This window comes from Salvelinus sp. IW2-2015, linkage group LG33 (genome assembly GCF_002910315.2).
Source record: "Salvelinus sp. IW2-2015 linkage group LG33, ASM291031v2, whole genome shotgun sequence".
NCBI lineage: Eukaryota > Metazoa > Chordata > Actinopteri > Salmoniformes > Salmonidae > Salvelinus > Salvelinus sp. IW2-2015.
The window spans coordinates 33,198,685-33,269,353 of NC_036872.1; the positions used below are offsets into that span (position 1 = coordinate 33,198,685).

The following is a 70,669-nucleotide window of genomic DNA, read 5'->3' on the forward strand; positions in this document are numbered from 1 at the left end:
TTATTGGCCCAAACACCCATAGACCCACAAGGTTGAGGTTACTCATGGACAGTAAAAAAAAATGCATTGATGCATTGTGTCTTCTAACTGTCCAAGAATAGGATCCAAAGTGTTAGGAAATATTTGTTCCCATAAATACAAAGGAGGATGTCTCTCCCCATACCTCTGGCACTTTAGTCAGACCGCCAGACTGTGCACCACAGAGCCAATCAAGAGAGAATACATACAGGTCAACGGTGCCAATTGAAAGTTAAGGGGTGTGTCTGTGCCTTTTGGATTACTCTCTTTACAGAGAACCCCTGTCGTTCAAGTCTGCTCTGCGCATGTCTGAAAGCGACAGAGCCAGATTCCAAAATAGTTTTTCACAGTATGTCATAAAAAAGTAGTACACTACTGAATGTATGTAAAATGCTAATATGTATTAGATCCAGTACAATGGAATAACTAAGACCTGAATTTGAATGCAGTGTGTTCCGATTCCTCCTTCTCTTTCTGTCCAGCAGGGTCAACCAAAAACACTGGGCCTAATGGTTCATGCAGATACTGGGGAAGCAATATAGAAATGTATTGATCCCTTAAATGATTTTACTATTAAATGACCCATATCACAACCCTCATACCTCTTCACACAAATGTACCTAAATCAATTTTGGAAAAAGGATTTTACTCACAAAAGACATAGGAGTTTATTTTCCCAGTTAGAAATAGTAGACCATGCATCAAATAAGTATTTTCATCAGACAAACGAACCCTCAAATGCACTTTTGCATTTTGTAAGTTGTCTGCAGGTGGCTTGTTGTGAATGCACTCAAATATCAAGTCATTATKAGGTTATCTTCTTACGGCTGAGATCCCGGATCGACTTGACAACAGCCTGTGAAAGTGCAGGGCGCCAAATTCAAACAACAGAAATCTCATAATTAAAATTCCTCAAACATACAAGTATTTTACACCATTTTAAAGATACACTTGTTGTTAACCCCACCACAGTGTCCGATTTCAAAAAGGCTTTACGATGAAGCAACCATCTGATTATGTTAGTCAGAAAAACACCGCATTTTCAGCCAAAGAGAGGAGTCACAAAAAGCAGAAATAGAGATAAAATGAATCACTAACCTTTGATTATCTTCATCAGATGACACTCATAGGACTTCATGTTACACAATCATGTATGTTTTGTTCGATAAAGTTCATATTTAATATCAAAAATCTAGTTTACATTGGCGTGTTATGTTCAGTAATGTTTTGCCTCCAAAACATCTGGGTGATTTTGCAGAGAGCCCACTCAATTTACAGAAATACTCATAATAAACATTGATAAAAGATACAAGTGTTTTACATGGAACTTTAGATAAATTGTCTCTTAATGCAACCGCTGTGTCAGATTTTTTTTAAACTTTACGAAAAAGCACACCATGCAATAATCTGAGTACGGCGCTCAGACACAAAAACAGCCATACAGGTACCCGCCATGTTGTGGAGTCAACAGAAGTCAGAAATAGCATTATAAATATTCACTTACCTTTGATGATCTTCATCAGAAGGCACTCCTAGGAATTCCAGTTCCACATAAATGTTTTTTTGTTCGATAAAGTCCATAATTTATGTCCAAATACCTCCTTTTTATTTGCACGTTTTAGTTCAAAAATCCAAATTCTGACGCGCAGGCAAGACGAAAGTAAAAAATTTCCATTACAGTTTTTGTAGAAACATGTCAAACGATGTATAGAATCAATCTTTAGGATGTTTTTAACATAAACTTCAATGATTTTCAACTGGAGAATTCCTTTGTCTTTAGAAATGAAAAGGAACGCAGCTACTCTCATGGGGGCGCGCCTGAGTGAGCTCGTGGCACTCTGCCAGACCCCTGACTCAATCAGCTCTCATTCCCTCATCCCTCACAGTAGAAGCATCAAACAAGGTTCTAAAGACTGTTGACATCTAGTGGAAGCTTTAGGAAGTGCAATATGACCCCATAGACACTGTATATTGGATAGGCAAATTTTTTCTCAGGTTTTTGCCTGCTATATGAGTTCTAATAATATGCATATCTTAGCTTCTGGGCCTGAGTAGCAGGCAATTTACTTTGGGCACCTTATTCATCCAAGCTACTCAATACTGCCCCCAGCCATAAGAAGTTCCTTTAAGCACCTCTGTTTGAACACCTCTCCTGTTCTTGATCCATACCACATACAGCCATTTGCGGATCTTTTTAGTGTCCATGTGAAAGATAGTTATTGCGAGGATGGAACATTTGTTGACTTAAAAAAGAAAAATAATAACACCCATGTAAAATTAAGACCTGCAAAGCTTACAGATTTAAGTCTAATAGCATGAGATGAAAGTAGACAAACATCAGAGTGTGCGATATGAAGGTAGTCAGTGGACATTCTGAACCTTGTTTGAAGTCACTAGGTCACATGACCAAGGAGCTATTTAAATTTTACATTTTGAAAATTTCATTTAAAAACGTGTGAGATGAAAATTGACAAACTAAAGGGTGTGCAATATGTAGGCCCACTCGGTGGACATTCTGAACCTTGTTTGAAGTCACTAGGTCACATTACCAAGGAGCTATTGAAATTCTACATTTTGAAAAATGTATGTAAAATCTTGTGAGATGAAAATTGACAAACTAAAGGGTGTGCAATATAGAAGGGTAGTCAGTGAACATTCTGAACCTTGTTTGAAGTCAGTAGGCTACATGACCAAGGAGCTATTGAAATTTGAATGTAAAAAAGTTTGTACTTTGTTTACACTCCCTAACTAATTCAACTTGGAATACAAAATGCTGCTCACATTTCCACATGTTTATTAGCTTTGGAATGCGAATTATTGTCCAAATCGTGAAAATAATACCTGTGCAATGTTGTGCGCAATTTTTCCAACATCATGACACTTCTTTGGAGTCTGTGGCTCAAGTGGTTTGAAAGCTATTGAGGTTTGAAAGCGCGAATATCCGTTGAATATCCAACCCGAAGCTGTCTTTACCTCGGTGGATAGTAATAGCTACAGTGGTAGTAAAACAGTGGCTAGGTCTAGATCAACTGTGCTGAAGATCCCTAGCAACATCTATGCTAGATGAGGGAGGGTGCATTGCTTCCACATTGTATTGTTGCTCACCAGTTCACGCGGTGCTCCCCCCTCCAATTGGCGCTATCATAATCCGCTCGTGCAGACAAGTAGAGCGTTTACGTTTTAGGACACAATAATCTGCAATTGGCAATAATTCAGGTAAAATATCAACATTTTGTTTTTCTCAATAAGAAAACACTTTCGCCGTACTCAGATTTTTCCTATTTGGTAAAATACCAAGTCCATATTATGGCAAGAACAGCTCAAATAAGCAAAGAGAAACGACAGTCCATCATTACTTTAAGACATGAAGGTCAGTCAATACGGAACATTAAGAACTTTTAAAGTTTCTTCAAGTGCAGTCACAAAAACCATCAAGCGCTATGATGAAACTGGCTCTCATGAAGACCGCCACAGGAAAGGAAGACCCATTCCTCCCCGACCATCACCTCATGTTTCAACATGATAATACACGACCCCATGTCGCAAGGATCTGTACACAATTCCTGGAAGCTGAAAATGGCCCAGTTCTACCATGGCCTGCATACTCACCAGACATGTCACCCTTTGAGCATGTTTGGGATGCTCTGGATTGACTTGTACGACAGCGTGTTCCAGCTCCACCAATATACAGCAACTTTGCACAGCCATTGAAGAGGAGTGAGACAATATTCCACAGGCCACAATCAACAGCCTGATCAACTCTATGCAAATGAGATGWCGCTCTGCATGAGGCAAATGGTGGTCCCACCAGATCCTGACTGGTTTTCTGATCCACGCCCGTACCTTTTTTTAAGGTATCTGTGAATAACAGATGCATATCTGTATTCCTAGTCATGTGAAATCCATAGATTAGGTCTTAGTGTTTTATATTTAAATTGACTGATTTCCTTAAAAAAAACTGTAACTCAGTAAAATCTTTGAAATTGCTTCATCTTGCATTTATATTTTTGTTCYGTGTACATAATGCCTGTTGTTTAGGGGATAAGAAGTGTAACAAACATGTCAGACAAGTTATTTCCAAATAATTATTCCTAGAACAGTTAATTCAAAAGGAATTATATCTGTCAAATGTTTGATGCATCTGTAAGCAAGAAAATAAGAACAACATATTTGTCCTATACCACTGATGGCCAAAGAGAACCATTTTAAAATTCGACATATTTGTTCATCAAATTAATTTTAAAGATTGAAATTCAATGTAGAGCGTAATGGCTGTACATTTTGTGGGAATGACATTAAAACTACTGAACATATTTTATTTTGCTGTGATCGATCATATCACCTGTTTCTGGGTGGAGTTATTTTCAAAGAATATGAATATTGCCAATTTCACAGACAATGATGTCAAATTTAATTTATTCTAAGATGTAAATTATTTACATTTCATAGTCAATAATGTCATAGTATTAGCCAAATTCTGTATATACAAATGTAGATATTTGAAGACTATCTTATTATTGATAAGAGAGCTTTATATTTTGTGCAATCATTAAGATTTGTTAAAAACAAACWTGCCCTGAAACTCAGTGCTGCRTTTGATACATACAAGCTGATATGATATATATAATTGTATGTACAGTATACAGTATAAGACCCCTGTGACATTTGTAATATATATATATATATATATTTATTTTCTTAAACCTGTGTTCTTGGTTATGTTCTTTGCTAACTTAACCAATGCATTTTGAATGTATAATTAAACTTCCTTATATGTTTGTACAGTTTGACAAGTTTAATACAAATTAATAAAATGTGCCCAAATGTAGTATGTCTGACGCGACCCACTTCGAGAGCTGCTGGTGTGAGCCAGACGAGCCCAAATGAGAATCTCCCCTAGACTTTGCACACATGGTCATAGGATGAAACCCCCATCATAGCAGTTTTCTCTCCTTCTATATGCTAGAAATTACACACACACAGACACAGGTAGGCCTATTCRTCTAGCCTTTGAGGTTGCCCAAATTGGTCCATATGCCTGTTTTTTTAAAAGTGGGCTATAGAATGAACGTGTGTGGTGAAAGTCTAGCCTATGGGCAAATAAGAGACATTCGAGGCAAGACTGCACACGAAAATGGGCGTGAATAGTGTTCAGTAGCCTACTCCTGACCTGAAGCCAGATAACGCTTCGACGGCAAGTCCCAAAATAGCATGGGCAGACGGCCTTGGAAAAATTAAACTACCATGAAATGCTGCGATGGCGACAGATCCACCTATAACGCAACAAATAACGAAGGATCATCGAGAGATCAAGAGACCACCCGTAAATGTTCGTCTTGAGGATGTAGAGGACTGTTTGATTTATGACCGACATGGAGTCTCAACTCTCTTCAAAGAGTTTTACCAAGACAGGAAATCAGTCGTTATTTTTGTTCGGGTAGGAAATATTTGGCTACTTTACGGTATATTCACTTTACAAAACATTTAGACTATCCTACATAGCCTACACTCAGAATAATTTATGGCGTTGGGGCTAGGTTTCTAAACCTTATATWTTGATCTAATAGTTGTAAAAGCAACGACATGCTTCTGGCAGCGCTGCGCAGGCAACAAAGTAGCCTAGCTAGCGTGCTGTTCAGCGCAGTCAGACTAGACAGATTATGAGGACACGACATGCACAGATGTTCACTGTTCAAAGAGGGGGAGACTATTAGAACGAATAACAGCAGACACGCTTCAAATTCCTAAAGAAACTCTGTATTTCGACAGAATTTCTTGTGCCACACCTGCAAAGAATATGTGGATGATTTGAGCAGAATACCAGCGGAAGTTCTAAAGGTGAGTGGTGAAGTGTTATTTTTCTCTTTGACGTTTTCAAATAGGGAAACGTTTCCAGTTGCTACTTTCTTCAGTCTATAACTGTCTTTATTGAAAACCATTTGCAGTATTAGATAAAGTATAATTTTCATCTAGATACTTTAATAATGTTTACCCACTATTCCCTACTCTGACATTTCACGTTCTGATATTTCTTAATTTCTTTCTTTTTACTTTTTGGATTATGTGCGTATTGTTTTTTTATTGCTAGGTATTAGGCCTATTACTGCACTGTTGGAGCTAGAAAAACAATAATTTCGCTGCACACGCGATAACATCTGTGAACGTAACCAATAAACGTTGATTTTAGTGACAAATGTGTCATAGCCTACAATATAGGCTATAACTTGTTATGTCTAACTTGATGAATGTTTTCATATATTCAATGCAGGAAGCTGGTCTCAGACTGGTTGTTATAGGACAATCATCTCATCATCATATTGAGGTAGTCATATTCAATGTATCATTCTGCAATTATGTCAATGTCAATAATACTTGTACGCTCTTGTTTGTTGTGTTGTTGTGCAGTGTCTGACGWGTGTTTTCTCTGTGTGATGTAGTCGTTCTGCAGTGTCTGACGTGTGTTTTCTCTGTGTGATGTAGTCGTTCTGCTCACTGACTGGCTACCCTCATGACATATACGTCGACCCAGAGAGATGCATATACAAAAGACTGGGGATGAGGAGAGGAGAGATGTTTGTGGAATCAGGTGAGACATTCATTCTGTCTTTTGTTGTATTCCTGAAATAGCAATAGTCTACTCTACATAAAAGCTGTAATAAAATTAAACATAAAACATTTTCTGTCTGTCTAGCCAAACCTAGCCCTCATGTGAAGTCAGGTATGCTGGTGGGCCATATGAAGAGCATGTGGAGGGCCATGACCAGCCCTATATTTGACTTCCAGGGAGATCCTCGACAGCAGGGTGGAGCCATAATCGTTGGCCCAGGTAACTGCATTGTGCTATTACAGTGTTGTTGATAGTATTAGCTATAGCTTACAAATAGCCTACTGTAGTGCATGTGATTCACATCTTGGGCTATTCTATAGGTTTTATGCACAGTGGTATATCCCTTTTAATTTTTACATTTGTCTAAAATTGAGTTGGGTCAGTATCCAATATGGAATATGTTGTGAATATACTGCTCTGTCTATTAGTGTGCAAATCTGTCATTCTGCCCAGGCTCTGAGGTCCATTTTGCCCATTTTGATATGAACCGGCTGGACCACATGCCCATCAACTGGTTGCTACAGCTGTCCGGAGTACAACACACACTGGACCTCAGTGATAAGCCAAAGATCATTGTTGTGTAGCCCACTTGTGTATCCTGCTTTGTTTTTGTGCCATGATGAAAAACATTAATCTCATGTCAATAGTACATTTTTGGTTTTGAATACAAAAAACAGTCAGCCACCCAGGCTTGACACCGTGTTGGAGATGCATGCTTAATTGTCTGATTATAATCATGTACATAAAAAAATACTTTCTTTTTCACTGCTGCATCTTGGTCATAATTGTCATAATTCAATGGCTCACCAATAGGCTTAGGCTACATATCACCCCATCAGACATCAAGTCCTCTACACATTCATTCTACATCATTCTCTAAAACCCCATTAAATAACCTTCTCAAAAAAAGATTGTTATTACATTGTAATAACGTATCAGCCTATTCTATTTAGGCTATGCCAACCTTTATGTGTGTTTTTTTTTAAATAGTAGCCCAACTTCATAGTGTAGCACTAGTGACTAGTGAGGGGCTGGCAACCTCTTACGTCACAGAAGTGGGGCTTAGAAACTGGCCCGTTCACAGACGTCACCAGAGGAAAAACTGAGGGGAGAACGAACAACTGCGTTTCAGATGACACCGTAGCTAAAGAGCAAAAGAGAGCATCAAATAAAGCACCGAAAACTAGGACAACCCCACTGCAGACAGAAGATCTTATTGCGTGATTTGGAGATGCTGGCAGTGCATGCTTAAAAGCGAGAATGAAGCGCAAAAGCGAAAAGAGGCGACCCGAGTCAAGGAAAAAGCGTTTTGCAGCTCAGAGAGAGGAGGCGGAGCCAAAGTCAGATATTTACATTAGTATAATATCAGGTAAGAGACTGGGGGAATGGATCCCATCGTAGGCTACTTACTCTGTTTAGAGCAAGCTTTGTGCAAATACAATAGGCTACCTGGCCTTGCGGTGTCTGAATGCAGATAATAAGATGTGGCTGACTATTAGACCTACAATTGATTTTCCTGCAGCTGTTTTGACCTAAAATGGCGACACCATCGGTTCCTAATCGCTAACGCATTGAAGTACAGTATTGACTACATATTATCGTTGGGACACTACGTTGTCCGCCTTTTGATGGCATGTCAGACATGACAGCCTGAATGAAAAACAACTCATTTAGAGTTTCTATGATGCAGGTTATATTTTACTGATCCTCTTGTGACTATTCCTGATTTACATTTGGATGCATTTTTATGCTGCTGCGTAAATGCAGTGACCAATGCTGCAGTCAGATCACATATACCCCAATTTATTCATTTTCGTCTAGGCCTATTTCTATATTGACCATGAGCATCAGAGAATGCAGAATCCTTTATGACCTCGAAATGAGCATAGGCTAAAATAAATCTGAATCAAAAGGCTGATAATTAGGCTGTTTTTATAAACCGAGCAGCACTAAATGAAGTTGTCTCACTTGTTATTTTTCATTGAGTTTCTTGCACACAGTAACAATACGTCAATTGTAGGCTATTTGTCGGGCTACCTCCTGCGTGATAAGCTACAGTCCTGTAGAACCAACCAAACATTATTGTTTTGTTATAGCTTGGTAAGAATTTTTTTTGCAATGAATTCAACACATCGCTTGATCTAACGTACCCATCCCTCACAAGTGTTCCGTCAAAGTAGGAAATATATTTATATTGGCCAAGCGAAACTAATCTCCAAGCAACGGCTTGGGCAGCGTTCCAATTAGAATCTCAAGTGAACTTTAAAAATCCTCAAGCTAGAATGTAGGATGATTGGCCTGCCAACCATGCAACTGTGTAGCGTTCACAGTTTCCTTGAACCAATAACGTTACGCGAGAGCGTTACATTGTTGCAGAGGGTGGCGCTTATGAGTTTCCTTCAAAACTCGGTTTGAGCAGAGTACGTAGCACCTCTCCTATGCGGGCAGTTATTTTTCATCGCTAAGCCAGTTCACGMTTTATTTGTCATATCAGTATATCTTGAGAGATTTCGTTAACTGAGACGGACGGCAGACACATTTATAGCCCTTGCCCAGCAAAGCATTATGCTAGGCAATTTTTTTTTTATCTCAAATTTTCTATGGTTTTTGAGTGGTAGTCTATACCACATGCAGTTCGCTTCAGTGGAGCGTTTTAATTTCACGGGATATAGAAAATAGATTTTGTTTAACCTACTGAGTGTGTATGTTATTGTGCTGGTCTGTGCCTATGACAGACGTTTAAGTTATTATTTAGGTGCGTCTATAAAGTAAAGACTGCAAGCAATTGCCGTTAAACTTGATTTGTTAACTTATTGTTGGCTCAAGTCGCTATCAGAATGACCGAGGACAATGTCACAAGTAAAAGTATTGAAATCGTCAAAGGTAAGTGCTGTTCTGAAAGCAAACAAAACCTGCAGATTGTTGACTTTAGTCCGTCGAGGCATTTCCGGGGGAAATTCAAATTCAAACTGACACGTGCGACGTGTAGGATGTGTACCATTTGTTTTGTCCATACATTGTCCCAATTAACAKACATTCAGTTGTAGCTACGTTGTATGTTTGTTTGACTGTCCATATGCCAAGCAAAGCTTTTAAAACCACCTTTCTTGTTGTATATATWTTTTTTCTTCTCAAGATCAACTGTATTTCGCCATACTGCAGCAGAAGATTAAAAGCACAGCTGACAGACATTTCTTCTGCATAGACGAAGAGCTGTCATATGAGAAGTGGGTACTTTATATTACAGGATGTTTGTAGACCATATCCAAAATACTGTGCCATTTGCAATTCACTAGTATATTGTTTTGATATCTGCTCAGTCAGTTTTATAAGCCATTGCAGATGCATTATGTATTAATATTTTGATGTGTGTATTTTCTGTAATTCGGAGGTCATCTATAAAAGAGACCTTGGTCTCAGTATGGCTCCCTGATGAAAAGTTTACATAAAAATAAAATATATTTATTTCTCAATCATGAAAGGGAGTTCATGTTGTCAATTTTAATTGTATCTTATCTTGGTCCCACTAATAGTAGGCATACGGTATTGTTTTTATGAGCTATAATAAAACACTATAAAAAGTTTAGAACACTGATAGCAGGAGTGGTGTATGAATGTTCATCAGCTAAGAGTGAAGTTCACATAGTGAAACAGGCTCTGAAATATGGTTATTGTCACAATAAATGTCTCCACCCATAGGTCTTCATCTGGGGCTTCATTTTGGGTAGTGGATTAATTGATTAAATCTATTGGACAGTTAAAGACTGGCGCAACATTACAGAACACTCACATATGAATATATAATGTAGATAAGTCACAGAGAATAGGTGATCATGCAACAACAAAAAAATCTGCAACATTCTCAACGTTGGACTTTTCTGAATAGTCTCTAATGAAACTTGGCTTTAACAGTCAACCTAACCTGCCTGTGCCTTGTGTTCTCTCTCTCTCCCAGCTTCTATGCAGACTTTGGCCCGCTCAACCTGGCCATGTTCTATCGCTTTTGTTGCAAACTCACTAAAAAGCTCAAGGTAAAGAAACTCAACCTCAACAAACACGCTGACAGAGAACTGACAGTTAATAGTCAAGTTCTCAGCCTAACCAAATAGAAGTTATGTCACACTAGTCAGAGAAGGGGTAATYTTTGTATATTCTGAAGAGAATGTTGGCAGGGTTTTAGAACAGGGAGTGATTTGTAAGGCATTGATTTCAGATTTCAGAGATGTCCAGGCCAAGTAGTGATGTGTGTAATGATGTGCAGAATTGTAAACCTGGCTAACAGTGTTATTTTGTTGTCGTTTCACCACATCTGGAGCAGTCATTCACACTAGCAAAGAAGAAGATAGTCTTCTATACCTGTGGAGATAATAAGAAACAAGCCAATGCTGCCTATCTTATTGGTTCATATGCAGTAAGTATTTCTCACTCAGCAGAGAAGTCATACCCATTGATAGCCCTGAGTCATGATGGATTACATGTTGCCGTGCACTAAAAGTGCTTGTGTATCTTCATTTAAAATGTTGCTATCCATTAGTAGTTTCTCCATTTTTGTTTGAAGGTGATGCATTTGCAGAAGACGCCAGAGGAAGCCTACAGTCTACTGGTGTCCAGGAACTCTACCTACCTGTCCTTCAGGTACACACACACACACACTGAAGGAGAACTTCAGAGTGAGGAACTTCTCAAGCGCACATGTTAGAAAGTAGTCTATGACAATTGATCAATGTCATTAAGTTTTTATCATGCTGTCTGGAGCTGTAATTGGAATGTATTTATACCTTATAAATAGTGATGCACCGATATTACTTTTTTGGCCGATATCCAATATTTTCCTTGCCAAAAGAAACGATACCGATAACCGATATTTAACATTTTTATTGGCCTTTTAAGCATTCTAGTAAAGTTAAACAATTAAAAAACACACATGGACCAGCGGTTTAAGGCACTGCATCTCAGTGCAAGAGGCATCACTACAGTCACTGGGTCGAATCCAGGCGGTATCACATGCGGCCGTGATTGGGAGTCCCATAGGGCGGCGCGCAATTGGCCCAGCGTTGTCCGGGTTTGGCTGGGGTAGGCCGTCATTGTTAATAAGAGTTTGTTCTTAACTGACTTGCCTAGTTAAATAAAGGTTACACACACCACACTGACCAAAAAGTTATTTTGTTGGCATTTACGTATGTCCCCATTACCAGTAAAACATAATCAAAACCAATTTCTTTCACTTACTTGCTGTGCTGTTTCGTTGTTCATTTGTTCAGTCGTTTCATTTTCAACCAGGATTTCTATGTCTTTGACGTGTTTCTACGTCTTTGACGTGTCAAATAAGCTTGTTGACCAATCAGGACCTGACTATAACTGCACGTCACATAATAATTTAACGGGTTCATACATTTTTTATGTAGTTATTACACATTGATTACACTATCACTCGTATTTCATATGTCACAACGATTCATCGATACATATGCTGGTAAAGTTGTCTCGCACACTTACAGTGCTGGTCATTAAAAAAAAAAAAGCTAGCTTGCTTATGAATGCAAACAATGTTCTTCCCCAAAAACATAGCAAAACGACAATCTGTTTCAGTAGCTATATAGTTAGCCAGCTAACTATATAGCTAGGTGTCATCTAAAATAACCCTAATTTATAAGACAGTTCTTATTTGATTAATGGTGTTCGGACCCATCTATGTGAAGCTAGCCACAGTAAGGATGAGCCACAATAGTGGCTAATCCAATCCAAAATTACATCTAGAATCGGCTTCCTATTTTGCAACAAAACCTCCTTCACTCACGCCACCAAACATACCTTCGTAAAACTGACTATCCTACCGATCCTCAACTTCGGCGACGTCATTTACAAATTAGCCTCCAACACTCTACTCAGCAAACAAGATGCAGTCTATCACAGTGCCATCTGTTTTGTCACCAAAGCCCCATATACCACCCACCACTGCGACCTGTATGTTCTTGTCTGCTGGCCCTCGCTACATAATCGCCGCCAGACCCACTGGCTCCAGGTCATCTATAAGTCCTTGCTAGGTAAGCTCCGCCTTATCTCAGCTCACTGGTCACCATAACAACACCCACCCATAGCACGCGCTCCAGCAGGTATATCTCACTGGTCATCCCCAAAGCCAACACTTCCTTTMTCCGCCTTTCCTTCTAGTTCTCTGCTGCCAATGACTGGAACGAATTGCAAAAATCGCTGAAGTTGGAGACTTATATCTCCCTCACTAACTTTAAACATCAGCTATCTGAGCAGCTAACCGATCGCTGCAGCTGTACACAGCCCATCTGTAAATAGCCCATCCAATCTACCTACCTCATCCCCATATTGTTTTTATTTACCTTTTTGCTCTTTTGCACACCAGTATTTCTACTTGCACATCTATCACTCCAGTGTAAATTTGCTAAATTGTAATTACTTTGCTACTATGGCCTATTTATTGCCCTTCCTCCTCGTGCCATTTGCACAAACTGTATATAGACTTTTTTTCTGTTGTGTTATTGACTATACGTTTGTTTATTCCATATGTAACTCTGTGTTGTTTGTGTTGCACTGCTTTGCTTTATCTTGGCCAGGTTGCAATTGTAAATGAGAACTTGTTCTCAACTGGCATACCTGGTTAAATAAAGGTGAAAAAAATAGAAATTGTGGACTTTGCGGTTAGCCTTCAAAATGAAAGTAGGGCATAATTCTACTATTTGTAATCATTTGCATTACAGACTTTTATTTTGAAGGCAAACCGCAAATTCCACTTGTGCCTAATACTTATTGTGGCTAGCTTCACAACACATAGCCTGGTGCGGTCAAACCTCACTAGCCCGATGAAGCTAGCTGGCTGCTTATAACATTAGCTTTGGGCAACAGGGTTAAGTAGCTGGCTAGCTATTCATTTTAATGAACTGAAGTTCAATTTCAATAGGTGAACAACAAGTGGCAACCTAGCTAATACTTACTCACAAGGATTCCTAAATCATTGCTAAGAAAAATGAAAATGACTGCAGGTTCTACTGGTCATTGTTTTCAGGTTTGTTGTATTGGTGCGAGCTACCCCAGAGGTTGCGGTCAAACAAATTATACTTTATTACCAAGGCGGTAGGTATTGTAAACACATCGTTCGTGGCCGGTGTTTGCTTGTTTGCAGACTTTTTTGTACAGCTTTGACAGTGCTGCTATATCTTTTTTGACACGCAAAGACCCAAACGGTGTTCCATAGTATGTATGTCGTGAAGCTAATAGCAGTGACGCTATTACTGTGTTAACTCCGGTAGGGCAACATCTGAAAAACAGAGCACTTGGTAGTGTGTACCGGTGTTCGACCAGTCGGTGAAAGCCAACATCACCCACGACAGAGAATGGTTGATTGTCAAGGGCAATTAATTCCATTATCTTGGCTTTAATGGTTTGTCTCGTTGAAATTGTGTTACTCTTTCAAATGACTGCTTGACTGCTCGATCCACGCAGCAGACATTGTGGGCTAGGTTAGGAATGCTGTGTTGCACGTGTAGCGCATAATTTTACGTGGCGTCATTACGTCATGTATGTACATTATATAGGTATGCACGTCAGCTTTGACATCGGTTTTGCACATCTGGGCGTTAAACTAGACATTGGCCGATACCGATGTTGGAATTTTTAGCTAATATCGTCCGATTCCGATATGTTCACCGACATATCGTGCATCTCTACTTATACATGTGGTATGAATGCTTTAAAAAGATGGAGTTGATTTGGATTGTTTCTGGTTTGTTTTAAACAGAGATGCCTCTTTTGGAACTTGTATGTACAATCTGAACATTCTAGACTGCCTGCGCGCCATATACAAGGTACACTGCTTCAGTCAGTCTGATGTTAGACTAACAAGTTAATTTGCATCTGCACATTTATGACATTTAAGAAATATTGCCTTATTTTATTCGGAGCATGGAAATCTAACTTCCATTCATTTTCTCTTCAGGCTCTGCAGTTTGGCTGGCTTGATTTCTCCCAGTTTGATGTGGAGGAATACGAGCATTATGAGGTCCGTTTTCATTATCATACTTCAGAATGCAACTTGAGCAAACATCAATAAGTGATTCATAATTCTGTCCACATCTCTTTTTTGCAGAGAGCAGAAAATGGAGATTTCAACTGGATTATTCCTGGGAAGTTCTTAGCGTTTAGTGGCCCTCATCCAAAAAGCAAAATAGAGAACGGTATGTGAAACCCTCCACATTAGCTTTCTGCAATCTGAGAAGTAAGGACATGCTGCCAAATTGGGATATTTTCCCTACTGAGAATGACTGGGAAATGACCTCCCTTAAACTGTGTAGTAGCCTATACTTGCAAAGTGGATATCGAATAACATGCAATATTTCAGTCACAGACCGTAATCAAATAATTGTTCATTTTACAAGTATACACTGTGTGTACACTTCAGCTACACATCTGTGCACAAATGTTACTTCAGGTGTACACATTTTTTTGTATGTATTTTTTTTCAATTGCATCTTTCTACAAAACCCTTGTTCTCTCTCCAGGTTACCCTCTCCATGCCCCCGAGGCCTACTTTCCTTATTTCAGGAAACACAACATCACAGCCATCGTCCGTCTCAACAAGAAGATGTACGATGCCAAGCGCTTCACTGACATGGGCTTCGAGCACCACGACCTCTTCTTCGTGGACGGAAGCACGCCAAATGACTCCATCGTCAGGAAGTTCCTCAACATCTGTGAGAACGCAGATGGAGCTATCGCTGTTCACTGCAAAGGTACAAGACCTCATTATGTTATCCTTTATACCATCTGGAGTGGAGGGCTGGAGGCCATATCCCCAACACAATGTGTAGGCCTCTGTCCCAAACCAATGGGTAAGATTTGCACCAAAAGTCTGATCAATAACTATGTATTTAACCAATGCCGACATTTTTCAGCGGGTCTGGGTCGAACAGGCACTCTGATAGGCTGTTACATGATGAAGCACTACCGTCTGACTGCGTCTGAGGCCATCGCCTGGATGAGGATCTGCCGGCCTGGATCAGTCATCGGACCACAACAAAACTTTGTGGAAGAGTATGTGTCTGATTTTTATCTAGATTCAATCCYTTGTTGTGACGGATTTTACTGTATAGATCAGTGGTCACCAGCTCTAGTCCTGGGGAGTCACAGGCATGCTTTTGTTCCAACCCAGCACTAACTCAATTCAACTCAAGTGTTTCAGTTCTGGGAGTTCTTTGATTGAGTTGAGTGTCAATTGTTGATCAGTAACCAATATGTTTGTAGGGAGATGTACATCTTGATTGCTGTTTTTCTCACGATGCTGCAGTAAGCAGATCAGCCTGTGGTCGGAGGGAGATGTTTTCCGGGAGAAGATGAACGAGCAGGAGAACGGCAAGCTGGCCGTCACCAGAATACTGTCGGGGGTTGATGACATCACTATCAACGGCAGCAACAAAAGCAGGGGGTCCAAAAAGGAAGAGGCAGAACTGGTGAGAATTTTGGAAATCCTTTCTGGTTTTATTTGATATGCAGAAATGTAATATACCTTCACGTAAAGAAGGGAGGGAATGGTAAGCAAATGTATTCATCTCCTTTTCTTTTTTTACACATTCTTTGAATGTTTGTCTCCGTCTTCTGTCTTCCTCAGTATAGTGACGATGAGGAGAGGAATGGCATCACCCAGGGTGATAAACTGCGAGCCCTGAAGAGCAAGAGGCAGGCAAGAACATCCACAGGTTCCCTATCGTAAGTCTCTGATCTGCCTACAACTCCCACCATGCATCACACTGACTTGTTTCGGGGGGGGGGGGGATAGGAGCAGCCTGTGTAGTCAGCTTATCCAAGTCATTTTGATGTTTAGAGGAAGTTGAGGTTTCATCTGGATTATGACTTGAGATCCTTTGATATTGTTGTAGGGTTTCCTTTTTTCAGGTCATTTCAAGCCCCACCATGCCTTCTTGGGTGACAAGTATTTGATTTTTGCCTCAAGATAGCTTGCCCATTATACCCATCTACTATGGGTTTCTACAGGCTTTGGGTTGAATGGAGTTTAGCTTAGTTTTACAGCTTTAATTACCTTAAAATAACAGTCAGATTTTTCTGTTTGTGCCATGTATTTGGTCTAGTAATCATGGCTTATTTTCCACTGACTGCACTGCCTCAGAACCATACCATATAGCTGCCACTCAGGATCCTAACACAAAATGATTGTTGATTATACTAGCTATGTTGAATGACTGAAAGTAGTCATTCAAAGTATGCCGAGTGAAGTATGCCTAGCCCACGTGGGCTAGGCATACTTTACTATTTTAATGGGTGCCAGATTTGCTATTTTAAAGGGTCCCATGTTGGCAAATCCAATGAGAATCCAAATGAGAATGTTGTTGTTGTGGAACATTTGGTGCCAACATGGACAGTTTGTAGGCAACTGTGTACACCTATGGCTGTGGGTTTTGTTATCCCGTGGCAGGCAGGCGGTAGTACATTGCTGGAGCCTCTTAGGCATCGTGTGGCCAGAGTGCTGTCTGGAGTGTCTGCATTTTAAAATGTAGCAGAGAGACAGAGGGGGGGAAAAAACAGAGAGAGAGGAAGTGAGGTTTTGTATAATGGAGGTAAGTGCATGTCACTTCCTGTCTGACTAGCTTCATTTTCCTGTCTAAATTGTGCCATGCCAATGGATGTGTGGCTTTTGGGTGACCGCGGTACGATAAGGTAGGCAGTGGATGGATGCATAATGTGATTYATGATTTTGGTCACCTGTTCTGGCACGTGCTGCTTTGATCTGCACAGGCTAGCAAGGGTGAGAATCCACTGTAGGACTTCTTGTACTGTTYATGTGAGACAGAATGTGAGTTTCTCCATCATGGATACACCAATATGCTGTGAATCGCAGGCCAAACCTTAACCTCCTAATAAACTGAATCATAATCTAGCTACCTTTTTTTCTCTCTCTGTGAAAAGGACTAAAATGCACAATGCAACATTGACTGTGGGCACGTGTGATCTGTTTTTTTTTTTTTACAAATGCACGACTAAAAGCATGATTTAACCTTTGACATGCATGGCCTCTGTATTGTATGTGTGTAATATGTATTGGGCCGGGTTGAATGTAAAATGCAGCAAATGTATATTTTTCCATTGTGTTTGTGACTGGGTCAGTGCCTGTGTACTGTTCAAGCCTTGCTTCCTCCTGTTTAAAAGTCCTCTATTGAACCAAACCCACATCTATCTTGGAAGAATCCSTCGGACTCTTGTGGTAGTAAAGGTTCAAGCACCATAGGCTACTTCTTCTGTCCCTTGTACTCTTGTCTTTGGAATTATATTGCTCTTATTGCCAGTAAGTCTCAATTTCTATCCTTAATTGACCACTATCTGCCACAGGCACCTTTACAGACTTATGATAGTAGCCTACACGTGATTGTGACATGCCCTTGGTGTTCTCTGTGGGACAACATTTGGAAGTTTTTAAAATACATTTTTTACTTATTTATTACTTTATATATATATATATATATATATATATTTTAGGTGATTTTGTATTCACACACATTGTGAAGCCTTTCCTCAGGTGTGTAGGCCTATATACAGTGGGGAGAACAAGTATTTGATACACTGCCGATTTTGCTGGTTTTCCTACTTACAAAGCATGTAGAGGTCTGTAATTTATATCATAGTTACACTTCAACTGTGAGAGACGGAATCTAAAACAAAAATCCAGAAAATCACATTGTATGATTTTTAAGATAATTCTTGCATTTTATTGCATGACATAATATTGATCACCTACCAACCAGTAAGAATTCCGGCTCTCACAGACCTGTTGTTTTTCTTTAAGAAGCCCTCCTGTTCTCCACTCAATACCTGTATACTCACCTGTTTGAACTCGTTACCTGTATAAAAACACCTGTCCACACACTCAATCAAACAGACTCCAACCTCTCCACAATGGCCAAGACCAGAGAGCTGTGTAAGGACATCAGGGAAAAGTTGTAGACCTGCACAAGGCTGGGAGTCTACAGGACAATAGGCAAGCAGCTTGGTGAGAAGGCAACAACTGTTGGTGCAATATTAGAAAATGAAAAGTTCAAGATGACGGTCATTCACCCTCGGTCTGGGGCTCCATGCAAGATCTCACCTCGTGGGCATCAATGATCATGAGGAAGGTGAGGGATCAGCCCAGAACTACACGGCAGGACCTGGTCAATATCTGAAGAGAGCTGGGACCACAGTCTCAAAGAAAACCATTAGTAACACACTACGCCGTCATGGATTAAAATCTGCACGCACGCAAGGTCCCCTGCTCAAGCCAGCGCATGTCCAGGCCCATCTGAAGTTTCCAATGACCATCTGGATGATCCAGAGAGGAATGGGAAAGGTCTTGTGGTCTGACGAGACAAAAAAGAGCTTTTTGGTCTAAACTCCACTCGCCATGTTTGAGGATGAGTACAACCCCAAGAACACCATCCCAACCTGAAGCATGGAGGTGGAAACATAATTCTTTGGGGATGCTTTTCTGCAAAGGGATAGGACAACTGCACCGTATTGAGGGGAGGATGATGGGCCATGTATCGCGAGATCTTGGCCAACAACCTCCTTCCCTCAGTAAGAGCATTGAAGATGGGTCATGGCTGGGTCTTCCAGCATGACAACGACCCGAAACACACAGCCAGGGCAAATAAGGTGGCTCCGTAAGAAAGCATCTCAAGGTCCTGGAGTGGCCTAGCCAGTCTCCAGACCTGAACCCAATAGAAAATCTTTGGAGGGAGCTGAAAGTCCGTATTGCCCAGCAACAGCCCCGAAACCTGAAGGATCTGGAGAAGGTCTGTATGGAGGAGTGGGCCAAATTCCCTGCTGCAGTGTGTGCAAACCTGGTCAAGAACTACAGGAAACGTATGATCTCTGTAATTGCAAACAAAGGTTTCTGTACCAAATATTYAGTTCTGCTTTTCTGATGTATCATATACTTATGTCATGCAATAAAATGCAAATTAATTACTTAAAAATCATACAATGTGATCTTCTGGATTTTTGTTTTAGATTCCGTCTCTCGCAGTTGAAGTGTACCTATGATAAAAATTACAGACCTCTACATGCTTTGTAAAATTGGCAGTGTATCAAATACTTGTTCTCCCCACTGTATATGTGTATATATATATTATGCTGCTTTTCTTCAGTTGACTAGGCCTATATACAGTTGAAGTCGGAAGTTTACATACACTTAGGTTGGAGTCGTTAACTTGTTTTTCAATGACTCCACACATTTCTTGATAACAAACTATAGTTTTGGCATGTCGGTTAGGACATCTACTCTGTTTATGGCACAAGTCATTTTTACAACAAGTGTTTACAGACAGATTATTTCACAATTCACTCTGTCACAATTCCAGTGGGTCAGAAGTTTACATACACTAAGTTGACTGTGCCTTGAAACAGCTTGGAAAATTCCAGAAAATTATGTCAGGGCTTTAAAAGCTTCTGATAGGCTAAATTACATAATTTGAGTCAACTGGAGGTGTGGCTGTATTTCCAGGCCTACCTTCAAACTCAGTGCCTCTTTGCTTGCATCATGGGATAATCAAGAGAAATCAGCCAAGACCTCAGAATTTTTTTTATAGACCTCCACAAGTCTGGTTCATCCTTGGGAGCAATTTCCAAACACGTGAAGGTACCACATTCGTCTGTACAAACAATAGAACGCAAGTATAAACGCCATGGGACCACGCAGCCGTCATACCGCTCGGGAAGGAGACGCGTTCTGTCTCCTAGAGATGAACGTACTTTGGTGCGAAAAGTGCAAATCAATCCCAGAACAACAGCAAAGGACCTTGTGAAGATGCTGGAGGAAACGGGTACAAAAGTATCTATATCCACAGTAAAACGACTCCTATATCGACATAACCTGAAAGGCCACTCAGCAAGGAAGAAGCCACTGCTCCAAAACTGCCATTAAAAAAGCCAGACCACGGTTTGCAACTGCACATGGGGACAAAGATCGTACTTTTTGGAGAAATGTCCTCTGGTTTGATGAAACAAAAATATAACTGTTTGGCCATAATGACCATCGTTATGTTTGGAGGAAAAAGGGGGATGCTTGCAAGCTGAAGAACACCATCCCAACTGTGAAGCACGGGAGTGGCAGCATCATGTTGTGGGGGTGCTTTGCTGCAGGACAGACTGGTGCACTTCACAAAATAGATGGTATCATGAGCAAGGAAAATTATATGGATATATTGAGGCAACATCAGTCAGGAAGTTAAAGCTTGGTCGCAAATGGGTCTTCCAAATGGACAACTTCCAAAGCTGTGGCAAAATGGCTTAAGGAGAACAAATTCAAAATATTGGAGTGGCCATCACAAAACCCTGACCTCAATCCTATAGAAAATGTGTGGGCAGAACTGAAAAAGGAGGCCTACAAACCTGACTCGGTTACACCAGCTCTGTCAGGAGGAATGGGCCAAAATTCACCCAACTTATTGTGGGAAGCTTGTGGAAGGCTACCCGGAACGTTTGACCCAGGTTAGACAATGTAAAGGCAATGCTACCAAAAACTATTTGAGTGTATGTAAACTTCTGACCCACTGGGAATGTGATGAAAGAAATAAAAGCTGAAATAAATCATTCTCTCTACTATTATTCTGACATTTCACATTCTTAAAATAAGTGGTGATCCTAACTGACCTAAGACAGGGAATTTTTACTAGGATTAAATGTCAGAAATTGTGAAACTGAGTTTAAATGTATTTGGCTAAGGTGTATGTAAACTTCCGACTTCAACTTTGTGTGTGTATGTATGTATGTATGTATGTATGTATGTGTATATATATATATATATATCACACACACATGAAGATTTTCTTCAGGTGACTAGGCCTATATATGCATTGTGTCTTTGATTGAAGTCAGTCTTACAGAAAACTAGAAGCAAGCTTTCGTGTTTCCCCATTTTTAAACCACTCTTAGGCCTATAACTCTGCAAACACAGAAGATGGTGGACTCTGAAAGGTGCTATTATCACTGCATAGGGTCAAAGTCCCAGTCCACCGTTTGGGAAACACTTTTAGCATGCTGTGGAAAATAAGTTGTCTAAAATCAATGCCAGACCTTAGGTGAGACTTGAGTAGTTAGTGAAATCCTTGCAGGTACCCCTTTCTGCTGTGGTGTAATGTGAAAAGGCTTTACTTGTTAGCCTGGTTCTGCTAGTGAATATGTAGCCTGGGTGCCTAACAGTTTCAGCATGTAATAATACCACTTTCTTACTTTGTCAAGCAAGACAACCAGATGGCTTTAGTAGAAAGGGTCTGTCACCCAGGCTAGTGGATGTGTAGCACTCATGATGGGGCGTTGCTGTTGGCTATGCCTGACCCAGTCCGTGGGGGGGAGAAAAAGTGAGATTCTCTGTCGATCCTTCCTTTCTCTCTCATGTTTTTGTTTCTGTTCTGTTTGTTGGATGTTTTCCCCCTCTTAGATGGTTGGTAGCCATGCTGCTCTCGTCCCTGTGTAGCCTTGCCCTGTGGTGGATTGTGTATGGCTTCCCTTCTTCCATCCTGCATTTCTGTATAGACGGGTTAGGATTTCACTGAGCTCTCCTGCCAGTCTGTCCCCCAAACCCTTCCCCCTTCCGGAGTCTAACTGAGAATGCTGTAAGTGTATCCCTTCCTTTATTTACCCCCTCCACACCAGTTTATGTGCCTGGCCCTGTCTCCCGCCCCCCATCCTCACCTCACTTTACACTTCTTCTAAACCGGCTACACGTTTGTCACCCCCTGGCTGCAAAGGAAGTTTATGTTTTTGAAAATGAGGAGGGCAGGAATCACATTTCGATGGTCTGTTATTTATAACGCTGTGTCCTCCTTGGCTGACAATGATTGTCCTGAGTTTAACTTTAAGTATGGCAAGTAATAACCATAGCCTTTACATTTCACTCCTTGAATCTCTGTTTTGGAATAATGGTTCCCTTCGCTGCAACGCCAATGTAAATCCCTTCCACCCAACACTGAATGTTGCACTTCAATTAATTGATCAAAGGAGATATTTATCAAATTAATAATTAAGTGCTCTAATACATCAACTAGCTTTATATTTGACCTCTCAGACCTCCAGAACCTGAGGAAACAACAATGCTTTTATTGCCTCACATTCCGCTCGCATTTGCGTCAAACTTTTAAAGTTGGGGATAACTAATTTGAACCTCTCAGGGCCTTAGGTTAATGAACGAAGGTTCCATTGCATTACAAGAATAATTAAATGTACATGGATCAATGATCTTAGAATTCTGGAATATTCTGTAGTTGCTGCCTGTTTGCTCTCTCCCTCCCACCTTCAGTCTTTGCATCTCCAAGCTGTGGTCTCAATCTCCTCCTGTCTTTCCCCCTCACTTGCTGTTGGTGTTGAAATATTGTGTTTGTGTTTATTTACAGACAAGAAGAGAACAAGATTCACACCAGGTCCTCATCGCAGTCTTTAAGGTACTTAAACACATCCTGAATGTCTCACACACTCACTTTCTACACACACACACACACACCCATTGAGGACGTTGAGCTTCACCATTAAAGTGTGAGTTGTGTGTCTGCTTCAGGATTCTCCTGCAGTCTAGTGGGCCTGATGCCTCAGACAATAGGAAGAGAACCAGATCCTCGCTGCCTGCCAACAGTGTGGGGGGCAGGTTAGTGGCAATGTCCCCAATGAGCCGTCCTAGAGAATTCAGACTACTACTTTCATTGACAGCAGTGCATGATTTATGTGAAAGTTAATATTGGGTGTGTGTAACTTAAGTTTTGGCTCGGGCACTATTCTATTTACTAGCTGTATATTCATATTAAATGGCTTGTGTTGCAACTCTTTGTTTACTCAGTCATACAGAAAAGAGTTGGCACGTGTGTAAAGTAAACTGGACAGACCCAGCCATAGCCATTCATGGTTCCAATAACCCGTTCCCTCCTCTCCGCCAGCTCCCTGTGCAGCTCCAGACTAGCCAGGTCTCTAGGCAGCATGCATGTAGTGGCCAGCGACAGAGAGCCAGTGTGCTGTGAGTCCAGTGGCTGCCATAGAGACACAGCCACCAACGCAGGCAGCACAGGCAACCTGCCGAACCTAAACATGCTGCAGGCCCCTCAGAAGGCAAGCCCACCTAGCCTCTCCTCAACCCCTTTCTCTGGGCTTAACCTCACTCTCTCCTACTCTGTTGGTCCTCCACATACCAAGGTCTGCTTAACTGAGCATTTCACATGATCTTCCAAAAACTTTCAAGCTCTCAACGCTCCAGCTCAAACACTTGGAACACTCTGCAGCGCTTCACACTCCCTATGGCTCCTTGCATGTTCTATTAGAATGGCTGATCCAGAAGTATGACTGGCTATAGCTTCTCTGGACTTTACTGCTCACATGGTCTCCTTGCTTTCAGACACTGGCAACCTGTCATTGGCTGTTTGGGATTCTGCTAACATGAATCATTGTTCTACAAGGGGAATCACATGTCCCTTTCCTTTCCCTTGTTTTCTTTTTTGTAATTTCCCTCTTAACAGACGCACTGTGTCCAGAGGACGGAAAACTCGATGTTCTTTACAATCAATGCGCTTTACGAGACTATGGTATCTATTTCCTTTTTCTATCCTCGTCTCACTGCTCTGTTCTATGCTATTGTTAGTGTGCAAAATGTCGCCAGTCAACCTCTTCTCCTTTTCATTTAGTCCTTTATTACTATTATAAGGGACAGACTGCATGCATAATAAAATCTGGCAATTTTTTTTACCCCTAGGGTCTAATGAATAGAAGCCAATGTAGTGTTATTGAGCATTTTGAGGTGTATGATCTGTATGTCCCATTTCTCTCTTCCTGGGTGTGATTGTGTGCTTTCTGTCCCTTCAGTCACTCCATACCCAAAGCTAGAGCTCCTCTACTGCGCTGAGCCTGAGGATCTGGAATTCTAAGGGAGTACAGTCTACCTGCAGCTCCTGCAAATTGAGATTTTTGTTTTCATTTCTTAAGAGGGACTGGGTTTATTTTACTTGAACCAGTCCAGTCAATTGCTGATTTTAAGGGATGTTGATGAGGAAATGTGATGTCTCAGTGTCCTGGCCATAAGTAGTGGGAATAGTGCCATTTCAAATGTAACTGCCAAAATAAAGGAAACCTTAAGTAACTGAGGGATTCAAAATATATTGAAAGCAAAGGGGCAGCTAGCTTCAGTTTGCTTCACATTCCAGCTCACAGGCTGACTGCGTGCGCGAGCATTGCAAAATAAATTTAGAAATCTATATTATTCAATTATTGCACCCACACTGCTCACGCGTGCCAACGAGCGTCTGCGTTGCCATGGGCTAAAATAGAAGTCAGTTCTATTTGTGACGCAGATCGCGCTGCAAGTCCTGCCTCTCCCATCTCCTCATTGGTTTATAGAAGCAAGTACCCACGTACCATCTCCTCATTGGTTTATAGAAGCAGGTACCCACGTGCCATCTCCTCATTGGTTATACCCACGTGGGTGATTAAAAGACGAACGAGGTCAGTGGCGGTAATGCACCTAATTTATGAACGTTGCCAATCGCAATATAAAGTTTAAAAAAAGCCTAGGAGGAGAGATGACTAGAAACTATTTGGTTGACTGTTTTGTGTGGATTAATTGTCGTAGTAGACGATCTTGTGCATTTCAGGTAAAATAACAACTCGATGTTTATATCCCAGGACAAATTAGCTAGCAACAGCAAGCTAGCTAAATAGGACAAATTAGCTAGCAAGTGCAAGCTAGCTAGCTAAATTGACATAAATGTTTAATGCTTTTTGACCTGTCCCCAAATTTTATGTAATTGGTTCAGAGTTTGTTTTGATATTTTAACCTGTGTGTCGTGATCGCGTTTGGTGTGGAGGACAAAATACATTTATGCACGCGCGCAGCCGGTTTGTGTTCCGTGTTAGCCGTGCAGTAGCGTGCGCAGGTAAATTCACTGAGGAAGCCAAGCCAGGGGAAAAAAGCCATATTACAACCTATGTTGTGATAATTGCGTTGTTTGCTTTTAACCCATTCATTCATACGCCACCGTGATACAGTGCATTCGGAAAGAATTAAGACCCCTTGACTTTATCCACATTTCGTTACAGCCTTATTCAAAAATGTATTAAATTATTTATTGTTCTCATCAATCTACACACAGTACCGCATAATGACAAAGCAAAACAGGTTTTTAAAACCATTTTTGCAAATAAATAAAACCAATAATTACATAAGTATTCAGACTCTTTGCTGTGAGACTCAATTGAGCTCAGGTGCATGCTGTTTTGCTGCACCAGGACAACCCACAGTTGTGCTAATGCCTTTATAACAAACATTTATCAAGGGAGGCCAAATGCTTGCTTGCTTGCATCAAATTATGAAAACACAGATGAAAGAAATTATTTTATATCCTTTTTTTGAGGTCAAATATTTGGGGAAGCCTGGCATTCATGAATACACGCCACTGTAGCTGTGGTATATTTGCAATATACCACAAACCCGAGGTGCCTTATTGCTGTTATAAACTGGTTACCAATGTAATTAGAGCAATAAAAATGAATGTTTTGTCATACCCATGGTATACGGTCTATTATATACTGGGTGGTTCGAGCCCTGAATGCTGATTTGGCTGACAGCCGTGGTATATTAGACCGTATCACACGGGTATGACAACTTTAAAAAAAAATGTTACTGCTCTAATTACGTTGGAAACCAGTTTTATAATAGCAATAAGTCACCTTGGGTTTGTGAAATATGGCCAATATACCATGGCTAAGGACCGTGTTCAGGCACTCCGCGTTGCTCATAAGAACAGCCCTTACCCATGGTATACTGGCCATATACCACACCACCTCGGGCCTTATTGCTTAAATATACCCCGGCTTTCAGCCAATCAGGATTCAGGGCTTTAACAACCCAGTTTATAATGTGAAATAGGCTATTAGAAGTGCTGTCTGTCTTGTATTACTTAATGCACACAACCTTTTCCCCACTCCTATGGATAAAATAATTGTATAACGTCAAACAAAAGTTTTACTGTTTGAACTTTCAAATGCATCCTGTCGTTAAATATGTGATAGGTATTTTAATAAACATTTGATTAATACAATATTTAAAATCGGTCATCCCTCATATAAAGGTGATGACAATGTTTGCGAGAGGGAGAGAATCTATTTCATTGGTCCTAAACGTGTATTAATGAAGTTAGCCTGTCCCGGAGCAGGGTAGTTCTGAATCATTCATTGCAGCATAATGTACCTGGCTAAAAGATGAGCCACTTCTGGTTATCCTGAGTTGGAAGCTAACTCCTCAAACCAGGTACGTAGTATACGCCTCAGGTTTCTGAGTTAGAGGCAATTAACATCCCATAATGCTTAGGGTCATGTATGAGGGGTCTCAGCAGAGCATAGCGGGTGTGTCACCAGGTCCACTTTTGTAGAATATCTGCCCAGGCACATTGACGCCGTTTGGGTGGCCCTATAAAACACTTGGTTCCTTTATTTTTGAAGTTACCTGTACATAAGCGTTGCCTGCTTGTTTACGTTGAAAGTTGCCACAGCAATCCTGAACTGTCAGACTAACATGTCTAATTTGCTTGTTGACAAAGGTCCTTCAGAGCTAGGCACCGCTCAGATTGAACCTTCAAGGATAATTTCATGCCCAGTTGCTTAGTGTTTTGTAGATAAAGTTGTGAAAAGCCTAGCTCAAGTCATTTTTCTTGTTCAAGAAGGCTGTCTAGTCTAGGGGGTATCTTTCTGAATGTTGCATATAGAAATGTAACTACAATGCCACACTGAATATCTGATTTGTCTGCATTTCTATGCCCTTTTACCCAGTGAAGCTTCTCATCTGTATTTTTGTTGCGATGCTGTACTTAACTGTAAATAAGTCACATTTGATATACTGAAAACATTTGATTTGTACTTTGTAAATATTTTTGTACTCGTGAACCATACTATCAGATAAGTATTACAAAAAAATAAATCCTTAAGGGACACCTCATTCGTGATTATCATGCACATGGAGTATACCAGTTTTAAAATAAAATCCCACCACTTGTACTCACCATTGTCTTTGTTATTCTACAAACTGAACTGTTGGACACCCCTTACTAGTGCATTTCATTGTTTTCCAAGCTTTGTACTTGAGTCTTATACAGTTAATTGTGCTAGCAGAGAACAGGTGTAGATAGTTGCTGATCACAGGGGAGAATTGGTCATGTGTGCTGTGAAGGTTCTGAACATCATAGTCACCACAGAACACCCCTAACTGGTAAGACACAAGTGTGTAAAGTACAAGACAGATCAACAGGAACAGTCAGCCGTTCGCAGTAGATCACACCTGGGTGTTGAACAGTGGCTATTAAATGTATTATTGGAAAATTATAAGAAAATGGACTGCCAATATTCTGTCTGGGGCAGGACACCCACTGTGCAAGGCCAACCTTACTGTTGGGCTGCCGTGTCCTTAAGAGGAACAGAGTAAGACAAGACACCAGCCATCAGTATTTGTCACAGGTCTTATTGAACATTGCTTCAGTCAGAACACAAGCCAGGAGGAGAAATAACAAATGTACACAAGACCAGTGTTGGCATAGCAACAAACAGTGCTTAGATTAGAGAGCAACCCATTTCACCAGGAGGCAAATGTAAACAGGGAATCCTTTGTAATATAATTAATCTCAAAACATATATATATAAAAAAAAATATAATAATAAGGCACACCATGTATAAGTTCCCAAATTGTATTAGGTTAATCACCATATAATTTATCTCCCCACAGCCAATGCAGGGAAGTCATCAGGGTCTTCTGGGTTTGGGGCTAAGACATAAGCCTGGAGAAAAGCACAACAGGACATTAATACAAGTGGGATAGTTTTTTTCTTCTTATGCTTCTGAAATAAGTTCTCACCTAACAAAATGGTCAAATTACATAAAGAAATAATCCGTCATTGTATTTAATAAAAATATGTTTTTACCAGGAAATGGTCAAACCGTTGCCAGCAGCATTCACTTCAAAATAAAAGGAGAGAAGGAAAGAAGACCTACCCTTTCAGTCATCCCCCTGCCTTGTCCCTTCCCCCCTCGGCTGGGGCGCAGCAGGCTGCCAAAGTTGAACTCCAAGTGGGAAGTGATGTCATTGGCAGACCTGCGCAGACTGGAGAAGTGGCAGTCCTCTTCCTCCACAGACTCCGCCTTCAAGTTCTAGGAGAGGAAATGCCAAATGTAGACAACAGAAACATGACAACTTTAACACAAATAAATGCCAAATTGCTTATGGGTCCTGCCAAAGGTCAAGCTCCACAGCTCTAATCTGAAGGGGTCACTCACCTCAATGCGTTTGGACTTGTGTATTACTCTGGCCTTGGAGGGCACCTTGCAGTCCAGCTTACGGAGGTTAAACTCTGCCTTGGGGCGACTCCGCTCCTGCAGGGCCTTCCACTCATCCAGAGACATCTCCATGGCAACTTGGACCACCACATCACCCTCCGATAGGCTGTGATGAATGGCAGGGATAAATAAAACTGCTAAAAACAAATAAACCTGTTGCACTGTGCATCTTCCCAGTATCTATTGATTTTGTTATCACCCCCAAAAGTTGAGTTGTGGTGGAGGGCATGCGTTGGATTCACCCCTGTGTGCGGTGACTCACTGATTCTCTCCCGCCATCGCTGCTGGCTGTTGACCGGCCTCAGGTGGGATGCCTCCTGCATCAGGCTTCACAATCACCCCTACATCACTATAGATAAGATCGTAACCATGCTAAACCATCCATCGCTAGGATTTATAATGTAAAATAATCAAACGGGTAGTAAACTCACCCCATGGAAATAGGGTCTTGAACACAGCCCCTGTTCCAGGGCCCACGTCCTCCTCTCTTCTCCTCAAGGGAGATGCCTCTGAAAGACAAGAAAACTTCACATTTACCATGTGGTAAACAATGACATTACTTTGCAACGTTGATAAACACTCACGTTCCACAGTGGGGTTCATATTCTCTCTTGCCTCTCAGGTTGAAGTTACCGGTAGTATCCATGTTTCTGTAGCCGCCTCCTCCTCCTTGAACTTGGCCATAAGCATAATGAGCTGGCCTGAGAGAACATAAGTGGAGAAAGTTAAAGGTCCTAATGATGGCCATATGAGAACATTTTTTTTTTAAATGACAAAGTAATGAAATAACATTTCATTTGAGCATGGCATTTGCAGTGTCAAACATTTTAGGCTTCTTTGGCCAAGCTCATAGGATAGCCCCACGCCAGGAAGGCGATGGAACAAGTGACAAATGGAACATTCTCATCTCCACAGAAAGGGGACCTACTTCTGGATGGAGTAATCCAGTGGGTGTTCCTCTTGGTTGGTCCTGCGTTCCCCAAGGACACCTCGCCTTGCGCCACTCTCAGCCTCCACCACCCCTCTGCTCTCATTCTGGACCCCTCCCCCTCGGGCAGACCACTTAGTACCTGAAAACAGAGATTGAAATGGAATTGTCAAATTTGTCATGCATCATCTAGAGATAAGGCAAATTTACTGTAGACGCATTTCTGAGTGGACAATAACATTGTATGCCAATATATCTAGTCTACTGAAACATCACCCATTTGTTATGCCACTCATTCTGAATGACATTGCAGCATCAGCACAGTGCTGAAAGCACCTAAATCAACTGAAAACTGGATTTACACCATTTAGAAATAGGACTAGGCACGCCTGACTGCCAGAATTACGCAGTGGCATTAATTATTTTCAGGGTAGAATCATAGCGCCCTCTATGCTCGTCAATGCAACCATACGGGTGGGTATAACTTGTGGAACGGTCCAACAGGAATGTTTTAAAAAAKTTCGTAAATAACCAGGTTGCCAAACGCATACAAAGTTGTAAATTGGCCGAATAAGATACCGGGTAAGGAGTGTGCCATTTCATAATTTTCACTCACCACGTTTATTCCAAAAAATGTCTGTCCTCACTATGGCCAAACATTAGGAATAAGCTAACTTACGTGGTGAGTTGATGACTATTCGGCAGCTAGTTAGCTAGGTGAATTGATCATGCTACTTTGTGTGCGTTTGTCGGCAACCTTGTACTTCACGAAGTTTTTGGAACAGATTCCTGTTGTAACTTTACACATAGGGTGCATCTCTAGTCTGCTGCAGTGGCACCTTTCCCTCTTCACTGACGTGAAAGAACTCCCGAACCAGGCTTTACCAAGTACTTTCTTTGGTGTCTAGRTAGTAGCCATTTCATTAAATGAATCCATGTGCACTACACACAATTTCACTTTGACAGAAAAGACGTAAGCGCATTTATTTGCTAGCCAATTAGGCAGTGCCAGCCATTAGTTAACTTTGCTAGGTAGCCTACTAAACTAGCCACCTGCCTGTTTCATTTCTTGGCAGGTTGTCTTCTCTGTCGGCTAAAACGGAGACCCGCCTATCTCCCTGGGACTCCCTCTGTCCAGGTTTTTTAGGCTTCACTGTCATTTGGTTTGCTTTCTTTTTCTTCTCCTTTTGTACCTCGGCCTGTTTTATAAAGTCAAACGGGTCGGCCTCGTCATCCACAAGCTGACAGAAACGATTCGCCACCACACAACCGTAGTCGTCCGGGAGCATTGCTGCATTTTCGGAAACGCCAATCAACTTCAAAGCCATGGAAATGTAGCTTGCTAATTTAGCTACCACACAGTACTCATAAAGTAGCGAATATAGTTAAACTGCTGAAGTCAACCCACACGTTGTTTAAGGTATAACGTGCATTTTACATGAACTTGCTAAACACCTAGTAGACGCATATAGTTTGGTCGTAAGTTTTAAATGGTTTCACGTGGGGGAACTAGAAGAGACCTCGCCCATGTATGTTTAATATTCATGACTCTTAAAGGAGAAGTTTTCTTTTTTACAACCATCTCTATTTATCAAGAAAGCCCAGAGAGGACAACAATCAAATAATTATTATGTCGAGATTACGAATTATTTATCTCATGATCACAACATAACACAAGTTGTTTTATCAAGATGATGAGATAAACTATAAATAGGAGTGGACATATTGATGACAGTAGTGTCATAGTCAATGTGTTGCCCAAAGTCGGTCCTGGGCCCCCAGATGCAACATTTTGGTTTTTACCCAAGGACCACACAGCTAATTCAAATAACCAACTCATCATCAAGCTTTGATTATTTGAAGCAGCTGAAAAAAAATGTGCACCCAGGGAGGCCCCAGGACAGAGTTTGGGGAACCCTGGATTAGAGCACATAAACTCAGCCCTTTTTCAGGACCCTGCCTTTCAAAAATAATAAGTAAAAATCCAAATAACTTCACAGATCTTCATTGTAAAGGGTTTAAACACTGTTTCCCATGCTTGTTCAACGAACCATAAACAATTAATGAACATGCACCTGTGGAACGGTTGTTAAAACACTAACAGCTTACAGACAGTAGGCAATTAAGGTCACAGTTATGAAAAGTTTGGACAATAAAGAGGCAGTTGCGCTGATCTGTGAAGGGAGTAGTAACCAGCGTTGTATGAGAACTTAAGTTTCTTGGCAATTTCTCTCACGAAATAGCCTTCATTTCTCAGAACAAGAATAGACTGACGAGTTTCAGAAGAAAGATCTTTGTTTCTGGTCATTTTGAGCCTGTAATCGAACCCACAAATGCTGATGCTCCAGATACTCAACTAGTCTAAAGAAGGCCAGTGTTATTTCTTCTTTAATCAGAACAACAGTTTTCAGCTTTGCTAACATAATTGCAAAATGGTTTTCTAATGATCAATTTGCCTTTTAAAATGATAAACTTGGATTAGCTAACAGAACGTGCCATTGGAACACAGGAYTGATGGTTATGGATAAAGGGCCTRTGTACGCTTATGTAGATATTCCATTCAAAATCAGCCGTTTCCAGCTACAATAGTCATTTACAACATTAACAATGTCCACACTGTCACGCCCTGACCTTAGCGATCCTTATTTATTCTCTATGTTTGGTTGGGTCAGGGTGTGACTCGGGTGGGAAAATCTATGCTTTCTATTTCTTTGTTGTTTTGCCAGTGTGGTTCCCAATCAGAGGCAGCTGTCTATCGTTGTCTCTGATTGGGGATAATATATAAGTTGTAATTTTCCGTTTGGGTTTTGTGGGGTGTTATTTTCTGTTTAGTGTCTCTGCCTGCCGGAACTGTTCGCTTTCGTTTTTGGATTTGTTATTTTTGTTTGAGTGTTTCTTGTAAATAAATATCATGAACACTTTCCACGCTGCGCTTTGGTCCACTCTTCCTTCCACCGACGACGAGCGTTACACACACTGTATTTCTGATCAATTTGATGTTATTTTAATGGACAAAAAAWTTGCTTTTCTTTCAAAAACAAGGACATTTCTAAGTGACCCCAAACTTTTGAACAGTAGTATGCATTCACTGTTGGAGTATTTAGAAACCACGACATGTGATTCACTTGACCTGTTTTATTTGGATGTACTACTTGTACAAGGTACAATATGCAGAAATCGCTCTACCATTTACTAGTTGCTAAAATTCTAATAGTTCGCCTAAGTTCAGTTTATGTGACAAAACAAGCAATATAGTATAGTGTAGAGAATCATTGTAAAATATTTTTTCAATAACCAAAAATATTGTATTTTCAGCTGTTTGAAGCTGGTGTACAAAACCGAAAGTAAAAGATGCAAAAACTCAACTTAAGTACGGGAACATAGAAATAGCGCACATAGAACTTGCTTTTAAGGAGAATGACTTTGTCTCGGGCCCAACAACACCCGTGCCAATATATCCTCCAAAGACTGGTTTTGACAACATTATCACTTAAATGAAAGCCTCTCCAACATAATCCAGGTATAATCAGGAATTCCCCAGGGCAGCTGTCTAGGCCCCTTACTTTTTTCAATCCTTACTAACGACACGCCACTGGCTTTGAGTAAAGCCAGTGTGTCTGTGTATGCGGATGACTCAACACTATACACATCAGCTACTACAGTGACTGAAATGACTACAACACTTAACAGAGCTGCAGTTAGTTTCAGAATGGGTGGCAAGGAATAAGTTAGTCCTAAATATTTAAAAAACTAAAAGCATTGTATTTGGGACAAATCATTCACTAAACCTTAAATCTCAACAAAATCTTGTTTTGAATAATGTGGAAATTGAGCAAGTTGAGGTGACTAAACTGTTTGGAGTAACCCTCGATTGTAAACTGTCATGGTCAAAACATATTGATCCAACACCAGCTAAGATGGGGAGAAGTCTGTCCATAATAAAGCGCTGCTCTGACTTCTTAACAGCACTATCAACAAGGAAGGTCCTACAGGCCCTAGTTTTGTCGCACCTGGACTACTGTTCAGTCGTGTGGTCAGGTGCCACAAAGAGGACTTAGGAAAATTGTTATTGGCTCAGAACAGGGGAGCACAGCTGGCCCTTGGATGTACACAGAGAGCTAACATTAATAATATGTATGTCAATCTCTCCTGGCTCATAGTGGAGGAGAGATTGAATTTATAGGTCGACTGATTAATCGGAATGGCCGATTAATTAGGGCCGATTTCAAGTTTTCATAGCAATCGGTAATCGGCATTTTTGTACACCGATTATGGCCGATTACATTGCACTCCACGAGGAGACTGCGTGGCAGGCTGACTACTTGTTATGCGAGTGCAGCAAGGAGCCACGGTAAGGTGCTAGCTAGCAATAAACGTATCTTATAAAAAACAATCAATCTTAACATAATCACTAGTTAACTACACATGGTTGATGATATTACTAGTTTATCTAGCTTGTCCTGCGTTGCATATAATCGATGCGGTGCCTGTTAATTTATCATTGAATCACAGCCTACTTCGCCAAATGGGTGATTTAACAAGCACATTCACGAAAAAAGCACTGTCGTTGCATCAATGTGTACCTAACCATAAAAATCAACGCCTTTCTTAAAATCAATACACAAGTATATKGTTTTAAACCTGCAAATTTAGTTAATATTGCCTGCTAACATGAATTTCTTTCAACTAGGGAAATTGTGTCACTTTTCTTGCGTTCTGTGCAACAGAGTCAGGGTATATGCAGCAGTTTGGACGGCCTGGCTCGTTGCGAACTGTGTGAAGACCATTTCTTCCTCACAAAGACAGCCAACTTCGCCAAACGGGGGATGATTTAACAGAAGCGCATTTGCGAAAAAAAACACAATCGTTGCACGAATGTACCTAACCATAAACATCAATGCCTTTCTTAAAATCAATACACAGAAGTATATTTTTTTAAACCTGCATATTTAGTTAAAAGAAATTCATGTTAGCAGGCAATATTAACTAGGGAAATTGTGTCACTTCTCTTGCGTTCATTGCACGCAGAGTCAGGGTATATGCAACAGTTTGGGCTGCCTGGCTCGTTGCGAACTAATTTGCCAGAATTTTACATAATTATGACATAACATTGAAGGTTGTGCAATGTAACAGCAATATTTAGACTTATGGATGCCACCCATTTSATAAAATACGGAACGGTTCCGTATTTCACTGAAAGAATAAACGTTTTGTTTTCGAAATGATAGTTTCCGGATTTGACCATATTAATGACCTAAGGCTCGTATTTCTGTGTGTTATTGTATTATAATTAAGTCTATGATTTGATAGAGCAGTCTGACTGGGCGGTGGTAGGCAGCAACAGGCTCGTAAGCATTCATTAAAATAGCACTTTCCTGCCTTTGCCAGCAGCTCTTCGCAATGCTTCAAGCATTGAGCTGTTTGACTTCAAGCCTATCAACTCCAGAGATTATGCTGGCAATACTAAAGTACCTATTAGAGCATCCAATAGTCAAAGGTATATGAAATACAAATGGTATAGAGAGAAATAGTCATATAATAACTACAACCTAAAACTTCTTACCTGGGAATATTGAAGACTCATGTTAAAAGGAACCACCAGCTTTCATATGTTCTCATGTTATGAGCAAGGAACTTAAACGTTAGCTTTTTTACATGGCACATATTGCACTTTTACTTTCTTCTCCAACACTTTGTTTTTGCATTACTTAAACCAAATTGAACATGTTTCATTATTTATTTGAGACTAAATTGATTTTATTGATGTATTATATTAAGTTAAAATAAAAGTGTTCATTGTTCATTCAGTATTGTTGTAATTGTCATTATTACAAATATATATATATATAAAAATCGTCCGATTAATCGGTATCGGCTTTTTTTGGTCCTCCAATAATCGGTATCGGCGTTGAAAAATCATAATCGGTCGACCTCTAATTGAATTCATCACTACTGTATTTGTGAGAGGTATTGACATGTTGAATGCACCGAGCTGTCTGTTTGAACTACTGGCACCCATACATACCCCACAAGACATGCCACCAGAGGTCTCTTCACGGTTCCCCAAGTCCCGAACAGACTATGGGAGGCGCACAGTAATACATAGAGCCATGACTACTTGGAACTCTATTCCATATCAAGTAACTCATGCAAGGAGTAAAATTAGATTTAAAAAACAGATACAAATACACCTTATGGAACAGCGGGGACTGTGAAGAGACACAAACACAGGCACAGACACATGCATACACACACACGATAACATACGCACTATACACATACGTACACATATATTTTGTGTTGTAGATATGTGGTAGTAGAGTAGTGGCCTGAGGGCACACACTTGATGTGTTGTTAAATCTGTTGTGAATGTATTGTAATGTTTTTAAAATTGTATAACTGCCTTAATTTTGTTTGACCGCAGGAAGAGCAGCTGCTGCCATGGTAGCAACTAATGGGGATCCGTAATAAATACAAATACTGGCATGTCAACTGAGCCGGGATCATGGTCAAACGGATTGGGAAGTAGGTCCCAAAGTGCTCTTCCAATCGTTGGAGGTGAGCAGTCTTCACTCACTTACTGATGCTGTTTTCTGTTAGAAACATGCCCAGCCGAGGGAAGMGSGCATGGTTCYCTTTTGAAAGACTCTCTCTCCAATAAGAATGATTTCCTCTGAATCCACTGATTCGGTCATTCATCTGTAGAATATTGGTGTATTTTCCCTGCATGCTCGCATTCAGTTCGTTCAGTTACCCAGGGTATGTCTGTTACATAGGCAAMGAGACATTTTTTATTTTATTTGACACAGAAWGTCAACCAAGTCTGTTTTTTTTACATCCATTGTGAATGACAGCTCCTCTCTCGATGCAAACAATCTTTCCAACACTCCCCCACGATAACCACCAAGCCTCGGTGTGAAATAGAACATTGTCGTCCTCTGATCCCATATCTCCACACAGTTTTGCGAACAGGCGTGCGAGCAGTGGATGTCGTTTGATGTTGTTTACAAACTAAGTTACCTGCTGCAGTATACAGTATCTCKGAGTTCTGTGCTCAGCTCTTTTGCCCCCAGTTGCTCTCGGTGTATCATACAATATATCCATATGGCAGATCGAGACACATTCATAACTAAAGTACAGAGGCCTGCCCGCGGTCCCACCATAGATTGAGCCCCATCTGTGCAAAAGCCCACCATTCACTCCCATGGAATCTGTTTTTCGTAAATTCTTTAGCCATGCAGAACACTGAACATCCCCTGTGCCTTCTGATGCTCTGGAATCGTTAGACAGAACAATATGTCCTCGTGAATAGCATCTCTAAACATGTTTAGCAAACAAAAGTCAATGCATGGTAATCTCGGCCCTCACAGCTATCATCCATTTGGAGAGCATAAGCTGGGGAGTTTCTGATTGGTTCAGTCAGTTTCCTCTTGATTGCTAGTAATAGCATAAATTCTTCGTTCAACAGTGTCATGATGTTGGCCTGATGGGGGAGGTTTATGACCCCCATAAATACCTTTCCCCTTTTTCCTCTCTCTACTCTACCGATGTGACTCTAGTAAAGCCTTTGTTAACATTGAGAGAGAGTCTGGTGACATCAAAAYATGGGAAACGGAACCATATTTCGGTAATCCAACCAGTTGAAAATATGCGTTGGGACTTAATGAATATGATGTCAGTTCAGTTGGCGTCTGAGACATGATTACTGATGATAGGACGACAAACTGTATCTTGGAAAATCTACACATTCTAGTTATCAGATTCACATGGAATTGTTGTGCAATTTAAATGTTTAAATATGAAACTGTTTGTGAAAAGATGAAATATAATTTTTAGCTTCTTAATGAGAGAACGGTTTGTCAGAAGAACACCACTCTGCTCACTCAGAGGCCCCGCCCAAGTGAACAGACATTGGTTGTAAACTATGAAACACTCCCTTCTTTCACCACTATATAAACCCGTTGACGAAAATGTAACTTCCTGTTCCAAGGACGTGTGGACTTGAGGTCCCCACGTTGAAAAGACAAAGACCACCTACAGAACTAAGCCAACCTCAGCAAGAACCTAATGAAATTAGCATCGAATTTCAATGTGAAGGTGACGACCTACACGCCGGAAGGATGAATTTCAACTATACCAGCCAGAATATAGCATGAGCTTAAAGTATGGCAACTTGGTATGAACTTTGAACTCTTATTCACTAAAGAAGTGATACCTCCTAACCGTTGTGTTAGCGCAGCAACTGTAGACATGGGCTAGGAGAGGACGGACAGAGTAACTGTTCTACCACACGATGACGGTACTACCAAGTATCCATTCTACCACCAGACATTCTTCAAAGGACAACCCGGCCTCCCATCTACGACCAACCGAACGAAGCGCAGCTCAGAGTAAATATTTATTGCATCTTCCTTTTTCAAATGGGCGGTAATTTAGAATGCAAAAGATACTGTATTTACGATAGCATAGCTGCCTACGGCCCTATAGAGACACAAAACCTTTTTGCTCCTCAGTCTTCCCGCTCTTTCACTCAAACCAACCCCCTTTCTTTGTGTAACCAGCTGTCATATCTGTTCCGTCCGCTAGGAACGTTTTCCTTTATGACATAATTTGTACTCAATGTATGATACATTCTGTGTATATGTAATTCTGTGTGATTATTTAGGTATTTTGTAAATAAATAAACKAAATTTTGTATTGCTGATTCAACTTGTTAGCCAGTGTTCATGAAGATAACCAAGAATTTACAACTTTCAGATGAGACTAAATAAGGTGACGATTAAATATTTCCTGCTATCTGATGTATAAGATTACTAGGTCTTTAAGAGMTTATTCGGAAGATAACCGCTCTATAAACATTATTTCGTGGTGCCCCAACTTTCTAGTTAACTATTTACCTGATTAGCTTAATCAGGTAATATTAATTACAGAGAAATTATTTTATAGAATAGCATATCATATCACTTAATCCGGCATAGCCAAAGACACGACAACAGTGTTATCTGACAAAGGTATTGATGTGAGTTTCTGTGTCTCTGCCTCCCCACACATTGTTTTCACCATATCAATTGCGGCCGGTAATATCAAAGTCTTTGCAATAGAGTGTGGTTATTCAAGTGCAATTATTCAAGTGCAACGGTCAAATGCAGCCTTTTCCCATGATCTCTAAGGGCCACATTTGACCGTTGCACTTGAATCATTCCCACAGTGAATGGCTAGGCACAATACGCTATGAAACCACACACTATTGCAAACACTTTGATATTACCGGCCACAATTGATTGTGGTGATATTATTTATCAAAGTGCAGCTGATACTACTATTAAACCTTTGGATGCCATCTACCATTGTCACGCCCTGACCTTAGAGAGCCTTTTAATTACTTGGTTAGGTCAGGGTGTGATTTGGGTGGGCATTCTAGTTTTCTATTTCTTTGTTGGCCGGGTATGGTTCTCAATCAGAGGCAGCTGTCTATCGTTGTCTCTGATTGGGAATCATACTTAGGCAGCCTGTTTTCCACCCTAGTTTGTGGGATCTTGTTTTTGCACAGTTGCTGTCTAGCCCTGCAGAACTTTACGTTCGTTTATATTTTGTTGTTTTGTCAGTGTTTCAGTATTGAATATCATGAACACTTTCCACGCTGCGCTTTGGTCTCATTCATTCAACGACGGACGTAACAACCATAGTGCCTTTTGTTTTGTTACAGGTGACAGTTTTGATACTCACCACTGCATRCTGTATCAAAACGTTGGCTGGACTTCGCTAAAGACCCGTAGATCTCTACATTACTCCCTTTTTGTTTACAAGGCCCTACTTCATAAACTTCTGTCTCATCTAACTTTGCTGTTGAAGTATAGAAACTTGAATTGCCTAACCCGTTCACAGGATTGGTTAACTATTGAGGTTCGTAGGGTTTCCACCGAGCTAGGTAAATCTGCTTTTAGTTTTAATGCACCTTATTGCTGGAACAAAATTCAAAATACATTTCATGTTGATGTTCTGGGGCAGTTTGGGCAATTAAAAGCATTGACTGGGGACTTATTTGTGGAGGAAGATAAATGTTTTCTGATTGATTTGTGATATTTTATTTGTGCTTCCCATGACTGTGTTTTTGTATTTTATTGTATTTTTTTTGTATTTGTTTCCTACTAAATATTTGCCAACTTTAGCAATGCCATCGCATTTCCATGCCACTATGAGTTAGTGTCATTTAGACYAAACAGCATMGGTGAAAGTAGATTTAATTTCTTACCGGTATGGGAATTTAATTAATTTCATATGATCTCTGTGGGTCAAGTAAAAGTTTATCATATCACTTTTAACATGTATTTGTCACGCCCTGATCTGTTCCACCTGTCCTTGTGCTTGTCTCCACCCTCTTCCAGGTGTCGCCCATCTTCCCCATTATGCCCTGAGTACATATATCTGTGTTCTCTGTTTGTCTGTTGCCAGTTCGTCTTGTTTGTCAAGTCAACCAGCGTTTTGTCTCAGCTCCTGGTTTTCCCCAGTCGCTCTTTTTCTCGCTCTCCTAGTTTTGACCTTTGCCTGCCCTGACTCTGAGCCCGCCTGCCTGACCACTCTACCTGCCCCTGACCCTGCCGGCAATCCTGTGCCTTTACCACTACTCTGGATTATCGACCCTTGACCTGCCGTTTGCCTGCCCCTGTTGCTGTAATAAACATTGTACTTCAACACAGTCTGTATTTGGGTCTTACATGAAAGGTGATAGTATTTGCTTTTACAGTGGCATAAACACAACCAGTCATGATGTTTTAATCTGATTGTCAAACAATCACTTCAAAATGGCGCTGCTGTAGGCTACCTGCCCACGTTTGTCCACTCACAAAATAATTCTAGCATCCAAACTGAGCTGTGCACCTGACATTTGATGAATAGAAAGAGACATCTGTTACAAAACACCTAAACATGTATTGTTATTCTGCGATTGTCATTAGCAGGCCTACAATTGTAGTCTGAATTGATGCTTCCCCTGCTGTCTGCATGTCTCGGTCTCGTCTCGGCCACTCATCTTCACCTTGGCAAAATGTCAAACCACAACACAATTTGGAGCGTATACCACTCGGTTTCAAGCCAACTCGCTCATTTTTCAATAATGGTGTAGTAGCCTATAGCTTTCTAGGCATTTTGTGTTAATTATTGTGATAGGCGTTTTACCGGTACGGCGTACCCCTCTATTTATTTTGCCAGGAAGCCGTCCCGGACCGCATTAACTTACTTTCACCCCTGCGAAACAGTCACATTCGCCTCTGAGGAGCAAACCATGTCTAGGGCACAAATAAATGCTGTATGCAGCTATGGTGGTAATAGCTAACTCATGACTACAACAGTGTACATACTAGCAGKAACAAACCCAAACCAACCATAGTAAAACATATCACAATTGGTTACCCGGCCTGAATCCAATCTGTAGCCAGTCAGTCTACATCTATGAAGCATAGAATTATCTTCCAAATGAGATTACATTATTTCTCAAGTTATGTTTATAATTGAGGGATGATGACAATCATTGATCCAATTTTTTTTTAAACAAAGTGCACAGTTGGTTGTCAGACTGATCCCTTGGTCATGAACGGATGCCTGGACCTACCAGAAGGAGCAAAGGTGGGTATCATAACATGTCCACCAATGTGATTCAAAAATGCAGCATTGAAAGTCCCCAAGAACACAGTGGCCTCCATCATTCTTAAATGGAAGAAGTTTGGAACCACCAAGACACTTCCTAGAGCTGGCTGCCCGGCCAAACTGAGCAATCACGGGAGAAGGGCCTTGGTCAAGGAGGTGACCAAGAACCTGATGGTCACTTTGAGAGAGCTCCAGAGTTCCTCTGTGGAGATGGGAGAACCTTCTAGAAGAACAACCATCTCTGCAGCACTCAATCAATCAGGCCTTTATGGTAGTGACCAGAGGGAAGCCACTTCTTTAGTAAAAGGCACATGATAGCCTGCTTGGAGATGCCAAATGGCACCTAAAGACTCTCAGACAATGAGAAACAAGATTCTCTGGTCTTCTGAAACCAAGATTGAACTCTTTGGCCTAAATKCCAAGAGTCACGTCCGGAGGAAACCTGGCCTCATCCCTATGGTGAAGCATGGTGGCAGCATCATGCTGTGGGGATGTTTTCAGTGGCAAGGACTGGGAGACTATTGAGGATTGAGGGGAAGATGAATGGGGCAAAGTACAGAGAGATCCTTGATGAAATCTTGCTCCAGAACGCTCAGGACCTCAGGCTGTGGCGAAGGTTCACCTTCCAACAGGACAACGACCCTAAGCACATAGCCAAGAAAATGCAGGAGTGGCTTCAGAACAAGTCTCTGAATGTCCTTGATTGGCCCAGTCAGAGCCCGGACTTGAACATCTCTGGAGAGACCAAAYAATAGCTGTGCAGCAACYCTTCCCATCCAACCTGACAGAGCTTGAGAGGATCTACAGAGAAGAATGGGASAAGCTCCCAAAATACAGGTGTGTCAAGCTTGTAGCGTCATACCCAAGAAAATCCTGGCTGTAATCGCTGCCAAACGTGTTTCAACAAAGTACTGAGTAAAAGGTCTGAATAGTTATGAAATGTGATATTTCAGAATTTTATTTTCAATAAATTTGCTAAAATATCTAAATGTCACGTTAATCTTCCTCCTCTTCTGAGGAGGAGTAGTTGGAAGGATCGGAGGACCAATATGCAGCATGGTAAGTGTTCATCTTGAATTTATTTAGAAAAGAGAACACTGAACTAACTATACAAAAATAACAAACAAGAAGCTACCGAATAATAGTGCTGACACAAAACACTACACATAGACAATCACCTACAACCCACAATGACAAAACAGGCTACCTAAATATAGCTCCCAATCAGAGACAACGACAAACACCTGCCTCTGATTGAGAACCATATCAGGCCAAACACATAGAAATAGACAAACTAGACATACAACATAGAATGCCCACTCAGATCACACCCTGACCAAACAAAACATAGAAACATACAAAGCAAACTATGGTCAGGGCMTGACACTAAATCTGATTTTTGCTTTGTCATTATGGGGTATTGTGTGTAGATTGATGAGGAGGAAAAAAACGATTTAATCKATTTTAGAATACGGCTATAACGTAACAAAATGTGGTAAAAGTAAGTTCAGCAATTGAATTATTTTAATATTACTCTGTAGGCTACTCTGTGCAAGAAGAGTGCCATCCTTCTGKATCACACATCTGCCTGTAATTATTTACCCATGAGGCAAACTCTGTCATATCCAGGATGTCATACACTCCACACCTCCTGCCACCTGACTATAACCTGTAATATATTATATAGATGGAAGGGACTTCATCACCCACTGGAGACTTGAAGACAGAACCTCACCCAAGAGAGCTGTGCATGTCAGTGTGTTAGACAGCCAAATCCTTAGATTTGGGCAAGTAGAAGATATAAATAGAAATGCCATTCTAGTTCTGATTAAACTTGTTGTATTCTACACACAACTGATTTTGATTTGTTAGGTGAAGTGTAGGCATACAGTTGTTATAAGCACATCAATATGATATTTACAGCAGAAAATGTTTTGTCTTTGTAAGACAAACAAATCCATCGTTCTTTTTGTTGATGTATCTACACTCAAGCTGGGTGATGTTTGTGCAGGGATATTAGTTCTGGGATTTGTCTCCCAAGAAAGATCTAACAGCGGACATAAGGAGAGACGAGACGAGACAAAACTAGCCAGTTATAGAATATTGTGTTGTTGGAAAGCTGAGCTGACTGAAGACCGTGCACGGGCATTCAACTTGCAGTAATTGATATCGTTTACACAATAAAATGTATTTACATGAGGTGATGGCCATTGAAACTAAGTTGTAGAACGAGTGTCTTATGAAAAACATTCCAGACACTGGCTCTTGCTGTCTTGCCATAACTGATTTGACAGAAATATCAGTTAAATTGATAGACAGCTTCAGCTATCACCAAGCTAGGTTAGCAGGCTGCTGTCAGCTCAGCTAAACACAAGGTCAGCGCAGGCTTTAGCCTACACATAGAACTGAATTAGCTGACCATATTGAGATGACGAGTCAGTCAGGAGGAGAGAAGTCCTCAACATAAAAATGTTGTTCTCTCCATAGCAAAGCTAGCTTACCTTACCTTGCTATACTCACTACTGCACATGTTTGTTGTGATTGAATGACAAGGACACACCCAAGAAACACCCACATCAAACCACACCCTTAAGACAACTCTCGTTTGCCTTCTGTCATGACATTTTTTTTATGAGTATGGTKTTTTTTTGTCATGGTATTTTTTTAATGAGCGTTGATATAAAAATAGGCCAAATCGGGAAGTGCAGTTGACCTTTTAAAGTAATCAATTTTCTCATATTGATGCCACATAGGCTGTTTTCAAAGGGATTCGCTGGATTTCAGGGGCAMTCGCTCTTAAACATTTCCCTCCCTGTTCTTGTCTCAGACCCTCATTTCATGTATCAGAATCAGATACTGGATAGGAGAGCGCAGTCCTAATCCTAACTCCTAACCCTAACCTTAATTCTAACCCTACCCCTAAACCTAAAATAGCATTCCTCATGGTGACTGGCAATATGTCCCCACTTGTCCGAATGTCCCTTGTTTTACTATCCTTGTGAGGACTTCTGGTATCCACAAGGATAGTTAAACAAAAAAAACACACACACACACACACACACACACACACACACACACACACACACACACACACACACACACACACACAGAGGTGAGTCCATTACCTATTGAACTAGAATTATTTACTCCTCCCTTACACAAAACATGTCCACAGATAAGGACAAGGCAATGTGCAATATGCACCCAGGGTAAAGGTATTCAGTGGTTTTCTTTATATTTTTAAAATGTTACAATGCCACTCTTCTTACATAGGACAAACTGTATACTCCTCTGATAAACAAAATATTACTTTAATTATATAGGCCCAGTGTAATAATATAGTAATAACAACTGTACTGTAGTGCTTATGTTAAATGACTGACTGCAACCTTTGTTTCAGTATCGTTTCTCTCTCTGGCGGTTTGATTACGTAACTTTGGCGCCATTGACTCACCCTTTCCCTTTAAATCGTCCCAAAAACGTAATATATTAACATAGGCTGCTGTATGCGCGGGAGAGGCTTTTGATCGACAGTGGTCCAATCCCAGTCTACTGTCAAATGATCCGCCCTTTAGTACCATTGGTTGATTCGTCCAATATACGTAGCGGATTCATTTGCGTTATTAACATTGGTTCAATCTGCTGTCAGTACGTAAAGGCGCGCTCAAGAACGTTTAAAACTCATTGGATAAAAAGTACAAACCAATCAGCGTACTTTGAATGTTCCGATGATGACCATTGGTTACTGTGTTGCGCTCGTTCGGGTTTACCTCATGCTTTGGCTCTTATAATAGGTTATTTCCCATACATGTGGTAAAAGGATTTATGAACCGCCCAGGCGCGATTTGCAACGCGGGAAATACTTGCAGAAATAGGAGCACACATTGTATCCACATTTACAGTGTGAACACAATTTTTGTAAATTCATGAATTTTTGTGCTATTTTTTTAATAAGGAATTGTGGCACGGTTTTCTACGTCTTTGGAAATGAATCCTATTTTCATTCCTGATTGAATAGCTGAATTTTGTGGGACACTTTCAGTCTTATAGCTGCCTAACCCAACTTTTTGCAAAAGTTAGGTTACTTGATAGCAAAGCTGGGTAAATAGCTTTTTTCTTTAGATGGCAAGTGATTCCTGAGCATTGTGATACAATTTGAGATTTGATCAGCTTTTGACACATTCGTCTTTCATCTCAACGATGGCCGAGAACAAGCATCCTCAAGTTATTTTTTGCAACGACTCTCCAAAGAGGGTCCTGGTGTCTGTGATCAAAACCACCCCGATGAAGCCCAGGAAGAACGAATCTCTGATACCGACCAGCCCTGGATTCAGCGAGTTCATGGTGTACCCGTGGAAGTGGGGGGAGAACGCCCATAATGTGAGCCTGAGCCTGAGCCCGGGCTCCGTAAATGGGGCTGCCTCCCCTACCGGGACCAACACCGCCAGCGAGGCGGACATGGGTGCCTCCCCTGACCAGATGAAGGTAGGATAAGTTTGAGGTTGTTTTTCATGTTGTTTAACCTAATAGTGTTGTGTTGAAGTTGAATAATCCTATCCGGTAGGCTTCTTTAGATCTTGCATGAATTATGWGTCTGATATGACGCCGTAATAACTGAAACATTAGCATTTATTTGCATGTAACTTTCAATTATTTGTTGTGTTAAATATTCTTGCAATGAATAATGTGATTATCGGTTACATTGCTTCAACTTTAGAATCTTAGTGATCATGTTACATTCAGAGGATGGCTAGGTCACTGGCCAGCTAAAAGTTAACTTTACACTGCATCATTGAATGATGCAATCTATTCGCAATCTGAATAGCTGTCCAAGTTTTTTTTAAGAGTCCGTATCTTTGAGTGCTTGTAACAAAAATAACGTATTTTGAGTGAAACGGAAACTCGGAAAAGTGTATTTAAAAAAACGCCCGCGCTCACGGTGTGACATGATGGATTTTAAACCCCAGGCAGCTGTCATACGTGACGTAGCGTCGCCCGCCAAAAATGTTTCCGGATGTGCTTGGAATAAATTAATACATGCACCRTGCGGCACCATTAATTGAACAAAATATAATGTAGCAATTATTTGAAATTGGACTGGACAAGAATTGAACAGTCACATATCACCATGCATTAGTAAGTTTTACTTAACCAATGACCACATTAACTTTAGTTTTGKATAATGATAGGCCATACAATTTATTTAAAGATTGATATGGAATAATGCTGCATTCTAAGCAGTTGTAAGCCTACATGCACTATTCAGAAAATAAATAAAGCTGCATTTATTAATATAACTGTAGGTCACTTTGTTTACACTTGGTTTTCAGGACAGTAAAGAGGACGCTATTCGGCGTGGCCGCCCGCGTGCTGACACTGTCCGTGAGTTGATTAACGAAGGGGAGAGTTCCTCCAGCCGCATCCGCTGTAACATCTGCAACCGTGTGTTTCCTAGAGAGAAATCCCTACAGGCCCACAAGAGAACACACACAGGTGAGAAAAGTCTCTACGGGCCCACAAGAGAACACACAGGTGAAAGCAGAGCACAGATGGCCCCTGACAGACTGACACCCAAACTACCAGGACACTATGCAGTTCCCTGTGTTACAACACCAACACACTTTTATAGGCATCTGCTAGAAAAATAGAACAATTACAAACTAATAACTCTCTCTGTGTTCTTTCCCAGGGGAGAGGCCTTACCCGTGTGACTACCCTGACTGTCGCAAGGCTTTTGTCCAGAGTGGCCAGCTAAAGACCCACCAGCGCCTTCACACCGGAGAGAAGCCCTTTGTCTGCTCTGGGAAAGGTGAGCACACAACTAGACCTTCACTTTTGAGATTGTACTTTAAGGCCCTTTAGATATTTATTGAACCTTTATTTAACTAGACAAGTCAGTTAAGAACAAATTGTTATTTACAATAACGGCCTACTTTACAATGACGGGCTACCAAATATAGGTGGTACCTTTAGACCTTTCTCATAGGAGGGGTGCAGAATCCACCATATAGAAAAGCATTGACACTAACTCTGATATCATTGTTCTCTACCAAGCCTGCGGGAGTCGCTTTACCCATGCTAACCGGCACTGCCCAAAGCACCCATATGCCCGTTTGAAGAGAGAAGACCCCAAGGAGGGACCAGACAAGGCCCAGTCTGTGGACAACAAGGCTGTGGCAGAGTGGCTGGCAAAGTGAGTGGCTCTGGAGGGAGGTGGACAGGCAGATCAGATGGATAGTGAAACAAGTGAAGCAATTGAGGGATCTCACCTTATTCTGCACACCCCAATTCTCACCATATCCCCCTTTGACTCTCTGTGTTGTGGCAGGTACTGGCAGACCCGTGAGCAGCGTGCCCCTGTGCCCACCAAGGGGAAACACCAGGGCAAGGGCGGGGTGGAGGACCAGGAGCAGCAGGACCCCCGGGAGTTTCTRCAATCAGATGAGGAGGAAGAGGAGGAGCCAATGGAGGAAGAGAAGTGCAACGGGGGTGGGGCTGCCAAACGGAGTCTCCAAGAGCAACGGGAGCGTCTCCATGGTGCCCTGGCGCTCATTGAGCTGGCTAATAACCTGTCTGCCTGAAACCCTCCCCATATCCCAGTGTTGAAACCCTCCCCAGTCACTCCCCTTCTGCCTCCCTGCTCAATGTGTTCTGGGTAGAAGTTGTCTGTAGGGAAACATCTAGGATAAGCTTACCCTCCCCAAATACTTAACCATTAATGGGGGGAAATTCTAAGCGGAACTTAGATCAGTATCTGGGGTTCTTCTTCTCCATGTGCAGTGTGGGGCAGGCACAAGCTAAAAGCACCTTATCCAGCTTCCAATTGTATCCTTATTAGGCTGCTAAGATTGTAGATCACAGGTGACTGGTGGCACCTTAGTTGGGGAGGACGGGCTCATAATAATGGCTGGAATGCAATAAATGGAACATTCCATTCTCTACATTCCAGCCATTATTATGAGCCTCCCCTCACCAGCCTCCTGTGTTGTAGATGTCAATATATGAAGAACGTTTCACTTTCCTCTGCCTTCTAAAGACTGGAGGAGATTACCTTTTAATGTTTAGTTTGTTTTGTTTGCACTTTGGTGGTAACGAGTTATTTGTTATGTCTTTTACTTTTGACGATAAAGTATATTGTGTGAGTATGTTTATATAATGGAAGTCTATGTAGATTTAGCTCAGATGGATGGAGTGATACAGGGTGCGGTCAGTCATAGGACAGTTTAAGTGTATATAAATACTGGAAAGTGGATTCCTCTCCTGATTCTCTGATCTGGACTGTGACACGATAGGTGAAAAAGCAATGTGGTGGAAGCRTGTCAGGGGATTTCGCTTCCACCTGTCTAGTTCTTTCACATCAGTGCAGGTGAAGGAGAGTAGATGAGGGGAGGAAGTCACTGTAGAGACTATTAAGATGCAACCCATTGCAAGCCTAATCTACAGTAGTGGCTAGCCACAAGCTTTCACAAAAATTCAAGCTCCAACCCCTTCACCTATTAAACGTATCACACCCAGAACTGTAGCTATAACCCGGGAGGGACAACTCTGGTCCTGGAGAGCCGCAGAGTGAGCAGACGCAGCCCCATATCAGCTCTTAACAAACCTGATCTAGATGATCATCTTATCATGGGGATTTAGACCACAGTTAGTTGAGTCAGGTGTGTTAGAGCTGGGCTGGAACAAAAGCCTGCCCATGCTATAGCTGTGCAGGCCTGGCGTTGGCCTTCTCCACTCTAACCAAATTACATGGCCAGACATACGGAAGAGGACTGTGTAAAGTCATTAGTGTCGCCATCTTTTATATTAAAAGATGCTGGCTGATTGGAGATACGGACTTGTAGCCCCATTGGTGGTGTACGTACAAGTCTTCTCTATAATCAACATTTCATAGGTATTTATTTCATCATGTTTTTTCGTCCTTTTTGTTAACGATTTGCTATCACAAGCTGTCTCCAAGTACTGACATATAGTTCCATTGAAGAATATATTGATCATCGCCTCCCTAAAATTATTTAGTATCTATCGACGTCAACTTATGGTCATTAGAATTGTACTCCCCTTTGCAGCAGCACGTGTATCTACAGTATCTGCTACTAAGTTTTGCATTTATMGATTAAGCTTGCAATGTAACATGTTTCCAACTATTAGACTAGTCTAGAGAAATGGGACATGTTTCTACATAAAGGAGGGTGTAATGAATGCTTGGCGTTGGCAATGTTTTATTATTTGTTAGCAACACTACATCTCTTAACATTGTGTAAATTGCCAATTGTTTTTAAATATATGTTTTTGTTGTTTTCATTAGGTTTGTGCTTCCCGCAACACCCAGATCCTTTGTTGGCCATATGTGATTAAGTGTTGTATCCCACTGGGCACATACTGGTTGAATCAACGTTGTTTCCAAGGCATAAAAAAAACTATGTTATGACGTTGAATCAACGTGCAAAACTGATTAAATTTGGAAAAAGTCATTAATGTAAAGGACATTAGGGAATATTTGTCTTTTTCACCCAACTTTTAACCTAAACAACATGGTTCAAATGTTTGTTGATATTATGTTTGTTAACTCAATCAAATGTAAATCAAAACTAAACTCAGCAACAACAAAAAAAATGTCCTCTCACTGTCAACTGCGTTTATTTTCAGCAAACTTAACATGTGTAAATATTTCTATGAACATAACAAGATTCAACAACTGAGACATAAACTGAACAAGTTCAACAGACATGTGACTAACAGAAATMGAATAATGTGTCCCTGAACAAAGGGGGTCAAAATCAAAAGTAACAGTCAGTATCTGGTGTGGCCACCAGCTGCATTAAGTACTGCAGTGCATCTCCTCCTCATGGACTGCACCAGATTTGCCTGTTCTTGCTGTGAGATGTTACCCCACTCTTCCACCAAGGCACCTGCAAGTTCCCGGACATTTCTGCGGGGGAATGGCCCTAGCCCTCACCGTCTGATCCCAGACGTGCTCAATGGGATTGAGATCCGGGCTCTTCGCTGGCCATGGCAGAACACTGACATTCCCTTCTTGCAGGAAATCATGCACAGAACGAGCAGTATGGCTGGTGGCGTTGTCATGCTGGAGGGTCATGTCAGGATGAGCCTGCAGGAAGGMTACCACATGAGGGAGGAAGATGTCTTCCCTYTAACGCACAGCATTGAGATTGACTGCAATGACAACGAGCTCAGTCCGATGATACTGTGACCCTCCACCTCCAAATCGATCCCGCTCCAGAGTACAGGCCTCGGTGTAACGCTCATTCCTTCGACAATAAACGCAAATCCGACCATCACCCCTGGTGAGACAAAACCGCGACTTGTCAGTGAAGAGCACTTTTTGACAGTCCTGTGTGGTCCAGCGACAATGGGTTTGTGCCCATGAGTGACGTTGCCGGTGATGTCTGGTGAGGACCTACCTTACAACAGGCCTACAAGCCCTCAGTCCAGCCTCTCAGCCTATTGCGGACAGTCTGAGCACTGATGGAGGGATTGTGCATTCCTGGTGTAACTCGGGCAGTTGTTGTTGCCATCCTGTACCTGTCCCGCAGGTGTGATGTTCAGATGTACCGATCCTGTGCAGGTGTTGTTACACGTGGTCTGCCACTGTGAGGACGATCATCTGTCTGTCCTGTCTCCCTGTAGCGCTGTCTTAGGCGTCTCACAGTACAGACATTGAAATGTATTGTCCTGGCCACATCAGTAGTCCTCATGCCTCCTTGCAGCATGCATAAGGCACGTTCACGCAGATGAGCAGGGACCCTGGGCATCTTTCTTTTGGTGTTTTTCAGAGTCAGTAGAAAGGCCTCTTTATTGTCCAAACTTTTCATAACTGTGACCTTAATTGCCTACCGTCTGTAAGCTGTTAGTGTCTTAACGACCATTCCACAGGRGCATGTTCATTAATTGTTTATGGTTTATTGAACAAGCATGGGAAACAGTGTTTAAACCCTTTACAATGAAGATCTGTGACGTTATTTGAGTTTAGATGTTGAATTGACGTCTGTGTCCAGTGGGATGACATGTCCAATACATTGTTTTGATAGAGCACAGGTTCAACTGGAATTTAGTTAATCAAAACAACCCAAGTGTAGTGTATATATCTTGAACACTTTGTTGATTATTTGGTTAAAAAGTTAAGTTTTGGCAGTTAATATATTCCATAACTTGTTTGTTTGAAAAAGAGAAAACAAATCTCCTGCACACAATCTACAGTACAAGAGTTAATGTTTAAATTATGAAATTCACTCTCCCTCCCACCATGTTAACAGACCATAGCATTGTGCGTTTTAGGCCTTGATATGAAATGTTCTGACTTGCTTTGTAGAGACAACATTGTTGTTGTGAAACAGTTTCTCTTTATAGGCAGTCCACACTGTTGGTACTTGTTGGTCCTAAATAAACACCATCAATGATCCAGGAGACAGTTTCATTCCTTCTAGTTTATTGCTATGTTAATGGTTGGTAAGAGCTTCATCATCACTACACTGCAGTTCAGTTGTCCTTGAACATACAGCATGTCTCTCAGTACACACATTGGTTTAAGAGTTGCTTAGTAACCACTAGTGGCCATTGCTATTTACACATGTACTATTATGTATGTACAGTGGGGCAAAAAAGTATTTAGTCAGCCACCAATTGTGCAAGTTCTCCCACTTAAAAAGATGAGAGGCCTGTAATTTTCATCATAGGTACACTTCAACTATGACAGACAAAATGAGAAAAAAAATCCAGAAAATCACATTGTAGGATTTTTAATGAATTTATTTGCAAATTATGGTGGAAAATAAGTATTTGGTCACCTACAAACAAGCAAGATTTCTGGCTCTCACAGACCTGTAACTTCTTCTTTAAGAGGCTCCTCTGTCCTCCACTCGTTACCTGTATTAATGGCACCTGTTTGAACTTGTTATCAGTATAAAAGACACCTGTCCACAACCTCAAACAGTCACACTCCAAACTCCACTATGGCCAAGACCAAAGAGCTGTCAAAGGACACCAGAAACAAAATTGTAGACGTGCACCAGGCTGGGAAGACTGAATCTGCAATAGGTAAGCAGCTTGGTTTGAAGAAATCAACTGAGGGAGCAATTATTAGCAAATGGAAGACATACAAGACCACTGATAATCTCCCTCGATTTGGGGCTCCACGCAAGATCTCACCCCGTGGGGTCAAAATGATCACAAGAACGGTGAGCAAAAATCCCAGAACCACACGGGGGGACCTCTCTTATACACATCTAGATGTGTATAAGAGACAGGCAAGGGCATTGAAGATGAAACGTGGCTGGGTCTTTCAGCATGACAATGATCCCAAACACACCGCCCGGGCAACGAAGGAGTGGCTTCGTAAGAAGCATTTCAAGGTCCTGGAGTGGCCTAGCCAGTCTCCAGATCTCAACCCCATAGAAAATCTTTGGAGGGAGTTGAAAGTCCGTGTTGCCCAGCAACAGCCCCAAAACATCACTGCTCTAGAGGAGATCTGCATGGAGGAATGGGCCAAAATACCAGCAACAGTGTGTGAAAACCTTGTGAAGACTTACAGAAAACGTTTGACCTCTGTCATTGCCAACAAAGGGTATATAACAAAGTATTGAGATAAACTTTTGTTATTGACCAAATACTTATTTTCCACCATAATTTGCAAATAAATTCATTAAAAATCCTACAATGTGATTTTCTGGATTTTTTCTTCTCATTTTGTCCGTCATAGTTGAAGTGTACCTATGATGAAAATTACAGGCCTCTCATCTTTAAGTGGGAGAACTTGCACAATTGGTGGAAGACTAAATACTTTCCCCCCCCACTGTATATATAGTATAACAACACTTGTCTTGACAACACAATTAAAATTACAGATTTGAACTTGCAACACAAATAATAAACATTGTCAAAAGTATGATCATCATTTTTCATAAAGATACATTAAAACATACAAAAWGTAAGAACGTCTGCTCCAATATGGATCAGTTACAAAGGGGAGTGCTGACAGTACAGAKAAATAAACTATGGCATCATGACCAGTTGTATCGCAGGCGTATTCACTTAGAAATTGTGTTCACACAGAGCTCCCTTGAAAAAGAGGCCTTGGTCCCAATGGGACTCCCTGATAAAATAAAAGGTTAAATAAAGATAACTTATTTTACAAGGAGTCGGTCTGTGGAATCTTCCATAWTGGGAATCTTCAGCTGATCCTGGTTTTTCTGGATTCTGCTTCCATTGCATTGGGATGGTTTGCTGCTGCTGTGGAACGTCAGGTAGGAATACACAAGTCCCCCTGATATACTGACGAGAAGAGACAACTATAGAGTTGGATATTGGCAAAACCTAAAACAGAATGGCATAGCAACAGGTTTCTTGTGCTAATGTGTATATAATACATTCATCCATTCTTACCAAATATTCAAGCCCAGGAAGTTTGTCCATGAAAACAGGTAATCTCCACCTAAAAACATACCGATGTAGGCCACCGCAACATTCTGAGGAAAACAATTGATACACTATATAGTTGACTTGACATGATATTCATGGGTATGTGGACTCATGAGAAGGAAATGATCAGAATACGATTCACCACAGGCATTCGCATCAGGGTTGCATTTGAAAACACGTTTTTCCCCTTTTGTGCTCACTGACCCCAAACCAGCTGTGTCAATATAACCCCAAATGTTAGGAACAAACATATTGACCCACATGTTACTGGTCCAGTTGTTCTTCTTACCTTAATTGCTCCCACCACTGTGGTGGTGAGTGCTGAGTTGTAGTGGCTACACAGCACTATTGAATACATCAGCACAAACCTGAAACAGAGAGAAGCACAATATCTTCTTATTAATAAGGCCATCACCACCCTCTACTGGGGGTCTATTTAATGTTTTGATATGTCCTGAGAATTGTTAGAGGAAGTTGTGTCGGCAACAATGGAGCCCAATGGGACCACGCCAAGGCTAAGGTGGGGCGTGTCTCAGTGTTCTGCTCTGCCTCCGGTTGGTAAGGAAGTATATCCTCATTCAGTCTACACTTCATTGCTCTTACAATGTTGAACATCAACATACTAAACTGCCTAGTTTAGGTGGAACAATGCCCCTTAACAGCCATAGAGAAAGGGATATGCTGCCAGTTTCTCTTCCAGTAATGTGTACACTCACCCCATGATGCAAGACATAAGGAAGCAAGAAACAAAGGGGGTGTTCAACCAGTGTTCATATGTAATGGCCTGTCAACACAAAACCACACACACAGGCAAGGTCAGACAGACAGGGATTAGCTGATCATAGATCTGTGCCTAAAATTAATGTATATCCTGAGAAAAAGGGAAATGCGTTTACCTTGTGTAAATCCCCAGTGAATGCACTCGCCAAAAGAGTTGGAAGGAAAATGATGAATGCATTGTAAAATAAGATCCCATATTTTCCAAGACCCTTTAAAAAAAAATAGAAAATGAAATTGTACGTGAGTCAGTATTACACAAAACAGTTAGCTATTCAACTTGTCAACTATAAGAGGAGAGTGTTGCTGGAGCMTAAAGGTAAAATGATCCACCATGTTAGGCATACTGCACTGTTTACTTTACCGGTGTGCGTCCTAACAAATGAATCAACGTCACTTAACCTGGCCATAATTAGGTCATTATCATGCAAATTCAGACCCTACACAAACACAATGCAACCAGTAGAGCTCAGGTCAGCAATACCTCACCTCCTCACCTTTCCTCACATGGCTGGAATGTAAACATACATGATGCCTGGATTCATCCAACCTGCCTTAGAAAGATGTATGCAGTCTCCTGTGTCTGTTTAAGAATATCTTCATCTGAAAACTGGAAGTATCTACCTGTAAAGAGAATCTAGTATCAGGTGCTTGGTATTTTTAAAAGTATCCAGGACCAATCTGGGATTTTATTAGAAAAAATWAAATAAAACAAGTTTACGTGCTCAAATCAATGTGTTATCTCTTATTATTACAATGTGGCAAGAATGTGTCCTACCTCAGTTCCCAGTTTCTTCTTGGTGTACACACCACTGGCAGCAGTGAAGACATCATTAAGCAGAATGAATGTGTAGCCCTCGGCATCAAAGGCCAAGTCAGAGCTATGGGAGAAAATAAAGGGAACATTTTATTCATAATGGTAATGAAGACTTCCTTCAAAGTACCTTTGATCTTTTCAGAAGTAGTATCAAGCAGAGAAGAGTAGCTCATTCAACAGGAATTTGTTAACAGGGTGAAAATTTGAGTTGCAACTTACCTTGCAGCCACCAATGCTCCAAAAACGATGGCCAAAACACTGTAGATCAGACGATTAGGGATTTTTTTTCTGGAGAGGATATTGAAATTCACATGTTAATACTATAAAGCTGAACTGTAAAAAAGAAATTAGCAGTTATGATGACAATAAAATATACAGATGTGAAAAAATGGCCACAAACTTCAATATCCTTGCTTCCATGATCATTGTCATCAATATGGTGAACTTCCTTAAGACTGTGAACATGGGTAAACTGTAAAGGATTAAATTGATCAATCACATTTGTCTGCTTTTTATAAATGCATTTGTCAGAGTGCTTGGCAACACTGGTCTAAGTCCCTATGAGTAGAGGTTGGTGTTTAAGTTGTGCATACTGTAATAGAGATGATATCTGAAACTAATGCATTAAGTTTCACTCATGTGTGAAATCATATGTGAAAAAAATGATATGACAAATTGTGACATACATTCTTAGACTACATTGTACCTTAACTTCTTTGTACCCGCCAGTCCTGTTATGTGGTTTCCAACATACAGCAGAGGTAGAGGGAAGATCTGTATTGCAATAATTAATTTAATTAATGAATTCAAGATGTTATATTGATGGCAAACTGCAAAAATACATCTTGGAACATCTTACCTTTTGTTGTATGCATCTGTGACGGACAGYCATAGGATTGAAACAAGAATATAACAAACTTACTGCACTTAATAAAAACACTTACTTTGATGAAAATGCTTCTGTCAAAGTCTTGAAAGTGAACTGTTTGGTTAATTTTCGCAGCATAGAGAATGATGATTGTAGTGGCCATCTGGAAAAAGGGGGAAATCAAGAGAGGGTTCGATATTTATGAGAAGATGGCAATTTTGCGTTACTGACATTGAATCAGATATTTTTTCCATCAACAATTTGGTTTGTTGGTTATGATGATATGAAGGTAATCTGAGGGTATATCTGTTGTGCAACTTCTACCTCAAGATTCCTGAATTGAGGAATATTACCTGTCCAATTCCTAGAAACATGTACGAGGGAAATCTAAGAGAGAGAAAAGAGATGTTATTGGTCAATCAAGAAGACGTTTTAATAAACTGTAACAACCCCATAACAACTGGCTGCCTGTTGGAGCTTCAAGTTCAGTGTTGCCTGGGGAAGTAGGTATACTCTAATTTTGCTAAAATATCCCAAATGGCCAACCCGGCGAAGGAACGGCACCCTATGTGAAAAAAATGATATGACAAATTGTGACATACATTCTTAATAACCTAAAAAGATCAGATATCTTTGCTTCCATATTGGTCTTGGTAGGCTAAATGTAGGCATATTATTGAAACAGATCAATGGACACTCAACTGAGACAGAAATTCACAGGTTTCTGATTTCCCCCATTCTTTTCAGGTTATTTTCAATCTGTCACACTTTTTTAATAGAAAAACAACAAAATTGGATGTTCTAAGTCCACAACAATGCTTAGATCACATCAGCAGACCACTTTTGAGGTCAAGGAAAAATCTAAGAAATTTAGATTTGAGTGTAGTTACCCTTTAATTCTAGCACTGCTCGTTTGGTTAGTGGTGTTTCTGTAGCACACATGAGATAGAGTTTGCTAAACAAATGGCCACTGGATTGGTGCAAATAATCATATSYTTCTGCCAGGTAGGCATAGGCTACTTTGTAGCTATACTGAACAAAAATATAAAACGCAACATGTAAAGTGTTGGTCTCATGTTTCATGGGGTGGGTATAATTTGTGTAACRCTRCAACAGGAATCTGTTGCAAAAACGTTGTAAAATAACAAGGTTGCCAACAAACAACGCATACAAAGTTGTATAGTGGCATAATAAGACACAGGGTAAGGAGTGGGCTATTTCATTAAGTTTTTCACTCCCATCGTTTATTCCGAAAAATGTCTGTCCTCACTCTGGTAGCCTATGGACAAACATTAAGAATAAGCTACGTGGTGAGTTGATACCTACTTTGTGTACGTTGTTTGTTGGCAACCTTGTACTTTACYAAGTTTTTGGAACAGATTCCTGTTGGAACGTTACACAAATTATACCCARCCTGTTTRATGAGCTGAAATAAAATATCCCGGAAATTTTCCATACGCACATAAAGCTGATTTCTCTRAAATTTTGTCAACAAATTTGTTTACATCCCTGTTAGTGAGCATTTCTCAWTTACAAAGATAATCCATCCACCTGACAGGTGTGGCATAACAAGAAGCTGAWTAAACAGCATGATCATCACACAGGTGCACCTTGTTCTGGGAAKAATAAAAGGACACTAAAATGGGACAATGCCACAGATGTCTCAAATTTTGAGGGAGTGTGTAATTGGCATGCTGACTGCAGGAATGTCCACCAGAGCTGTTGCCAGAGACTTGAATGTTCTACAACAGCCTCCAACGTCGTTTTAGAGAACTTGGCAGTACGTCCAGCCGGCCTCCAACCGCAGACCACGTGTAACCACACCAGCCCAGGACCTGCATATCCTGCTGGAGACTGAGACCAGCCACCCAGACAGCTGATGAAACAGAGTTTGCACAACCAAAGAATTTCTGCACAAACTATCAAAAACCGTCTCAGGGAAGCTGTATGCTCGTTGTTCTCACCAGGGTATTGCATTGACTGCAGTTCGGCGTCGTAACCAACTTCAGTGGATAAATGCTCACCTTCGATGGCCACTGGCACGCTGGAGAAGTGTGCTCTTCACGGATGAATCCTGGTTTCAACTGTACCGGGCAGATGGTAAACGTAGTYTGGGTGAGCGGTTTGCTGATGTCAACGTTGTGAATACAGTGCCCGATGGTGGCGATAYGGTTATGGTATGGGCAGGCATAAGCTACAGAGAACGGACACAATTACATTTTATAGATGGCAATTTGAATACACAGAGATACTGTGATGAGATCCTGAGGCCCATTGTTGTGCCATTCATCCGCTGCCATCACCTCATGTTTCAGCATGATAACGCACTGCCTCATGTCGCAAGGATCTGTACACAATTCCTGGAAGCTGAAAATGTCCCAGTTCTCGCATGGCCTGCATACTCACCAGACAGGTCACCCATTGAGAACTTTTGGGATGCTCTGGAGCGACGTGTACGACAGTGTGTTCCAGTTCCCGCCAATATCTAGCAACTTCGCACAGCTATTAAATAGGAGTGGAACAACATTCCACAGGCCACAWTCAACAGCCTGATCAACTCTATGTGAAGGAGATGTGCAATCAACAGCCTGATCAACTCTATGTGAAGGAGATGTGCAATCAACAGCCTGATCAACTCCATGTGAAAGAGATGTGTAATCAACAGCAGGAGATATGTAATCGACAGCCAGATCAACTCTATGTGAAGGAGATGTTTAATCAACAGCCAGATCAACTCTATGTGAAGGAGATGTTTAATCAACAGCCTGATCAACTCTATGTGAAGGAGATGTTTAATCAACAGCCTGATCAACTCTATGTGAAGGAGATGTTTAATCAACAGCCTGGTCAATGTCTCGCTGCATGAGGCTAATGGTCAAACCAGAAACTTTCTAGTTTTCTGGTCCACTACACTACCTTTTTTAAAGGTATCTGTGACCAARAGATGCATATCTGTATTCACAGTCATGTCTTACCTTGCTTCAAAGTAGCCTATAGCCAAAAATCCTACAATAGAAACGTGGAGGCAATTATTTTATAGACTTCCTCATGTGCTCTACTGTTTTATTAGCTTTCTAATTTCTTTCATTGTCTAGCAGGCAAAGGAATTATCTTAGTGATATTACCAACCCATGATAGCTGTTGTTTCTTTATTTCACCCCTCTTTCTAAATTTCTAATGGATATTTCCAACTCTGTTGGAAAAGCGGTACGCTTTTAGAACGGTGTTTTCCAGCCAATTGCATTTTGGAACATTTGCACGAAGGCCTACCGCTGTGTGCACATTGGAACACTTAAAATGTTAAGGAATAATAGTTTATCAACAATTTAAGCTAAACATTCTGATCTGTTCCTTCAGCCTTATTAATTGATACGGTGTATACCTCCACTATCCACTACACTACTTTGATACGCATGGTGAGGATTAAGACGTGGAATATAGGCAATGGCCACAAAAAAAGTGGTTATACGGCGTATACCCAACCACTGCTCCAGTTGCTATGCTCATGCCGCGTTAAAAAACCCATGGGAACTCGGMAATATCCGAGTTACCACTACATGCGTTCAAGACCACTGGGAACTAGGGGGGAAAAAGGTCCGAATGCAAAAAAAAGATTTGAACGGTCATCCAACTCGMAATTCCAAGTCGGGAACTCGGGCCTCTTTCTAGAGTTCCGACCTAAAGATCACTTACGTCATGATTTACCCTCGATTGTTTTCGAGTTCCCAGTTGTCGTGAAAGCACCACTTGCAAAGGATTTCTGGCGAGTAACCTCTGCACAGTAAGTACTGCAGTGACGAAACGATCTTACCTGTAGTTTGTGAGAATRGTTTTGTTAACAACAATGATCAAGAATGAACTGACGGCGTAAAACGCAGCAGAGAGAAACTTCAACAGTCCGGAATGTTCGGCTTCTGGCAAGTTAGCTGAGGTCGACATTACTTCAAGAATAGTTGTAATCGTCAACATGTGAAATGATCTCCGCTTCTTTCACTTTGGCTTTGTCACGATCGTGTGGAGGAAGTGTTATTAGACTGGGCGGGGATTGTTCAAACAGGCAGCGATTATTTATTTTATTTGTTTTAGTTTTATTGTCACATACACCGGATAGTTGCAGTGAAAAAGTGTTATGAAGGAAATGTGTACAATTACATAATTCTGGAAGATTATAAGCAATAGGCCTATCTTCACTTTTACTTTTTGCATAGAAGGGAGGAGAAATACATCTAGTACCAAATAGACGTAATGTCATTTTGCTGAATCATATGGGCTGCTGCATGATCGTTCACAATTATTTTCCAGTTATGGTCWACTTCTAGGCTATAATATAGACCTAATCTTTTGTTTGTAGAATGACATGGCATTTGAATTGCTCCTGTAGGTCGCTCTGCTAAATTACCAAAATGTAAGTCCATTAGAGGACGCCATTGTGGAATTTGTTTGAAAAAAAATTCAGCCAGTGCAAACTTGCACCTTTCTTTTTYATCAAACGTGATCTGGTCCCAGGCTAGATCAAACTGTCTATTCAGCTGCGTATCTGTGTATATGTTTGTTTGTCTGTCTTCAGTCCACACAGGTCACATTCTCCCTGCTGGAAGTCACTGCTCTTGGAGCCAAATGGAAACTTAGTGAATGTAACTGGATAATACAATTAGAACAGTTCCTCATATGTGTACTTGGCTGCTTTTATGACAAAATATAGAAACGTTTCACTGAGTCCATTTTATTCTACACAGGTTTGTAGGCAGGCGATAAGAGAGCTGAGCCGAAGCTCAGTTTTACTCTGCTCAGTGGCTCTTCTCTCCCTCTGTTTCCTCTCTCTCCACTTAATCCTTCTCCGCTTCTTTCTCTGTCTCCGCTTCTTCTTTCTCCGCTTCTTTCTCTTTCTTCGCTTCTTCTTTCTCCGCTTCTTTCTCTTTCTTCGCTTCTTTGTCTGTCTCCGCTTCCTCCTTCCGCTTCTTTCTCGGTCTCCGCTTCCTCCCTCTCCGCTTCCTTTGTCTCCGCTTCTTCTTTCTCCGCTTCCTCTTTCTTCGCTTCCTCCCTCTCCGCTTCTMTCTCTGTCTCCGCTTCTTCTTTCTCCGCTTCCTCTTTCTCCGCTTTCTCCCTCTCTGCTTCTTTCTCTTTCTTCGCTTCCTCCTTCTCCGCTTCCTCCTTCTCCAGCCTCACAGACTTCAGCACATCTCTCTCCTTGGAAGACAGGATGTAATACCAAGTAGGCATCACACAGTCTATATAGTGGCTTCCTCTCCTATCCTTCTAGACTGGTGTGAAACATGTACATTTTAGTCAGTAAGCAAACGCTCTTATCCAAAGCAATTCATTAATTTTAAGATAGATACAAAGGTATGTGGGCACCTGCTCGTCGAATATCTCATTCCAAAATCATGGGCATTATTATGGAGTTGGTCCCCCCTTTGCTGCTATAAGTCTCCATTCTTCTGGGAAGGCTTTCCATAAGATAATGGAACATTGCTGTGGGGATTTGCTTCCATTCACCCACAAGAGTATTAGTGAGGTCGGGTATTGATATTGGGTGATTAGGCATGGCTCGCAGTCAGCATTKCAATTCATCCCAAAGYTGTTCGATGGGGTTGAGGTTAGGTCTCTGTGCAGGCAAGTTCTTCCACACCGATCTCAACAAACCATTTCTGTGTGAACCTCATTTTGTGCACAGGGGCATTTTCATCCTGAAACAGGAAAGGGCCTTCCCATAAACTGTTGCCACAAAGTTGGAAGCACAGAATTGTCTAGAATGTCATTCTATAATGTAGCGTTAAGATTTTCCTTCACTGGGCCCAAACCATGAAAAACAGTCCTAGACTATTATTCCTCCTCCACCAAACTTTACAGTTGGCAATATGCATTTGGGCAGGTAGCGTTCTCCTGGCATCTGCTAAACCCAGATTCGTCCGTCGGACTGCCAGATGGTGAATAGGGATTCATCACTCCAGAGAATGCGTTTCCACTGCTCCAGAGTCCAATGGCGGRGAGCTTTACACCACTTTAGCCGATACTTGGCATTGAGCATGGGGATCTTAGGATAATTTGTAAAAGTGTAATATAGCCTACACCATCACAATAAATCCTTTATTTATTTTAGACAGGTCGAAAGAAACATGATATGAAAAAAATGTAGTCTATTTCAGAAGAACAGAATAGCATTCTCTGCTTTGTCCTTATGTTAGGCCCTGATCTGGCTATTCCACATGGCTGTGGGCTACACTAGTTCATTTAGCAGACAATATTTGCTTAGAATTCCGGCATTATTTTATATTATTTTATAGTATGAAGAATACAATTGAACAAAACTGAATAAAATAGAAAGGATATTTTCTCCAAATGATTTGAGGGAGTGTGCACATGTGGCTATTATGTGTTGAGCGGTTAACAAAGAAACAGGAACTCCTACATGCTTAATTTAGAGTTATTTTTGTAACTTTAGTTGTGATACAAATTTTGGGCTATATGTTTTGATTTTAATACATTCTAAGGCTGCATGATGCGACTCTAATGATGATTTGAAAAAAGTTGCATGAAAAGCATGAGCACTGCTTTGTTTTTTTGCGCAGGCTATACACACTTCATCATTCTCTCTTTCTCACAGGCTACAAGTGAAGACAGACACATCGGGGACGCAGCTGCGTGCGTCCTTGTCCAATTCCAAGGTGTATATTGAAGATGTTGGAAGAACTGTCCACATATACTTTTTGTCAGCCAACAAGATGAGTAGGCCTAACGAACAGCAAAAGCACTAGCATATGTCAATCTACTACCCCCCCAAAGTACAAAAGTTGACCTATTCTGTGCGTGAAATAAATATTCCAAACATAGTCCGGGACAGTTGTGGGATGCGATAGATCCCAAWTTAATACAACCACTAGCATAAAAAAKCTGTTTTATGCAATCAGCCTGTCGCAACAGATGAGAACGTTTAGTTAAAATGTTGATAAACTATTAGGCTATTTCTTAACATTATGAGCTCCGCAATGCACACACGGCAGTAGGCTATAAGCGCGAATGTTCCATTAGCACCATTTTCAAAAGTGACCACAAATGCAATTATGCATGTAATGGTTTTAATTATAAAAGTGCATTTCTATGGTGAAAATGATCTTCCCCACACTTGAAACTCGGGCGCAGGCCCTACATCCATTGTAAAGTGGATTAATGTGGTTCCTTTTAAGAAGTTATTTGGCCACTTTAGTTGTGATACAAACCTTATCAAAGCATATAGGCCTATGGGCTAGGCTACATGAGGTGTGCTGCTATGATTAGAAAAAGTTGCAAAAAAAACATGCACTGTTTGCCTTAAGCTGGGCATCATTCACAAGAGATAATATATAATTCACAAGAGATAGGGTAATATTGTCACCCATCACACTATTCTTGATTTAATCTTGCCTTTACAAGATAATATAATATATTAAATAATATATGTGTGAAATTTGTTTTGATTTAAATTGGACCATTATCATGCGCCTGTCTCGAAAGAGGGGCAGCGGGGGGAAAAATACATGTKATTTATGCACTTAAATAGCGAATGGAGGACACTTTTCCCATGGTCCATTTTCATGCCAGTCAGGTAGGCTATACTCTTGTTTTAAAGAGAAGCAATGTGCTTAATATTAGGAAGGCTGAGAAATAAATATAGTAGGCCTAGCCTATAGTAAGCTGATGGGAGCCTCCTCTTTTTAATAGAGGCCACCATTCTGTTTTCTCACACAATTTCATAGCCTATAGAAATGTTGTGCAACATGAGCTCATTCCAGCACTAACACACCACCTATTCAACTAATCATCAATAACCTCAAGTAGCAGAATCAGTTGTGTTTGTGCAGGGCTGGGGGAAAAAGCCTGTATACCTCTTTGGAATGAGGGTTGGTGACCACAGTGATAGCATTTTAATATCTCGCAGCTTATGAGAATATCAACAACACAAGAATGTTTCATATATCACAGACCAGCCTTGAGTATATTACACAAAATATTTGATGTGTACTTTTTATTACATAGGAAACAATTTCATGAATGACATTGATCAGTTGATGGATTACAAGTAGCTTTAAGCACACATGCCCCACAGGTTTCTGCCTAACACACATACATACTAATGCAATTAAGAAACCCCTCCAGAACACTTCATAATAAACAAGGAAAAAGTATAAAAATACATTAGAGTCAAGCTGCCGCACATTAACGAGTTCCCTCCACAGAGCACTAAGGCTTCTTCTGCCTTTTCTGCCCTATCCTCTGGAGCCTCTTCAGCTTCCTCTTTAACTTGGGGTGGGCACAGAGCTTCTTCCCCTTCACATGCAGTCTGTGGACATGGAGGATAAGACCATCATTGTCTCAGGTCACRGTCTGAAGCAGAATGCCTTTAGCATAATTGAATCTTTAACGTAAATCATATCAGACATACTAGTATGTCACAACTACACCTTCCTGTACAGTATGACAGTTTAAATGATTGTAACGATAGTACTCCAGACAGTATTGTGTTGAACTCACATCAGTGCGTTGATCTCACAGACACCATTGCTCAACTGCATCTCTGCTCTCTCTACCTTCCTCAGCAGATTGGTGGGAATGTCCATAGATGTCTTCACGCAGCACTTAGGAATGCCACCTGCAATGTTTACCATCAGTTGTAAGAGTTGCAGTATAATGGCCTTAGTGATGGTAGTGGTAATTGCAGTAGAGGAAGTTGTAATAGTGGCTTCAGTAGGCATGGTAATAAAATAGTAGTAGTAGTAATAAAGTAGTAGTAACAGTTGTAGTGGTACAGGTGGTAGTGTTCTTTCAGAGAACAAAGAGTTGGAGAGGTAGCCAGTGCTTGACTTGGGCAGAAGCTCACCGGAGCTGAGTGCCGGCACCTCAAATTTTCTACTGCTTGAGCTCCTGTTCCTTTTATAGAATATTAGCTCAAAAGTATTGTGGAGCTCCTGCACCTAAACATAAACAGTACTGGCAACCTATTTCAGTCTATGTCAAGCACTGGAGGTAGCTGAAGAAGTACTTCTGGGAATTACACTCATGCATGTTCCTTAAAGTCAGGTGATCTGTGTTGTTTTAAACTGTGACTTTAGAATGACAGTAGAATGGCAGCCTAGTTGTTGCTGAATATCAACTGAAAGTCAGCAAGTCACAACAGATACAATCCACTAATTATAAGCCTGCATGTGCTACTAAATAAACAACTTTGAACAATACCAGTTAGGGGACATAACTGCCAATTATAGTTACTGCCAATTTTTATCTCTCTTTCTTTCTCTCTTTCAATGTCTCTTACGTGCATGCATGCATGAATACACACACACACACACTAGGGTTGAATGGTTGGAACCCGGTTACTGAGATTTACCGCCCAAAACCACTCCCTTTTCCRGGGATAAATAATTGTGAGAAACCGGTCAATTATAATAAATTATTTGTATGAAGAGCATGGCGTGAAATTGAACTCTTAAATTATATGCAATGTCTAAATTTGGCTTCTCTACGGCCTCTGCATGATGAATCGTCAACTCACAGGGTGGGGACAGACAGCCCATCTCAGATTGAAGCGCAGTTCACAATGTATGTTGATCTATCATCTCATCATGGTAACTTTCTTTCTTGTGACAGGTCGGCCTACTATTTCTGCAGCATAGTCTATAATATAAAGACCGAATGCGCCTCTAATTTACCCATCTCCATCTGTTTTTCGGTGGTCCCATTTATTTTTTAATTGGAAAGATTTGTATTTTTTTATTGCAGCTGCAATGTTTTAAAACAGCCTATCACTCAAATATCGTTGTTTTAAATTACTGCARATGCGAGCACTCTCTCGCAGTSTTCTCTCCATCAATTCCATTCAAATTGCATCCAAAATATATAATCCTGTTCTAGATTGATATATAGCCCTATATGTACTGTAGATGTCCTAGCCTACCTCTTTCAGGTAATTCATTCAATGCAGCATTAGCCTTCCATTTAGCTAATTAATGATGGGTTATGCATAATAAGCTCTAATTTATAGCCTCTGTCTCTTGCGCAATACACACACACCTTAAAAAACGCTCCTTAGCTCTTGGAGTCCCATGCAGTAAAAGCTAGACTAGAATAGCTTGCTGGACATTTTCTGTTGCATTTTTTATAATAGACTATTCGAAGAGGTACGCAAGATCTTGCTTGCTGAATATTAAATACAGCAGCCAATAGAAATCACGGGTAGTTTGGAAGAAGACCGAACACGCGATGGCGGTAGGCTATAGCAGTTATTTATTCAAACCCATAACTATTCAATCTTCGTGAAGAGAAGTGAAAGCCTTCTGCATCTAATTCTAGTCCTATAATATTCAAGCTTGTTAGAATGATGAAGATAAGGATAACAGAACGTGTTTCATTTAGCTGTTGAAAGCTAGGAAGGAATGAAGCAACAATAGAGAGAGAAAGAGGAGGTAGGCTAATAACATTAGGGGACATATTATGAAAGGTATATATGCGCCAGGCTACTAATTATACAAATAGGCCCTATTATATTTCAAAATGAAAATCAAATTCACTAGCCTATACTTGTAACTTTGTAGGACACGTGCTGCATCAGAATCCCATGTTCTCTCGCTGCTTTATTATGGTTGGAACAATGTTTTTTTTAAACATTTTATTTCACCTTTATTTAACCAGGTAGGCCACAAATTCTCATTTACGACTGCAACCTGTGCATAATTCCAGTCCATATAATACAGTATAATACAAAACAGTACAGTGATACAGTTCACACTAAAAAAGATTAGCCTACTGGAGCTAGTTTCATTTATTTACCCAAGATAGCATATAGCTAACTACATCTTTGGGCTTTTATGTTTTTCTGTCATGCGTAATGTGCAGTAGCCTATCGTATATGTGTTGGATATTGGCACAATCAAGACAGAGAGAGGCAGACAGGCAGAGTAGAGAGATTAATGTGATTTGAAAGAACCTGAACCAACTGTCAACTGGTTTAAACGATGACAGAGACGCAGGTGTGTTAGTTTAATTTGGAATAGGCTTTTATTTGCATAGTTACCATTGTAGCAGTACAACATTGCATTTTAAACAAATAGGAGAATGGCTAAATTAGGGACCCCCCAAAGTTTGCCTTTTGTTGCACACTGCACTGAGAGCTCATGTCTCATTTGCACACTGCACTGAGAGCTCATGTCTCATTTGCACACTGCACTCAGCTCTTGTCTCTCTACTCTCTGCTAAGCCCCAAAAGGTTGTGAACATTCATGGCAACTAGCTACTCATTGAGTCCTATGCAAAGGAGTGATGCATTGAATATGTGTGTAATAACTTAATTTTTCTGTTCATGACCAACCAGTAAAAGTCATTGATTACTATGCCACAGTTGTGATTTCTCAACTCTCAATACCTGTTTCTCAAGCAACTGCATAATGTTCTGATGATAGTAAATATCATATTGCATTTTCTATTACAGTGAGGCATTACACTCTCTTCCTTACCTTCAGTGGTCTTGATGGCCAGAGCACACAGAAAGAGAAGCAGCACCGGCACTCTAAGATCCATGGTGACAGTGGAAGTGAGAGATCAAGTGAAACTCATCAGAACTTATACTGCCCCACCCATCTCTCTGTGGGTTGTGGGTATTTGTCTGGCATGTTTTAACAGGTTACATTTTTACTGCATTTAATTTAATACAACAACCTAACAGCAGAGATCTGGAGCAGCCTGGTAACAACCAGGGTAAAAGTGGGGCAGGGCATACCAAACTAAAAGGGACCAGGGTAAAAGTGGGGCCGGGCATACCAAAATAAAAGGGACTATACAGTGAGTATAGTGAATATAAGGTCATTTAACGTTGAACTGTGTTGTCAACAGGCATTGATGTATCTCATATATTTTTCAGTATGGCTGTTGTTGTTCCATCACAAAGATAATGTCAATACCCACTGGTATTGAACTTGAACTTGCTAATAAATCTATTTGCTGATAAATTGAAGAGTTATATACGCCCACTCTATACTGTTTCCAGAAAGCCTCACATGGTAAAATTCCCCTATGGTGACATACAGTAGTTGATTGGTTTGGCTAAAAAAACATGCTCACTAACAGCAGTTATTAAAAACATAGATGATGTGTATTTAAAACTACAACAGACCTGACAAATCATCACAACACTGGTTTGACAAGCAGCGATCAGGCAATGTGAGTTTCTGTATGAGAGCGTCTCAAACTCAGCCAGGTCACCCGTGATACAAGTCAGTGGGTGCGTTCATAAATTCACTCTGGCCATCTCAAATCAAATTTTATTGGTCACATACACGTGTTAAGCAGATGTTATTGCGAGTGTAGCGAAATGCTTGTGCTTCTAGCTCCGACAGTACAGTAATATCTAACAGTTTCACAACATATACCCAAAATACACGTAAATCTAAGTAAGGAATGGATTAAGAATATATATATACATATGTCAGAGCTGCATTGGACTAAGATACAGTGGTATAGTGTACAGTASATGCATATGAGATGTGTGATGCAATATTTACACATACAATTAAAGTGACTAAGACACCATAGAATAGTATAGAGTACAGTTTACATATGAGATGAGTAATGCAAGATACGGAGACATTATTAAAGTGACTAGTATTTAATTTCCTTGAAGTGGCCAGTGATTCCTAATCTATGTCTATAGGCAGCAGCCTCTGATGTGCTGGAGATGGCTGTTTAACAGTCAGTGGTGTAGTATAGAATACAATACAGTATATACATATGAAATAGGGGATGCAATATGTAAACACAATTTAAAAGTGACTAAGATACCGTAGAATAGTGTGGAGTGCAGTTTATACACATGAGATGAATAATGCTAGATACGGAACGTTATTACAGTGGCTAGTGATCCATTTCTAAAAGTGGCCAGTGATTCCAAATCTTTGTCTATCGGCAGTGATGGCTGTTTAGCAGTCTGATGGCCTTGAGATAGAAGCTGTTTTTCAGTCTCTCGGGTCCCAGCTTTGATGCACCTGTACTGACCTCGCCTTCTGGATGATAGCGGGGTGAACAGGCAGTGGCTCGGGTGGTTGATGTCCTTAATGATCTTTTTGGCCTTCCTATGGCATCGGGTGCTGTAGGCGTCAAGGAGGGCGGGAAGTTTGCCCCCTGTAATGCGTTGGGCAGCGCGTTGGGCAGCGTGGGCCGCGTCGGTGGCACTGTATTATCCTCAAAGCGAGCGGTGTTCAGCCTGTTCTGAAGCAAGACGTCGGTGTCCGCAATGTGGCTGATTTTCCGTTTATAAACCGTGATTGTCTGTAGACCCTGCCACATGCGTCTCGTGTCTGAACTGTTGAACTGGGACTCAACTTTGTCCCTATACCAACGTTTAGCCTGCTTGATTGCTTTGCGGAGGGAATAACTACACTGTTTGTATTCTTCCATATTCCCAGTCTTCTTGCCCTGGTTAAATGCGGTGGTTTGCACTTTCAGTTTTGCTTGAATGCTCCCATCTATCCACAGTTTCTGGTTGGGGTATGTTTTAATAGTCACAGTGGATACAACATCTCCTATGCACTTCCTGATAAACTCATTCACTGTATCGGTATATGTGTCGATATTATTTTCTGAAGCTACTCTGAACATATCCCAGTTTGCGTGATCAAAACAACCTGGATTCCGAATGGTCAGACCAGCGTTGAATAGTCCTCACCACGGGTACTTCCTGTTTGAGATTCTGCCTATCGGAGGGGAGGAACAAGATGGAATCGTGGTCCTATTTGCTAAATGGAGGGCGGGGGAGGGCCTTATGCATTCTGAAAGGTAGTATAGCAATGGTCGAGGGTTTTAGCATCGCGAGTATATCAATCACTATGTTGCTAGAATTTTGGGAGCCTTTTCATCAAATTTTCTTTGTTAAAATCCCCAGCTACAATAAATGCAACCTCAGGATATGTGGTTTCCAGTTTGCATAAAGTCCAGTAAAGTTCTTTGAGGGCCGTCGTGGTATCCGCTTGGGGGGGATATAGACTGTCTTCTGTTTCTTCGAGGCGGTCTTCTGTTTCAGTAGGTAGTATGGTCGGCATTTGATTGTGAGATATTCTAGGGTCGGGTGAACAGAAGGACTTGAGTTCCTGTATGTTATCACAGTTACACCATAAGTCGTTAGTCATGAAACATAAAACATATACCTCCACATTTCTGCTGCCCGGAGAGATGTTTGTTCCTGTCGGTGC

General features: G+C 40.9%; 6 protein-coding genes and 1 long non-coding RNA gene across 16 annotated transcripts; 4 read left to right on the plus strand and 3 right to left on the minus strand.

Annotated features, from left to right (window-relative positions):
- Positions 1-5,173: 5,173 nt before the first annotated feature.
- prxl2c (peroxiredoxin like 2C) lies at positions 5,174-7,396 on the plus strand. Its single transcript, XM_023979457.2, has 6 exons — positions 5,174-5,455; positions 5,788-5,856; positions 6,287-6,340; positions 6,499-6,604; positions 6,710-6,844; positions 7,079-7,396. The coding sequence occupies exons 1-6, from the start codon at positions 5,276-5,278 to the stop codon at positions 7,207-7,209; spliced, it is 675 nt and encodes a 224-aa protein (XP_023835225.1). The 5' UTR covers positions 5,174-5,275; the 3' UTR covers positions 7,210-7,396.
- A 321-nt stretch (positions 7,397-7,717) lies between these two features.
- On the plus strand, positions 7,718-24,986 carry LOC111957875 (dual specificity protein phosphatase CDC14C). Of its 7 annotated transcripts, XM_023978935.2 has the most exons (17): positions 7,718-7,994; positions 9,762-9,852; positions 10,581-10,656; positions 10,944-11,036; positions 11,184-11,260; positions 14,394-14,460; positions 14,592-14,654; positions 14,742-14,829; positions 15,154-15,384; positions 15,547-15,685; positions 15,939-16,101; positions 16,260-16,357; positions 23,029-23,076; positions 23,190-23,276; positions 23,563-23,731; positions 24,136-24,201; positions 24,479-24,986. In XM_023978935.2, the coding sequence occupies exons 1-17, from the start codon at positions 7,886-7,888 to the stop codon at positions 24,497-24,499; spliced, it is 1,686 nt and encodes a 561-aa protein (XP_023834703.1). In that variant the 5' UTR covers positions 7,718-7,885; the 3' UTR covers positions 24,500-24,986. The 7 variants fall into 7 exon arrangements, 6 of the variants coding, with proteins under 6 accessions (XP_023834703.1, XP_023834704.1, XP_023834705.1 ...); XM_023978936.2 differs by lacking the exon at positions 24,136-24,201 and having other exon boundaries at positions 24,479-24,656; XM_023978937.2 differs by lacking the exon at positions 23,563-23,731 and having other exon boundaries at positions 24,479-24,616.
- A 3,330-nt stretch (positions 24,987-28,316) lies between these two features.
- On the minus strand, positions 28,317-31,380 carry LOC111958009 (intracellular hyaluronan-binding protein 4). Its single transcript, XM_023979173.2, has 8 exons — positions 30,977-31,380; positions 29,920-30,061; positions 29,576-29,692; positions 29,423-29,500; positions 29,254-29,340; positions 28,932-29,097; positions 28,650-28,805; positions 28,317-28,435 (listed from the first exon to the last, which is right to left on the minus strand). The coding sequence occupies exons 1-8, from the start codon at positions 31,245-31,247 to the stop codon at positions 28,370-28,372; spliced, it is 1,083 nt and encodes a 360-aa protein (XP_023834941.1). The 5' UTR covers positions 31,248-31,380; the 3' UTR covers positions 28,317-28,369.
- Positions 31,381-37,797: 6,417 nt separating this feature from the next.
- LOC111957929 (uncharacterized) lies at positions 37,798-40,615 on the plus strand. Its single transcript, XR_002876467.2, has 2 exons — positions 37,798-38,309; positions 39,626-40,615. It is a non-coding gene; the product is annotated as an uncharacterized lncRNA (long non-coding RNA).
- Positions 40,616-45,308: 4,693 nt separating this feature from the next.
- On the plus strand, positions 45,309-51,987 carry LOC111957962 (zinc finger protein 367). Of its 2 annotated transcripts, none has more exons than XM_023979079.2 (5): positions 45,309-46,047; positions 46,866-47,055; positions 47,252-47,371; positions 47,617-47,755; positions 47,891-51,987. In XM_023979079.2, the coding sequence occupies exons 1-5, from the start codon at positions 45,763-45,765 to the stop codon at positions 48,141-48,143; spliced, it is 987 nt and encodes a 328-aa protein (XP_023834847.1). In that variant the 5' UTR covers positions 45,309-45,762; the 3' UTR covers positions 48,144-51,987. The 2 variants fall into 2 exon arrangements, with proteins under 2 accessions (XP_023834847.1, XP_023834848.1); XM_023979080.2 differs by having other exon boundaries at positions 46,893-47,055.
- A 1,379-nt stretch (positions 51,988-53,366) lies between these two features.
- slc35d2 (solute carrier family 35 member D2) lies at positions 53,367-61,597 on the minus strand. 3 transcript variants are annotated; one of them, XM_023979498.2, is made up of 13 exons: positions 61,242-61,597; positions 60,271-61,187; positions 56,813-56,846; positions 56,536-56,622; positions 56,298-56,365; positions 55,992-56,063; positions 55,811-55,879; positions 55,553-55,655; positions 54,894-54,986; positions 54,714-54,781; positions 54,287-54,365; positions 53,962-54,044; positions 53,367-53,850 (listed from the first exon to the last, which is right to left on the minus strand). In XM_023979498.2, the coding sequence occupies exons 2-13, from the start codon at positions 60,426-60,428 to the stop codon at positions 53,703-53,705; spliced, it is 1,062 nt and encodes a 353-aa protein (XP_023835266.1). In that variant the 5' UTR covers positions 60,429-61,187; positions 61,242-61,597; the 3' UTR covers positions 53,367-53,702. The 3 variants fall into 3 exon arrangements, with proteins under 3 accessions (XP_023835266.1, XP_070293034.1, XP_070293035.1); XM_070436933.1 differs by adding an exon at positions 58,484-58,543 and having other exon boundaries at positions 60,271-61,596; XM_070436934.1 differs by adding an exon at positions 58,424-58,543 and having other exon boundaries at positions 60,271-61,596.
- A 2,990-nt stretch (positions 61,598-64,587) lies between these two features.
- On the minus strand, positions 64,588-68,026 carry ccl27a (chemokine (C-C motif) ligand 27a). Its single transcript, XM_023979048.2, has 3 exons — positions 67,943-68,026; positions 64,968-65,085; positions 64,588-64,776 (listed from the first exon to the last, which is right to left on the minus strand). The coding sequence occupies exons 1-3, from the start codon at positions 68,004-68,006 to the stop codon at positions 64,677-64,679; spliced, it is 282 nt and encodes a 93-aa protein (XP_023834816.1). The 5' UTR covers positions 68,007-68,026; the 3' UTR covers positions 64,588-64,676.
- Positions 68,027-70,669: the final 2,643 nt, after the last annotated feature.

Coding starts and splice junctions, on each gene's coding strand:
- prxl2c (XM_023979457.2), top strand. CDS start 5,276: ATGGCGACAGATCCACCTATAACGCAACAAATAACGAAGGATCATCGA. Junction 5,857..6,286: donor TACCAGCGGAAGTTCTAAAG/GTGAGTGGTGAA, acceptor TATTCAATGCAG/GAAGCTGGTCTCAGACTGGT. Junction 6,845..7,078: donor AGCCATAATCGTTGGCCCAG/GTAACTGCATTG, acceptor CATTCTGCCCAG/GCTCTGAGGTCCATTTTGCC.
- LOC111957875 (XM_070437009.1), top strand. CDS start 7,886: ATGAAGCGCAAAAGCGAAAAGAGGCGACCCGAGTCAAGGAAAAAGCGT. Junction 16,358..23,028: donor ACATCCACAGGTTCCCTATC/GTAAGTCTCTGA, acceptor GTTTATTTACAG/ACAAGAAGAGAACAAGATTC. Junction 23,077..23,189: donor TCCTCATCGCAGTCTTTAAG/GTACTTAAACAC, acceptor TGTCTGCTTCAG/GATTCTCCTGCAGTCTAGTG.
- LOC111958009 (XM_023979173.2), bottom strand. CDS start 31,247: ATGGCTTTGAAGTTGATTGGCGTTTCCGAAAATGCAGCAATGCTCCCG. Junction 30,062..30,976: donor CCTGCCAAGAAATGAAACAG/GCAGGTGGCTAG, acceptor CTCTGTTTTCAG/GTACTAAGTGGTCTGCCCGA. Junction 29,341..29,422: donor CAAGACCCTATTTCCATGGG/GTGAGTTTACTA, acceptor TCTTATCTATAG/TGATGTAGGGGTGATTGTGA.
- ccl27a (XM_023979048.2), bottom strand. CDS start 68,006: ATGGATCTTAGAGTGCCGGTGCTGCTTCTCTTTCTGTGTGCTCTGGCC. Junction 65,086..67,942: donor GGCCATCAAGACCACTGAAG/GTAAGGAAGAGA, acceptor TAAACATTGCAG/GTGGCATTCCTAAGTGCTGC. Junction 64,777..64,967: donor TGTGAGATCAACGCACTGAT/GTGAGTTCAACA, acceptor CCATGTCCACAG/ACTGCATGTGAAGGGGAAGA.